This window comes from Ovis canadensis, chromosome 2, assembly GCF_042477335.2.
Source record: "Ovis canadensis isolate MfBH-ARS-UI-01 breed Bighorn chromosome 2, ARS-UI_OviCan_v2, whole genome shotgun sequence".
Classification (NCBI taxonomy): Eukaryota; Metazoa; Chordata; class Mammalia; order Artiodactyla; family Bovidae; genus Ovis; species Ovis canadensis.
The window spans coordinates 231165164-231237252 of record NC_091246.1 but is presented as its reverse complement, the minus strand read 5'-3'; the positions used below and the strand labels follow the sequence as shown (position 1 = coordinate 231237252).

Here is a 72089-nt window from a genome sequence, read left to right as displayed (position 1 = left end):
AGAGTTTCAGCTTTAGCATCAGTCCTTCCAGTGAACACCCAGGACTCAACTCCTTTAGGATGAACTGGTTGGGTCTCCTTGCAGTCCAAGGGAATCTCAAGAGTCTTCTCCAATATCACAGTTCAAAAGCATCAATTCTTCAGTGCTCAGCTTTCTTCAGAGTCCAACTCTCACATCCATACATGACTACTGGAAAGACCATAGCCTTGACTAGATGGACTTTTGTTAGCAAAGTAATGTCTCTGCTTTTCAATATGCTATCTAAGTTGGTCATAACTTTCCTTCCAAGGAGTAAGTGTCTTTTAATTTCATGGCTGCAATCACCATCTGCAGTGGTTTTGGAGCCCCAGAAAATAAAGTCTGACACAGTTTCCACTGTTTCCCCATCTATTTCCCAAGAAGTGATGGAACCAGATGCCATGATCTTCATTTTCTAAATGTTAAGCTTTAAGCCAACTTTTTCACTCTCCTCTTTCACTTTCATCAAGAGGCGTTTTAGTTCCTCTTCACTTTCTGCTGTAAGAGTGGTGTCATCTGCATCTACTACTGCAGGCAGGAATCCCTTAGAAGAAATGGAGTAGCCATCATGGTCAACAAAAGAGTCTGAAATGCAGTACTTGGATGCAATCTCAAAAACGAAAGAATGATCTCTCTTCACTTCCAAGGCAAACCATTCAATATCACAGTAATCCAAGTCTATGCCCCAACCAGTAATACTGAAGAAGCTGAAGTTGAACAGTTCTATGAAGACCTACAAGACCTTTTAGAACTAACACTCAAAAAAGATGTCCTTTTCATTATAGGGGGCGGAATGCAAAAGTAGGAAGTCAGGAAACACCTAGAGTAACAGGCAAATTTGGCCTTGGAGTATGGAATGAAGCAGGGCAAAAGCTAATAGAGTTTTGCCAAGAGAACGCACTGGTCATAGCAAACACCCTCTTCCAACAACACAAGAGAAGACTTTACACATGGACATCACCAGATGGTCAGCACCAAAACCAGATTGATTATATCCTTTGCAGCCAAAGATGGAGAAGCTCTATACAGTCAGCAAAAACAAGTCTGGGAGCTGACTGTGGCTCAGATCATGAGCTCCTTATTGCCAAATTCAGACTTAAATTGAAGAAAGTGGGGAAAATCTTTAGATCATTCAGGTATGACCTAAATCAAATCCCTAATGATTATACAGTAGAAGTGAGAAATAGATTTAAGGGACTAGATCTGATAGGCAGAGGGCCTGATGAACTATGGAGGTTCGTGACATTGTACAGGAGACAGGGATCAAGACCATCATGGAAAAGGAATGCAAAAAAGCAAAATGGCTGTCTGGAGAGGCCTTACAAATAGCTGTGGAAAGAAGAGAAGCGAAAAGCAAAGGACAAAAGGAAAGATATAAGCATCTGAATGCAGAGTTCCAAAGAATAACAAGGAGAGATAAGAAAGCCTTACTCAGCAATCAAAGCAAAGAAATAGAGGAAAACAATAGAATGGGAAAGACTAGAGATCTCTTCAAGAAAATTAGAGATACCAGGGGAACATTTCATGCATAGATGGGCTCCATTAAGGGCAGAAATGGTCTGGACCTAACACAAGCAGAAAATATTAAGAAGAGGTGGCAAGAATACACAGAAGAACTGTACAAAAAAGAGCTTCATGACCCAGATAATCACGATGGTGTGATCACTCACCTAGAGCCAGACATCCTGGAATGTGAAGTCAAGTGGGCCTTAGGAAGCATCACTATGAACAAAGCTAGTGAAGGTGATGGAATTCCAGTTGAGCTGTTTCAAATCCTGAAAGATGAAGCTGTGAAAGTGCTGCACTCAATATGCCAGCAAATTTGGAAAACTCAGCAGTGGTCACAGGACTGGAAAAGGTCAGTTTTCATTCCAATTCCAAAGAAAGGCAATGCCAAAGAATGCTCAAACTACTGCGCAATTGCACTCATCTCACATGCTAGTAAAGTAATGCTCAAAATTCTCAAGCAAGGCTTCAGCAATAATGAACCGTGAACTTCCAGATGTTCAAGCTGGTTTTAGAAAAGGCAGAGGAACCAGAGATCAAATTGCCAACATCCGCTGGATCATGCAAAAAGCAGGAGAGTTCCAGAAAAACATCTATTTCTGCTTTATTGACTATGCCAAAGCCTTTGACTGTGTGGATCACAAGAAGCTTGTGGAAAATTCTGAAAGAGATGGGAATACCAGACCACCTGACCTGCCTCTTGTGAAACCTATATGCAGATCAGGAAGCAACAGTTAGAACGGGACATGGAACAACAGACTGGTTCCAAATAGGACAAGGAGTATGTCAAGGCTGTATATTGTCACCCTGCTTATTTAACTTCTATGCAGAGTCCATCATGAGAAATGCTGGGCTGGAAGAAGCACAAGCTGGAATCAAGATTTCTGGGAGAAATATCAATAACCTCCGATATGCAGGGAATGTATAAAGCAATTCAAATAAAGACTTAACATGATGGTGGCATATATTAAGAGGTCAAGACTTAGTGGTTATGAATAGAGTTGATATTTTAAACATTCTAAATAATAGGGTATGAGTAGAGATCAATCTGAACTGCCACTACTTAGAGATGTTATACATTTAGTAACTGGATGGTGGGCAGACCCAGCAGTATTTGGAATTCAGAGGGAGGGAAAGAGCCTTTAGGAGACTTGAGGCAGTTACAGGTAACCAACTCATATAAAATTGTTTACATATTTCAATAATCTGTATGACCATACCCCTGAGTGTCAGGTTTGGTGATGATTATTCTTTCAAAAGAGTATTATTCTGTAGGCATGAATTTGCTTATCATCTTAAATAACAAAATAAAAAATACCATTATAACAATTAGAGTTAGAAGAGGTCCTGAGATGGGGCCCTCAAGATGGGATTAATGCCTTTAAAAGAAGAGGCAGAGGGAGCTCTGTGATTGCACTGTAAGGGCTCAGTGGTGGCTACATGCAAGTCAAATCAAGTCAAAATAAAAGACCCCAGAAGAAAACCTACCTTTGCTGGCAGCTAGATCTTGGATTTCTGGCCTCTAGAACTGTAAGATATAAATTTCTATAGGTTAAACCACTGAGTCTATGGCACTTTGTTATGGCAGCCAAGCTAAGTAGGCTAGCACGGTGTGTGTACATGTACTCAATTGCCAAGTCATGGCTCTTTGTGACCCCATGGACTGTAGCCCGCTAGTCTTCTCTGTCAGTGGAATTTTCCAGGCAAGAATACTGGAGTGAGTTGCCATTTCATCCTCCAGAGGATTTTTTCCAATCATTACTGAGTGCTTTTTCATTGCAATATTGCATGTTTCTAGCAGGCCCACCCCTCCTGGGGACTATCTAATTTTCCAGAAAGGAGGCTATATCTTTGTTAAACTTCTTATTTCCTATTAATTAGAAATTTTCACAGCCTTGTAAAGGTAGAAATTAGTTTGTATGAAATTTGATATCACAAATTATGTTTGGGGACCAAGCAAATAATTCCTACCCATAAAATTGATCACCCTTAAAGTTACTATTTATTGCCTAGCAGGACATTTGCCAGTTTTGAAACTATTAGCAAACTTATTTTAGAGTATCTGACTCTATTTCTCTTTTTACTTACTGGCTCACTAATTAATTAATGAGTTGAATGGAAATTTTGACATGTGTCTATTTTGTGTTTATAAGAGCAGCAGGTTTCTAACTTAATTTTTTTTTTTTTTTAAATTTTTGCCTGAGCTGGGTCTTTGTTGCTACATGGGCTTTTTCTCTAGTTGTGGTGACCAGGGGCTACTCTCTTGTTGCAGAGCACAAGCTGTAGGGCCTGTGGACTTCAGTAATTCCTGCATCCAGCCACTAGAGCACTGGCTCAGTAGTTGTAGCTCATGGGCTTGGTTGCTCTGCAGCATGTGGGATCTTCCCAGTTCAGGGATTGAATTCGTGTCTCCTGCATTGGCAGACGGATTCTTTACCACTGAGCTACCAGGGAAGCCCAGCTTTTTAAATTTTTTTGAAAAGTATATGTTAATAGGAGCTTTAATGAGTCAGTGGTTAGAGAAGTCTCTGGCTGAAATATGCTGCCTGACATTGATAAGCATTATAAGAAGGGTAACTGTATGAGTCATGATTCCTTCCTGAATGGTCTCTAACTTTCTGTTTCATAGGTTAGTGTCTTTCATGTACTTTGATAGCCATTCTAGAGATTCTCTTTTGAGTAGCTCACAAGAAAAATCTGGGTCATCAAAGCATGCTCTCTGAAAAATCATGGCATGTTTCAGCTACTTTTTGAATTTTGAAAAATAAACTTTTCACTAATGGTTGTCTTTCTTTATAGGGCAAATGAGGTGTTTTAGATTGAATATACTTAAATAGGACATTCTATTCACTGCCAATCTGCTCAAATGCTTAAAACAGTTGAAATGTCATGAGAATAATTTGTGGTTATTAAATTTTTTATTTCTCTAGTTCCACAAATTAATGGAAACAAATGTCAATCACTCTTAAGGTATCTTATTCTACCCCAGTCAAACTATGAGATGCTTGTCAGGGTAAATTGCAGAGACAAATGGTTCTTGGTGACATGGTAAATTCTGATGATTTCAGGTTTTTTCCTTCATTCTTATTTCAACAGTGAACTGAATTTATAGATTTCTCCTATGTGTTAGAAAAGAAATACATTTGTGAAGTTAAGGTAAAACAGTCAATTCCTTAATGCTGAATTTCAGATCTAGGCTATTAAAAATCTGTGGAGTTGAACTACAGGCAGAGAGTCATTTATTAGCCCTGTGTAAATAGTTCTCTTCTTTGCAGAAATCTAACTGCAATGACTTGGTGATTAACACCACCACCTTCAGAACTCAATTGTGTCTGACTCTTTGCGACCCCATGGACTGTAGCCCACCAGGCTCCTCTGCCCGTGGGATTTCCCAGGCAAGAATACTTGAGTGAGTTGCCGTTTCCTTCTCCAGGGGATCTTCCTGACCCAGGGATTGAACCTGCATCTCCTGCATTGCAGGCAGGTTCTTTACCACTGTGCCACCTGGGAAGTCTTTTGGTGATTAATAGTAAATTAAAAAATCTCCTCACATTCAGGCTATTCAGTATCATATAAACATAACTGCCCATAACCAGAGGTGTTATCAGAGTAATATTGCATTCCCATGACCTTCACCTTTATGGAGGTTTTACATTCTAGCAGAGGATATAATCATTAAACAAAAAATTAAACTGTGAGGAAGGTTATGATCTGAGAGTGCAGAGGGCTAGGAAACATGACCTATTCTCTCAGGCTCAGTGCTTCTTATGTTTTTCTATGATAATCTTTGTTCTTTGTTCTCTTTCACTCCTACCAAAACAAATAATTGCCAGTTATATAATGCTTACTACATACTTAGCACTGGGCCAGCTGGGAATTATGAAAGCCCTGATCTTCAGTGATTAATAAAAGAGAAACAAAGTCCACCAACACCCAAGGATAACTACCCCAGGAGGAATGACAAATGGGTGGCAGGCATAATGAATATGGCAGACATGTACCAACAAGGGAACAGAACTCTATCAGCTCCATGTACTACTTGCAGCTGAGAAAGGGAGGGACTACTGTGTGCTGATGTGATAAAGGGGAGATTCATGGGCAAGGTGGGACATGAAACAGGTGAAAAAAGATGGAGGGAAGGTAGTTACCAGGGCCATTTGATGGGGTGGAGGGAGATGGCATTTTCACTAACACTTTTAAAATGCCTATTATGGGCCAGGAGCTGGTCTAAATGCTTTAGAAATGCTAACTCATTTAATCGTATGAAATAAGTGCTGGTATTATCATGCTCATCTTACAGACTAGGTTAACTGGAGCACAGAGAGCTTAAGAAGACTGTTCAAGTTATGTAGCTGTAAGTGCTGAGTTAGGATTTCCAGCTGGGAATTATTAGGTTGGCCAAAAATTTTGTTCAGGTTTTCCATACCATCTTATGGAAAAAACCCAAATGAACTCATTGGCCAATCCAATACTTTAACTGATGTGCTTTTAACTACTATACCCTGCTGTCTCCCCATCATTAACCAAGACACAGTACTTGGTAAAAAAAAATATCTGAGCTTCAGGGAATCAGTTAAACTGTGGGTGTATTGAGATGATGGGACATCCAAGTGGATCTATCAGGTGCCACTTGCATGCCAGGGCATGCAAGATAGGGCTTGTTTTGAAAACAGAAACCTGGTGTAACAAATTGGAAAGTGAGTCATCTGCCAAGGGGTATAGGTGAGGCCAGGACTATTCTGCATAGACAGCAATCTTTAACTGTTCTCGGATTGAGACACTTGTTAAATTCTGCTTACTTGATAGTCCTTAAACAGAAAGGGATGTTTCCATTGTCTTTTAGTTGTTGTTCAGTCACTCAGTTCTGTCTGCTGCTGCTGCTGCTAAGTCGCTTCAGTCGCGTCCGACTGTGTGACCCCATGGACAGCAGCCCACCAGGCTCCCCCATCCCTGGGATTCTCCAGGCAAGAACACTGGAGTGGGTTGCCATTTCCTTCTCCAATGCATGAAAGTGAAAAGTGAAAATGAAGTTTCTCAGTCGTGTCCGACTAGTAGCGACCCCATGGACTGCAGCCTACCAGGCTCCTGTGTCCATGGGATTTTCCAGGCAAGAGTACTGAAGTGGAGTGCCAGTTGTGTCTAACTCTTTGCAAACCCAGGCCTGTGGCACGCCAGGCTTCCCTGTTAATCACCATCTCCTGGAGCTTGCTCAAACCCATCTCCATTGAGTGGGTGATGACATCTAACTATCTTGTCCTCTGTCTTCCCCTTCTCCTCCCGCCTTCAATCTTTCCCAGCATCAGGGACTTTTCCAATGAATTAGCTTTTCCCATCAGGTGGCCAAAGTATTGGAGGTTCAGCCTCAGCATCAGTCCTTCCAATGAATATTCTGGATTGATTTCATTTAGGATTGACTGGTTTGATCTCCTTGCAGTCCAAGGGACTCTCAAGAGTCTTCTCCAACACCACAGTTCAAAATCATCAATTCTTCAGTGTTCAATGTTCTTTATGTTCCAACTTTCACATCCCTACATGACTACGGGAAAAATCGTAGCTTTGACTTACGGACCTTTGTCGGCAAAATAATGTCTCTGCTTTTGAATACACTGTCTATGTTTGCAATTGCTTTTCTTCCCAAGGAGAAAATGTCTTTTAATTTCATGGCTGCAGTCACCATCTGCAGTGATTTTGGAGCCCAAGAAAATAAAGTCTGTCACTGCTTCTATCGTTTCCCATCTACTTGCCATGAAGTGATGGCACCAGATCCATGATCTTAGTTTTTTGAATGCTGAATTTTAAGCCAGCTTTTTCACTCTCCTTTTTCACTTTCACCAAGAGGCTCTTTAGTTCCTCTTAGCTTTCTGCCATAAGGGTGATGTCATCTGCATATCTGAGGTTATTGATATTTCTCCCAGCAATCTTGAATCCAGCTTGTGCTTCATCCAACCTGGCATTTTGTATGATATACTCTGCATATAAATTAAATAAGTAGGGTGTCAATACCCTACCTTGACAGACTCCTTTCCCAATTCGGAACCAGTCAGTTGTTCCATGTCTGGTTCTAACTGTTCCTTCTTGATTTGCATACGGATTTTTCAGGAGGCAGGTCAGGTAGTCTGGTATTCCCATCTCTTTCAGAATTTTGCACAGTTTGTTGTGATCTACACAGAGACTTTAGCATAGTCAATGAAGCAGAAATATATGTTATTCTGGTATTCTCTTACTTTTTTTTTTTTCTTCTAGGACTTCCCTTGTAGCTCAGTTGGTAAAGAATCTGCCTGCAGTACAGGAGACCTGGGTTTGATCCCTGGGTTGGGAAGATTCCCTGGAGAAGGAAATGGCAACCCATTCCAGTATCCTTGCCTGGAAAATCTCATGGACACAGGACCCTGGTGGGTTGAAGTCCATGGGGTTGCAAAGAGTCAGGCATGACTGAGTGAGTAACACTTACTTACTTACTTTTTCTATGATTCAACAGATGTTGGCAATTTGATCTCTAGTTCTTCTGCCTTTTCTAAGTCCAGCTTGAACAACTGGGAGTTCTCTGTTGATGTGTTGTTGAAGCTTCACCTGGAGAATTTTGAGCATTACTTAGCATGTGAAATGAGTGTGATTGGGCAGTAGTTTGAACATTCTTTGGCATTGCCCTTTAGGATTGGAATGAAAACTGACATTTTCCAGTCCTGTGGCCACTGCTGAGTTTTCCAAATTTGCTGGCATATTGAGTGCAGTACTTTCACAGCCTCATCTCTTAGGATCTGAAATAGTTCAGCTGGAATTCCATCACCTTCACTAACTTTGTTCCTAATGATGCTTCCTAAGGCCTACTTGACTTTACTCCAGGATATTTGACTCTAGGTGAGTGATTACACCAATGTGATTATCTGGGTCATGAAGATCTTTTTTTTGCATAGTTCTTCTGTGTATTCTTGCCACCTCTTCTTCATATCTTCTGCTTCTGTTAGGGCCACACTGTTTCTGTCTTTTAGGGTATGCACTAATAGAGACGGGAATACCAGACCACCTAACCTGCCTCTTGAGAAACCTATATGCAGGTCAGGAAGTAACACTTAGAACTGGACATGGAACAACAGACTGGTTCCAAATAAGAAAAGGAGTGTGTCAAGGCTGTATATTGTCACCCTGCTTATTTAACTTATATGCAGAGTACATCGTGAGAAATGCTGGGCTGGAAGAAACACAAGCTGGAATCAAGATTGCTGGGAGATATATCAATAACCTCAGATATGCAAATGACACCACCCTTAGGGCAGAAAGTGAAGAGGAACTAAAAAGCCTCTTGATGAAAGTGAAAGAGGAGACTAAAAATGTTGGCTTAAAGCTCAACACTCAGAAAACGAAGATCATGGCATCTGGTCCCATCACTTCATGGGAAATAGATGGGGAAACAGTGGAAACAGTATCAGACTTTATTTTTTTGGGCTCCAAAATCACTGCAGATGGTGATTGCAGCCATGAAATTAAAAGACGCTTACTCCTTGGAAGAAAAGTTATGACCAACCTAGATAGCATATTCAAAAGCAGAGACATTACTTAGCCAACTAAGGTCCATCTAGTCAAGGCTATAGTTTTTCCAGTGGTCATGGATGGATGTGAGAATTGGACTGTGAAGAAAGCTGAGCACTGAAGAATTGATGCTTTTGAAGTGTGGTGTTGGAGAAGACTCTTGAGAATCCCTTGGACTGCAAGGAGATCCAACCAGTCCATTCTGAAGGAGATCAGTCCTAGGTATTCTTTGGAAGGAATGATGCTACAGCTGAAATGCCAATACTTTGGCCACCTCATGCGAAGCATTGACTCATTGGAAAAGACTCTGATGCTGGGAGGGATTGGGGGCAGGAGGAAAAGAGGACGACCGAGGATGAGATGGCTGGATGGCATCACTGACTCGATGGACACCACTCTGAGTGAACTCTGGGAGTTGGTGATGGACAGGGAGGCCTGGCGTGCTGTGATTCATGGGGTTGCAAAGAGTTGGACATGACTGAGTGACTGAACTGAGCTGAACTAATAGAGAGATTGCAAATCAATGTGAGAGAGAATGCAGTGATATTTGCAATTGTGAAATGTAGCCACGGAGTGATATCAGTCTGCATTGTATTACTATGTCCAAAGTTAACACAACATAGTCACTATTTGGCAATTTTGGCAATTTCTTGTTTTGCGTTGAGAGCAGAACCTCAGGCTGTTGAAGGAAATGGTTTCAGAGCCTTTTTCAAAGTCACTGCAAGTGAAGTTGTTGAACTGCAGCTATCATTATTCTGATTAACAATTCAAAACCTCAATCTGAATTATTCCTGATGTTTCAATAACTTATCAACATGAACAAAACTGATGTGAAACTGTTGCAATTAGAAAATCTTACTTAAAGCTTGTAGACAAATATTGTTAATTAAGTAATATTGGCTGCTGGAGATGGAGTTTCCAGGAACCAGCAAGAAATTAGAGAAGTGGACGTCCAGCAAGAGTTGTGGAAGGGCCCTTTGTGTAATCTCATGATTTAGAATGCTTGAGGAGGTATTAGCAGGAGTCTTAGTGGGCCTAATACTGCCTTAGGGGAGTCTAGTTAATTAGTAAAATAATAAATTAAAAAAGGTTAGATTAGAATTCATTCAACTTTCAATTACTTGTTGGAAGACTTACAGAAATGGTGGTTCTGGTACAAAAATGAAGGTAGCAGAGTGTTTGCCTAGAGGGAGGAGAACTAATCCAAGAGTGGATAGGACTAGGGTCTCAGGGCATCTCAAAAGTATGGCGTCTGAAGGAATCCAAAAGATCCCTGGTTCTATTTCATACACTATTCCTCCATTTCCTCTGGGAGCCATATTATTCTCAAATCCTCAAAAATGAGGAAGAGGTTAAGGGAGATAGGAGACAACTCTGCAAAAAAGTATGTTAAAAAAAAATGTTTATCAGGTGCTAGTGAGACTGAGCTTCCCAGGTGGCACTAGTGGCAAAGAATCTGCCTGCCAATGCAAGAGACGTAAGAAACCCGAGTTTGATCCCTTGGGTCTGAAAGAGCTCCTGGAGAAGGGTACAGCAATCCATTCCAGGATTCTTGCCTGCAGAATCCCATGGACAGGGAGCCTGGCAGCCTATAGTCCATAGGGTCACAAAGACTCGGACATGACTGAAATGACTTAGCATGCACAGTGAGATTGAATCTGAAATGTCAACGCCAAATATTCAGTTTAGTTCAGTCGCTCAGTTGTGTCCGACTCTTTGCGACCCCATGAATCGCAGCACGCCAGGCCTCCCTGTCCATCACCAACTCTCAGAGTTCTCTCAGACTCATGTCCATTGAGTCTGTGATGCCATCTAGCCATCTCATCCTCGGTCATCCCCTTCTCCTCCTGCCCCCAATCCCTCCCAGCATCAGAGTCTTTTCCAATGAGTCAACTCTTCGCATGAGGTGGCCAAAGTGCTGGAGTTTCAGCTTTAGCATCATTCCTTCCAAAGAAATCCCAGGGTTGATCTCCTTCAGAATGAACTGGTTGGATCTCCTTGCAGTCCAAGGGATTCTCAAGAGTCTTCTCCAACACCACACTTCAAAAGCATCAATTCTTCAGCGCTCAGCTTTCTTCACAGTCCAACTCTCACATCCATCCATGACCACAGGAAAACCATAGCCTTGACTAGACGGACCTTAGTCGGCAAAGTAATGTCTCTGCTTTTGAATATGCTATCTAGGTTGGTCATAACTTTTCTTCCAAGGAATAAGCGTCTTTTAATTTCATGGCTGCAGTCATCATCTGCATGTGATTTTGGAGCCCAAAAAAGAAAGTCTGACACTGTTTCTACTGTTTCCCCATCTATTTCCCATAAAGAGATGGGACTAGATGCCATGATCTTCGTTTTCTGAATGTTGAGCTTTAAGTCAACTTTTTCACTCTCCTCTTTCACTTTCAGCAAGAGGCTTTTTAGCTCCTCTTCACTTTCTGCCATAAGGGTGGTGTCATCTGCATATCTGAGGTGATTGATATTTCTCCCAGCAATCTTGATTCCAGCTTGTGTTTCTTCCAGTCCAGCGTTTCTCATGATGTACTCTGCATAGAAGTTAAATAAGCAGGGCGACAATATACAGCCTTGACGTACTCCTTTTCTGATTTGGAACCAGTCCGTTGTTCCATGTCTAGTTCTAATTGTTGCTTCTTGACCTGCATACAGATTTCTCAAGAGGCAGGTTAGGTGGTCTGGTATTCCCATCTCTTTCAGAATTTTCCACAGTTTCTTGTGATCCACACAGTCAAAGGCTTTGGAATAGTCAATAAAGCAGAAATAGATGTTTTTCTGGAACTCTCTTGCTTTTTCCATGATCCAGCGGATGTTGGCAATTTGCTCTCTGGTTCCTCTGCCTTTTCTAAAATAAGCTTGAACATCAGGGAGTTCACGGTTCACATATTGCTGAAGTCTGGCTTGGAGAATTTTGAGCATTACTTTACTAGCATGTGAGATGAGTGCAATTGTGCGGTAGTTTGAGCATTCCTTGGCATTGCCTTTCTTTGGAATTGGAATGAAAACTGACCTTTACTAGTCCTGTGGCCACTGCTGAGTTTTCTAAACTTGATGGTATATTGAGTGCAGCACTTTCACAGCATCATCTTTCAGGATTTGAAACAGCTCAACTGGAATTCCACCACCTCCACTAGCTTTGTTCGTAGTGATGCTTTCTAAGGCCCACTTGACTTCACATTCCAAGATGTCTGGCTCTAGATTAGTGATCACATCATCGTGATTATCTTGGTCGTGAAGATCTTTTTTGTACAGTTCTTCTGTGTATTCTTGCCACCTCTTCTTAATATCTTCTGCTTCTGTTAGGTCCAGACCATTTCTGTCCTTTATCGAGCCCATCTTTGCATGAAATGTTCCCTTGGTATCTCTAATTTTACCGATCTCTTATTTTTTTAATTTATTATTTTATTTAGCTGGTCTTGGTTGTGGCATGCAGGATTTTTAGTTGGGCCATGTGGGTTCTAGTTCCCTGACCAGGAATCAAACCTAACTCCCCTGCATTTGGACTTTGGGTTCTTAGCCACTGGACCACCAGGGAAGTCCCTTTCTTAATTTTGAAAGAGCCCAGGATCAGTCTGGGCAGGCAGAAAAACAGATGGAGGGTAATGGGTGGCATTAGAGAGATGCACAAGGTGCTGAGAGAGCATAGCAGTGGGATGCAGCTCTCTGAGTTCCCAGAGGCTGAAGAAACTTAAGGTCACTAGTGCTGGGGGCCCACACGGGCAGAACAGATGAGCGACTCTACCAGTCAGTGTTCTGGTTTCCAGCCACACATACCAAAGCAGCAATGAACAATGGGAATTATATTTATTTTTTGCTTTAATTTTTATTTATATATTTTGGGCTGTGTTGGGTCTTCCTTGCTGTGCATGGACTTTCTTTAGTTGCAGCAAGAGGGGGGGGGGCTACTGTTCATTGTGGTGCACGGGCGTCTCATTGTGGTGGCTTCTCTCGTGGCTCACAGGCTCTCGAGCCTGGACTTAGCAGTTGTGGCACACAGGCTTAGTTGCCCTGTGGCACGTGGGATCTTTTCGGACTAGGGATTGAACCCATGTTCCCTGCATTGGCAGGTGGATTTTTAACCTCTGTACTGCCAGTGAGAAGTCCAGCAATGGGAAGTATAGAGGCAGGCTTGGCAAACTGGCAAAACCAGGGAAGTTGGGAAGATAAGATCAAGGCAGAGTCACCTCACCATACTGGTTCGTGTAGGTAGCCACCCTTGGTATCTTCCCAAATAAGACACTTGTCATGATGCCCCTGGACTCTGCTCCACATCTTTGAAAACCTCTTAACTGCTCCTGCTTCACTGAAACTCTTACCAAGATTCCAAGTGCTCACTGCTGACTGGCTTAGTCGAGTCAAATGCCCCAAACCCATATGCCATGAACCAAGTTGAAAATGACTCATCCCCTTTGTTTTACTAGTGTGACTCCTTTCCAAGCCTGCCTTCCACGTATTTGGGAATTCTATCAAATGCTAAGGATGTTTGATTCCTGGGTAGCTAGCCTTTTCACTAGCATCCTCTTTTCAGCTCAAGGCCTTGTCCTTCAGCTGTGGAGTATTAGGGCTGGCTGCATGAACAACAGGACACTTGAAAGCACCCTACTTTTGGGAGATACCTTGTTTCTCTTCTGAAAAACTTCTACTATTATCACTCTCTTCAACTATTATCTCTACTATATCTCAACTATTATCTCTATCTCTGAGTTGAGAAGAAAACATGTTCTCCAGGATACATTGTCCTATCCAGACATTTTGAACTTTTCAACTAAAATTCTAACATGAATCTCTTTGGTATTTCCCTGGCAGTCCAGTGGTTAGGACTTGGCACTTCCAGTGCAGGGGACATGTCTTCAACCACTGGTTGGGGAACTAAGATCCCATGTGCTGTGTGGCATGGTCAAAAAATAAGTGAAAAACTCTAACACAAATCACTTCAGGAGCTAATTCTACAAGGACCCACAAAGGAGCCAGACTGTCACTCCTCCTCCCTTGTGTTGCTACTTTACTGTTCAGATTCACTCTTGCCCTTCTGATAGAACCAAGGGAGTGCACATCTGTGAACCAACTGTATGAGTTTGCTGGGGGTGCTGTAACAAAGTACCACAAACTGCTTGGCAGAAACAATAGAAATTTGTCTCACAGTTATGAAGGCGAGAAGTCTAAGATCAAGGTGTCAGCAAGGTTGGTTTCCTCTGAGGCTGTGACAAAGTTTCCTCCATACCCCCCTCCTAGTTTTCTGTTAGTTTCATGGCAGTCTTTGGCATTCCTTGGTCTATGAAGGCATCACCCTTATTTCTGCTTCATGTTCACACAGCCTTCTCCCTGCACATGTCTGTCTCCAAATTCGCCCCTTTTAAAGTACAGTAGTCGTAATGGATTATGGATGGATTCTGTTCCAGTATGACCTCATCTTAACTAATTATATCCTCAGTGGCTCTTTTTTTTCCAAATAAGTTCTCATTCTAAGGTATGGGAGGTTAGGACTGCAACATATGAATTTGGGGGAGCATAACTGAACCCATAACTCCAGCCAGCTAACCTACCAGTCAGATTAATAAGCTGTTCTGTTTAGGAAAATTTAGCCAGAGTTTAGTCAAAGATGCGGTTAATGAATAAGTTTATTTTCTGGTCAGCAGAAATGGAAAGTTCTATGTTGTAAAACGCATGGCCAAATCAAAAATCCTTGAGTGAGATATAAGCAATTTATTGTACATGGGCATGCTAAATTAAAACTTGAAACAAACCAATCAACAAGTGAACAAGCCAATAGAAAGAACAAACTTAAATAGCTCTTGGGAAGGTCTGGTCTATGGTCTAAACAGAACACTTCAACTGAATCTTAGAGTATACATCTACTCCATCAGTACCTGATTTCAGTAATATCTATTGAGTGGATCCATGCTATAAAGGGAGCATATATATTTCTAATAGAATTAGAAAATTGTAATTTTAAAGCACTCCATTTTATTAATCCATCAAATACTTCTTGTGTTTACCATTTTAAAACTAAGTTGCTCTGCTGAGTTTTAAGACTTTTCATTTTCTGGCCTCACCAAGCTTATCTAAACTTATTTCATACTTTTCCAACTATTTTCTGCTCTAGTCAGATCCCTTCCTTATACCAGATACTAATCATTGTCATCCTGTCCCGTCACTTCATGGCAAATAGATGGGGAAACAATGGAAACAGTGACAGACTTTATTTTCTTGGGCTCCAAAATCACTGCAGATGGTGACTGCAGCCATGAAATTAAAAGATACTTGCTCCTTGGAAGAAAAACTATGACCAACCTAGATCGCATATTAGAAAGGAGAGACATTACTTCACTGACAAAGGTCCGTCTAGTCAAGGCTATGGTTTTTCCAGTGGTCATGTATGGATGTGAGAATTGTACTATAAAGAAAGCTGAGCACCGAAGAATTGATGCTTTTGAACTGTTGTGTTGGAGAAGACTCTTGAGAGTCTCTTAGACTGCAAGGAGATCCAACAAGTCCATCCTAAAGGAAGTCAGTCCTGAATCTTCATTGGAAGGACTGCAGATGAAGCTGACACTCCAATACTTTGGCCACCTGATGGGAGGAACTGACTCATTGGAAAAGACCCTGGTGCTGGGAAAGACTGAAAGTGGGAGGAGACGGGGACGACAGAGGCTGAGATGGTTGGATGGCATCACCGACTCAATGGACATGAGTTTGAGTAAGCTCTGGGAGTTGGTGATGGCCAGGGAGGCCTGGCGTGCTGCAGTCCATGGAGTTGCAAAGAGTCAGACACGACTGAGCAACTGAAAAACAGCAATCATTGCCTGAGTTCTTCAGCCTCTATTATTCCCCTTCTCCTGTATACAATCTTTCCATACCGTTAAGGCTTCATTCAAGTACATGTAACCTTTCTCCTTCCTGTTACATTATGGTTTATGAACTTTTCCTTTAAAATCTAAATGGCTCCAAATGTCTCAGTTGTGTTGTGAACTAAAATTTGCCATTTTGTCAATGCTTCAGTCATGACACCAGAGAAAGTTTATGTTTCTTGACTGAGGGGAGATGGCTTTATATACACCCCGTGAATCTCCCTCAATTTCAGATTAGCATTGGACACAATCAGCCATCAATGAGTCCTTAATTGGAAGTCATTTTTTAGAGTTAAAACCTTGACATTTCCTCCCAAACACCACGGTTGTGGATGCAGGACTAGAGCAACTACTGTGGTGTCTTTGAGAAAACTCTGTAGGATCAATATCTAGCAGACCGTGCACTCTGATAACAATAATGTGATAATATGAGAAATGAAAGATTTAAAAATAAATGAGCTGAGCAGTATGGCATTGAAAAAGGAGTAGAATAGAAAGGAATTTCCTTGATACAAATGAACTTATTATTCTAACATGTATACTATCATGTAAGAATTGAATCGCCAGTCTATGTCTGACGCAGGATACAGCATGCTTGGGGCTGGTGCATGGGGATGACTCGGAGAGATGTTATGGGGAGGGACGTGGGAGGGGGGTTCATGTTTGGGAACGCATGTAAGAATTAAAGATTTTAAAATTTAAAAACTAAAAACAAAACAAAACAAATAAACTTATTTACAAAACAGAAACAGACTCACAGAATTAGAGGGCAAAGTCATGGCTCCCAGGGGAAATGAAGGGGGAAGAGATAGTTAGGGTGTTTGGGATCAATGTGTACACACTCCTATATTGAAAATGGACAACCAACAAGGACCTACTGTCCAGCACAGAGAACTCTGCTCAGTGTTATGCAGCCACCTAGATGGAAGGGGAGTTTGGGGGAGAATGGATACATGTATATGTATGGCCGAGTCCCTTTACTGTCCACCTGAAACTGTCACAACATTGTTAATTGGCTATACTCAAACATAAAGTAAATATTTTTAAAAAAATGTATGTGAGACAGCAAAAGAGACACAGATATATAGAACAGTCTTTTGGACTCTGTGGGAGAGGGAGAGGGTGGGATGATTTGGGAGAATGGCATTGAAACATGTATAATATCATATAAGAAACGAATCGCCAGTGTAGTTTCAATCCAGGGTACAGGATGCTTGGGGCTGGTGCACTGGGATAACCCAGAGGGATGCTATGGGGAGGAAGGTGGGAGGGGGGTTCAGGACTGGGAACACGTGTACACCCGTGGCGGATTCTTGTTGATGTATGGCAAAACTAATACAATATTGTAAAGTAATTAGCCTCCAATTAAAATAAATAAATTTAAATTAAAAAAAATGAATGCGATTACTATGGGAAATAAAAGATGAACAGATGCTAAAAAAAGAAAGGGATTTTCTTAACTTGATTAAACTTTATGTCCCCCAAACCTGTGGCAAATAATACAGAAACTATAACGTATTACATTTAAGATCAGAAAAGACAAAGATCTTTATACCATCCCTTGTTTTCACAGTACTGAAGGTCCTGGCCCATATGAAAGTGATATAAGGTCTTAGGAAAACAAACAATAGCTATTGTTATTTGCAGACGATATACACTAATCTAAAACAGTGCAGTCACATCAGCATACAAACTCTTTGAACTAACAAAAGGATTCAGTAGGTTTAAGCATATAAAATTAAATTGCAAATAGCAGTCAATTTTTTCTATACTAGTACCAAATATAGTAAAATGAAAATTTAAATACCACTTATAACAACAACCAAACCCATAAACCATTTAGGAATTAACCTTGTGCAAAGACACAAAAATTTTGAAACTATACATTGAAAATTATATAAATAAATGAATAAACATTTATTTGGGTGTAATGATGTAAATTCTCAAAAAATTAAACTTTAAATTTAATGAATATCATTCAACTTTCTAGTTTTACATTAAAAAGAACTTGGTAAATCTCTAAAATTTATTTCAGAGAAGGAAGATCCAAGAATATCCAAGTTAACTTTTAAAATATTGAGGGTATACTAGCCTTTCCAGAAAGCAAAATGTACTACAAAACAATTACAATGAAAAAGTATGGCATATGCTCAAAAACAAATATATACACTAGTGAAATATGATGAAAAGGTGAGAAAGAGTCCCACAAATATACAGAATGTCGTATACTACAATAAATATGACACCATAAATCAATGGAGAGTTGACAGACAGATAGTTTAGCAGGTCACATTGGGAAAGGTGGCTCTTTACATGGAGAAAAATAAAACTGGATTTTTACTAATACCACAACCAAAGGTGAACCTTAAAGAGATTAAAGACCTAAACATAAATAGGAAAACTATTAACTTAAGAGTAAAAAAAAAAAAATCTTTGGGACATGGGGTAAAGGAAATCTTTTTAAATAAAACCTTGAATGAATAACTTAGGATAAAAAAAATGTTAAATTCAAGGACATCCAAATTAAGGATTTGTGTTCAGCAAAGAACACTATAGAGAAAGTTAATAGATGGCAGAATGGGATAAGATAGTTGCAGGTGTTTAACACTGACAAGGGATGAATATTTACAAGACAGCAAACACAAAAGAAAAATAGGCAAAGGATATAAATAGAAAATTTAATTGGAAGAGGAAATCCAAAAAGCCATCAAACATATGGAAGGTTGCTCAGACTCATTAGCGATCAGAAAAATGCAAATTAAAATAATGAGATAACACTTTACACATATTACTTTGGCAAAAAGTGGGAGGCTGGAAAATGCCAAAGTCTTGGCTAGGATGGGAATGTGAAGATAGAGGAGTTCTTTAGAGCCTCTGGAGAGCAATCTAGCCATTTGAAAAAAAGAACATGTTCAGATATAAGCGAATACTCATAGGGATGCCTTCGAAAACACTGTTCACAGTGATAGAGAGTTGGAAGCAAGCAGAGGCTCTATCACTGAGTCAGTGACCAGGTAAGATGTAGGCATTCATAATGTACAGATTAGATGCATGCATAGTAACTAAATCGTACAGTGATGAGTAAAAAAAGTGCAAAAAAATCAGTGTATAATACAATGTACATAAAAATACATACATATTGTACAATAAAGCCCATTTTGTAAGCCTACAAACGAGCAAGAAAGATAAGTATTAAACACATTAGTATGCTTGTCTATGGGGAGGTGACCAGAGTTAGGAATGGGAATGGAGAATGAGGATAAAGGGAATTAACCAAAAAAAACTTGCCCTCTGGGAGAAGCAAGCTACTTAATTGGGTTTGGAGAGAAGATCATTTGATGTGACGTTTTCAGGCTGTCAATTAGGAAACAACAGGCGAGGTGTTTGGATGCGTCACATCCCTGGGCTCGTCTTCCCCGAGGCTGGAAATAGAAGCCGGAGCTTGGAAGCCTTCCTCCCACAGATGGGGTCGGAGGTGCTGGCTGCTGGGCATCTAATTGACAGGCTGTGTCAGAAAGCAGAGCAGGGGCTTCCAAAGAAACACTCAGGATGTATGTTTAGCCTCTGTGACGCATCTTAAAGGGAAAGCAAGAAGGAAGGCAACACTCGTATCCTGTGATTAAGCCCTAGGAGCTGGCTATCAGCGCTGTTATTTTACAGTTACAGCTATGTCAACCATCACTCAGACTGTTTCTAAATGCCCTTGGGTGTTAACGGAGTGGATGTATTTCCAGAAACACTCTGCAATGCCCTCCGGGCTTCCTGAAAACACAGATGCCTTCTTTCAGACAAATCTTAAAAGTAAGCTCTTATTATAATCAACAATTCTCTGTTACCTATTCAAAGTTGCTGAGAGGCTAGCTTTTACATGTTCTCACCACAAAAAAGAAATGATAATTATGTGATGCGATAGAAGGTGGTTGTTCATGTTATGGTGGTAATCTTTGAGATAGAGAAATATATCAAATCAACACTTTAAACTTATACAATGTTTATCTCAATTATGTTGCAATAAGAAATAAATAATAAAACATAAACACACACAAAGTAAGTTCCTGACTACTTATGATTTTCTCCTTGGCAAAGTGGAGCCCCCATGTTCTGGCACCTCATTCATGTATAATTTTACCATCCTCATGTTGCCTGGGTGGTGAGGTAAATGGCTATGGAGGCTCACTCAGGGTGGGGCATGTTATCATAAAATGCGGATTCAACAGCCAGTTTGGGGGGCTTCCCTGGTGGTCCAGTGATTAAGACGTTGCCTTCCAATACAGGGGGTGCGAGTTTGATCCCTGGTCAGGGAGCTAAGATCCCACATGCCTTGCTGCCAAAAAGCCCAAACATAAGCAATATTGTGACAAATTCAATAAAGACTTAAAAAATGGCCACATCAAAAAAATCTTAAGAAAAAAAAAAGAAATCAGAGAGTTTGACTATACTTCTTCAAGCCAGAAATTAAGAAAATATAGTCAATACAATAGGAAATTGGGGTCCTTGTGAGTCTGTGAAAAGGGAACTATTTTGACCTGGATATCAAAGATGGCTTCCATTAGAAGATGAGTAAAGGGAAGGCTACACACTGAATGGAAGTTAACTAAGAGGGCTTAGGAGCCATGCTCCACGTTCAGGACATGGCATGTACAAAGGTCCTGGAGTGGGAGAAAGCCCTGTGTGACTGAGGGGCAGAAAAGCAAGACTAGAGTGAAAGGAGGTGGAGCTTGAGAGGTAAGGAGGGACAGGCTCAACAGCAACTGCTGAGCAGAGCTAGAAATTAGGGTGTGAATTTGAGAGCAGTGGCTAGCCATTCAAGGAGTTTCAGTAGGGGATGGTCAAGAACCCCCATCCTGCCTGCTTGGTTGGTCTCTTACACTTGACCTAGATATGAGCAGAGTCCTCCTCTGTGTGAGTGGATCCTGTTTCTCTCCTTCTAAATGCTACAGTCCCCATAAGTATTGCTGCATTCCTGATGTGGAGTACCGCTGATTTTCCCTATGCTTCACCCAGCAGATGAAACTTCCTTCGGCAGACAACTGACTGATCATGCTTGGATTTGCCCCTCCCGGCTGCCTTTCTGGTCTTCTGGTCTTCTTCTCTTAGTCCATGTGGCTGCCATTTCAGCAAACAGAGGAGCTTTCTACTGGGGTTGCTTGAGTCAAATTTGCAAAATGTTGAATGACTTGATGAAAAGTGGCTTCTCTGTCAGGAAGTACTCTCTCCTCTAAGACACTCCACCTAAAGAAAGAAAGAGGAGCACAGAGCTGGCTGTGTTTCCTATTGTTGTTGTTTAATCACTCAGTCATGTCTGACTCTTTGTGACTTTATGGACTGCAGCACAACAGGCTTCCCTATCCTTCACTATCTCCTAGAGTTTGCTCAAAGTCATGCCCATTGAGTTTGTGATGTCTTCCAACCATCACATCCTCTGTCATTCCCTTCTCTTGTCTTCTATCTTTCCCAGCACCAGGGTCTTTTCCCAGTGAATCAGCTCTTTGCATCAGGTGGCCAAATGCACAAATAACAAATCAGCATGGCTTGCACGCAATCAGATGCAAAACCTAATTTGGACCAATTAGGTGCAAGGTCAATAGCTTTGTGTGTCCAGTCGTGAAGTCGTAAGAGGAAAAGTCCCACGGTGGTCATGAGATTCATATCTCATTCCTAAGGATCTTCTGCATCTGGTCCACCTGCCATCCCAACTGGATTTCACTTTCCGTGGGTACTTCTAGATTATTTGCTTTGGTCTAAACTTAAGAGAGGGCACCCCACATGGCACTAGTGGTACAGAACCTGCCTGCCAATGCAAGAGATGTCAGGGGTTTGATCCCTGGGTTGGGAAGATCCTTTGGAGGAGGGCATGGCAACCCACTCCAGTATTCTTGCTTGGAGAATCCCATAGACAGAGTCACCTGGCAGTTACAGTCCATAGGGTCACACAGAGTTGGACACGACTGAAGCAACTTAGCATGCACAGTTTCAAACTTAGGAGAAGAGCTTCCCAGGTGGCGCTAGTAGAGGTAAAGAATTCGCCTGCCAATGCAGGAGATGCAAGAGACATGGGTTCCATCCCTGGGTCGGCAAGATCCTCTGGAGTAGGAAATGGCAAACCATTCTAGTATTCTTGCCTGGAAAATTCCATGGGCAGAGGAGCCTGGTGGGCTACAGTCCATGGGGAAACTCAGGAGACAACACATGAATGGGTGAGAGTGGGAGGCACCTGGGCAGTGGAGAAGGGCACCTTGAAGTAGCCTGGGGTGGGAAAAAGGGAGCAGTTGACAGTCCTCCCTGTGCTGCAGGAACCGTGGTGCCCCGGGAGCTGGATGTGCCACTTGGGCTGGAGGCACCTGGCAGAGCTTGGAAGCTCAGCTTCAGGCAGCCTGTTAGAGGGCTCTTCCTAGTTGAAATATCGAGAAGCTTAAACACGAGTCATGCAATGGAAGGAACATAAGACTTGGAGAGAGAAGACTAATGTTTGGATCTTCGTTCTGCCACCCTCTAGACCTCTGTGACTTTGGATAAAATGACAGAGATTTTCTCCCTCCTTATAGAATAAGAAGGGGTGGGGTGGATTCTTCTCTGCTGGAGAGCTACCTTCGCTAGACTTGTGAGAGTCTCTTTCTGCTGACCTTGTTCCCACTCAGGCTCCATCTGGAAGTCTCTAACCTCTTAGGCTCCCTCCCACCTCGAATTTGAGCTTCACTTCGTTAAAAGCTCTGGCTGGAGGTGGTAAACATTCTCATTAAAATGCAAATGAATTCTCTACACAGCTGCCCAAGTTGTTTTCCTCTGTGTTGTCATTTATTTCCTTTCTGTCCTTAGAAAGTAGGACAATAAAAAAGCCCAAGCCCTTCCACCTGGCATTCCAAGGGGATGGGGTCCTCTATCAAGACTCTAGACTTGCTCTGCCATGTCCTTCAGTGTGGGGGCGTGGTTAGGAGGCAGGCAGCTCCTCCCCTGAGCAAAAGCCTGAGCTTGGAATGTTGCTGGATATTTTTGCCATTATGTTTCTTCTCTGTAAAGTAATAAAAAAGGACACCTGTCTCACAAGATTATTATAAGAATTAAGTATTGTAAGTTATCTTAAAAATCTGTAACAGGAAACCATTTAATAAATGTTAGCTTTCATCATGACAAACCAAATTCTATTTTTTCCTGCAGACCTGTTTTCTCCCCACCCTGTATCTGGCTCATGTTAGCATGAGCTTTATTTCTTCGAGGCCCTGTTTAAATGTCATTATATTCATGACGCCTTTCTTGAATTTGGGGAGAATTAATAACTCCTACTGCTTCTTGGCCTTTTCTTTGTGACTCTCTTAAGAATGTATTTTCTTCTGTTTTTCTTTTTTTGGTCACAAGGACTTATGCACATGTCTCTGTCATCTACCTCCATAAACCCACCTCCATAAACCTCACTGCCACCTACTAGGCTCTGAGCTATGAGAGGGCAGGGAACACAGCTCATTCCGTCCTGAATAATTCAATCAGTTCACTAAACATTTGGTGAATGAGCAAAGGACTGAATGAATGCTTGAGTGGAAGCTTACTCAAATGACATTTTCTGTCTTTCTCACAGATTGGTTTAATCAGAGAGTAGGGCTTCAGGAAATTCAAGTGTCAGTGCGGTTGGTCCTCATGGTGGTGCAGTCATGGAGAGAGACAGGGCTGCCAAGGAAGATGTAGGGATCCCAAACAAATACTGTTTCCTTTTCTTTAAAAAAAAGAACCCAAAACCTTAACAACCCATGCTCTGTGGCCATGGTTTGTGTTGATGGTGACAAATAATCACAAGAGAGATGATGACAAGCACAGCGTGATGAACATCTGATTTGTCTTGCTGGGTTTTGCAACCCTGAGTAATCATGGCTCTTGCGCGAGGCAATTGCTTCTATCAGATTCACGGGGTGAAGTGGGAGTCCGAGGGAGACACATTCACCATGTAGCCTATGTAAGGTCCAATTATACAAAACCAAGTGCCAGCAATGCCTAATTAGATTTAAATGTGTTCAGCGGGGATTCCACTTATTTAAAAGACGATCACCAAATTCTTTAGCTTAAATTTGTTTTACTTACCTCATCATATTTTGGGGGTGGGATAAAATACTGAGACTATGAGGGTGAAAACTGTAATCTCAATTCTGATGGGGGGTGGAGAGTTCCTATCATGTCAGCATAATTGCCAGGTGCCAGCTCTCCCTCATGGTTTGCCCCAGGGCAGCAAACAGAAGTAGTAGAGGAGGCTTTGTGAGAATCTTTAGAGAGCTTTTCCATGTCCATGGCTTTGGAGAAGTTGTCCTCAGCGATCCCACCAATGGGATACTCAACATTTTAGTTCTCTTACTCTCTATGTCTTACTGTGTATAAGAACTGACTCACTGGAAAAGACCCTGATGCTGGCAAAGATTGAAGGCAGGAGGAGAAGGGGACGACAGAGAATGAGATGGTTGAATGGCATCACCGACTGGACATGAGTTTGAGCAAGCTCTGGGAGTTGGTAATGGACAGGGAAGCCTGGTATGCAACAGTCTATGGGGTTGCAAAGAGCTGAACATGACTGAGTGACTGAACTGAACTGAAATGACTCGCTATGTTCTTTTCATGCTTCCTTCCAGTAGTTTTTGTCAACTTCTCGGCATTCGCTTTAATCAGACCTGGCAGACTCATCCCAAGTCTCCAGAAATTCAACAAAAGGCCTCTGTCTCTAGTTTCCTGACCTTGAACTCACTGATTTCTCCAGGTTCTACTTACCATGGAAGCCCCCTCTTTCAGAGTCTGCTCCTTTAACCTCTAATTCAGAACCTTCCTCTGGTCCAGTTCCCTGGTGTCCATGGTTGATGTAGGATGATTTTTCTTGGCTCTAATTTAGCTTGAGCTCAACTGCTACCTTATATTCTTAAATACTTCCAGATTTGGGACCTGGGGTAAACAGGGCCAGACTTGGTGTTCAGTCTGACTTGGTGTTCAGAAAGTCCATCCACCCTCAACCCCTTGATTGCCTAGGAAATGGGGGCCAGGTTATCTCTTTTCTTTTTCTCCCTTAAGCAGGGGCTGGTTATTATAGAAGAAAAGAGTATTAGATCTCATAATTTGCCAGTAACTGCATTTATTACGGCTTTCCACTTAATCCTCCCAGTGTCCTTACAAGGATGGGAAACATTGAGTGGTAAAGCCAGAAATACAGCCCAGATTGTCTGACCACAGGTCATTTGTGTCTGTTCATGACACTCTCTGAACCTCACTGGCCTCATCAACAAAATTAGTTGAATCACGTAATATTGTTCATATGCAACAATTTTCATCTAAAAATGGCAATTTCGGAGAATTTGACATATAAATGGCACCCCACTCCAGTACTCTTGCCTGGAAAATCCCTTGGGCAGAGGGGCCTGGTAGGCTGCAGTCCATGGGGTCGCCGAAGGAAGAGTCGAATATGACTGAGCGACTTCACTTTCACGCATTGGAGAAGGAAATGGCAACCCACTTCAGTGTTCTTGCCTGGAAAATCCCAGGGATGGGGGAGCCTGGTGGGCTGCCGTATTATGGGATCTCAGAGAGTCAGATACGACTGAAGCGACTTAGCAGCAGCATTTCCTACGTAAAGATAGTCATTGTAAAACTTGTGGCACATAGTAAACTTAATAAGCATTAACTATTCTCATTATACCATTCCCTTCATTTTCCTATTTCATCTTTTTGTGTGTTTCCATAGTTTTCTGCTCCTTTTATTACAGTTATAGGAATATCCATAGAATTTGGCATCTAGTAGAAATTCAATTATTGAATTGGATTTGATTGACTTTGCAAAGAAAAACAAAACAAAACTTGTGCTATAGTCTAGGAATTCCAGAGTAGATGTCATTTACAACCAGTAACTACATGTTGATGTATGGTATGTACTTTTCCTTTTCTCATCTAAGAATTCCTGAAAAATGGTTATCTCAGTGTTCTCTTGTGGCTATGTGATAAAAACTATGAGATAAAACTATTGATAAAACTATGATAAAAACTATTTGGTAAAAACTATAATTACAGGGCCCAAAGAGGAGGATATTCTGATAGCAGAAGAAATCTTGGCTTCTGGCAAATCCCTTTTTTATTCTTAAAATAGACTCATTTTTTAAACTGGGTTTATTATCTTTGTATTTGGAAGACACAGGTAAATCCTGGAACATGGATGTCTTCTGAGGAAGCACAGGTATGAGGAGAGAGGCCCTGGACCCAGAGATGAGGCTCCAGGATAGCCATGCACCCCGTGATCATCTGCAGGGCACGGGGCCAGACTGCTCCCTAGACAATGGAAAAAAGCTCTGTGTAAAGACGCAGGCTGCTTGGGAGGTTGAGATGAAGCAAATGCATCTATTTCCCCAGCAGCTTGAAACCATCTTAGACAAGTTCCAAGTTTCCCTGCTCTCTGAAGTCTCCAGCCTGACTATGCAGGACTAATTGTGGTCTCTCTCCATCCACTGCTCCTTGTGTATATGTTTATCCTAGCCCATTACAATTAGCTCTGTATACAGATGTCTTCCCCAAAAGCCATTTTCCTCACTAGACTCCATGGGTGTATGGGCAACCCCTGAATTTTATTCACATTCTATCCTTTGATACCTTCTATAATCTCGGTGCAATGTCTGGCACCAGGGAAATACCTGATAAACATTTGCTAATAATAATAGTAATAGTACTATATACTATATTACTACTACTACTAAGTATCACTCTATTTATTAAATGCTACGGTTGAATGTGCAAAAAACCCTGTGGGGTGCCTAATGATTTCTACTTTATGGATGAGAAAGCAGAGTCACAAAGAAAACACCCTGATCAGACCTCCACACTGGGTCAGTGGCAGAGACAGTGTTCAAACCTGGGCAGCCTGGCGCCAGAACTTGCCCATTAACCAATTCTCCCTTCTTTTAACAGATAAGAGATCCTTGACTTTTGGCTAAGATGAAGAGTAACGAAGCATAGTTCGGAAGGAAGGAATCCACGGTTGTAGTAGACAAATGGGATTTTTATCTCCTTGCCTTTTGGTGACTGCTGTTAAAAGACCCCCAAATCCTACTTCCATTCTTAGATACTAGGGAGACAGAAGCAATTTAGAGATTTCATAGTTGAGGTCAGGAAACAAAAGCCCTTAAGGAGTCCCCTTCGCTCAGAAACCTGACTCTGGCTCAGCCAGCAAGATGGCTGGAAGCCTTCGGGATGGCAGTCATTTCCGGGGCTGCGTGTGGTGCCTGCATCCCCGGGGCCTCTGAAACGCTGCTGCTGTGCTGTCTCTAGCATCAGCCTCCTGAAGTCCGCCCATCAGGAAAAGGCACCGAAGTCACGACACTTCAGCTTTGTTCCCGAGGCTCATTAAGACAGAGCCGGGGGATGAATGGAACGAACGGCCTCGTCTTTATGAATGCTTAATGCGAAAATTGCCTCCACTGTGCCCCTTCGTGCTGGGCTGTGCGGAGATGCTGATGATTAAACCGTGAACCTGGCCTTGGGCTGAGCGGCGGCGGCGCGGGCCTGAAAAGAAATGTTCGCTTTCATTCATAGCTGCCTCTCAGCCCCAGCAAACCATGACTCACGTCTTATTCCCTATAGCCGTGTGTGTTTGGACTTCCAATTCATCCGTCTGACGCCACTCTGGAGTCGAGGCAGCCTGTGCCAGAAGCAGCCTCCCAGAAGAAACCCCACCTCCGCGGGCTGGAGAGCGGAACTGGCTTCCAGCGTTTACGCAAACACTTGCGTTTCTTCTCTTCCTTCTAATTGAGGCGAGGTTGCAAACGACTTGCCTTGCAGCAGCGTCCAGAAAATCAATTCTGATCACACTGATATAAAGGAAACGACTTTTTTTTTTTTTTTCTTGGTTACCGTTTTAAAATTCAGGTATAGTAGGCTCGGTGAATTCTCAGGGGCTGGGAGACGAATAATAATCAGGCAACCCAGCTGCAGAAAGCTTCAAACTTTCCAGGGCATTTCTGCAACTGTTATATAACTGGATTCTTGCAGCAACTGTCTGAGGCCCGCAGCCTAGGTAATAGGACCCTCACTTGACAAATGAGGAAACGGAGGCCCAGAGAGGTTGGGTGATTTGCCTGAGGTCACACAGCTAGACAGAAGCTTGGCATTCTATTTTCTGCTACCTGTAACTGCTGCTGTTGAATTTTTTCTTGGGCAAGTTTGACTGTGGAACTGAAATATTTTTTATATTAAGAACTTTTTTTCTTTTTGGTCTTTGAATATAACATTCTTGGAGATGGGAAGAGGAGGAGGAGGATGTGACTTTATAGCCAGTAGTTCTGGGCACCAAAATGAGAATTAAATCTCACTGAAGGTTATTTTTCCATGGTGGCTCAGACAGTAAAGAATCCGTCTGCAACGCAGGAGACCTGGGTTTGATCCCTGGATTGGGAAGATTCCCTGGAGGAGGGCATGGCATCCCTCTCCAGTATTATTGCCTAGAGAATCTCCATGGTCAGAGGAGCCTGGTGGGCTACAATCCATGAGGTCACAAAAAGTTAGACACGACTGAACAACTAAGCACACAGCACAAGGTTAAACAGTGTAACACAGACTTTTCCCCCAAAATTATCAATCAAAGAATTATTTCTGCTATCTCTAAGCATTATCAATACTATTATTTTCTTAGTATGTGTTTTCTATATTTAAGAAAACATAGGGATTTCCTTAAGTTCAGTGGCTAATACTCCATGCCCTCAGTGCAGGGTGCCCAGGTTCAAACCCAGATTGGGGAACTAGATCCCACATGCCCCAAATAAGAGTTCACATATATCACAGCTAAAAAAGGAAATTCACATGCTGCAATTAAAACGTTTGCATGCTGCAACTGAAGATCCCATATGCTGTAACCAAAAAAAAAAAAAAATCCTACATGCTTCAACTAAAAAAGATCCCTTACGCTACAACAAAGATCAAATAAGACCTGGCGCAGCCAAATAAATAAAATAAATATTAGAAAAGAAAAAATATAGAAAAATGTGTTCTGTAAATGCTTCTTTTGTTAAGCTTAAATATAAGGAGGTCTATATCACTGCCTCAATTTGAAAATTTTACCACCTACATAAACAGGAGGCAACCTAAACCATAATGCAATAAAAATATAAAGTTGTTAACAAATCTTGGTAGATCCTGCAACTTACAGACAGCTCTAAGCCTGAGACCAAAAAGGAAGATTTTCAAATGTTAGAAAACTGTTAAAAACACACTAGCCCCCAGCTGAAATTGTCTTCTTTATGTAACCAAGAAAATTGTGATATTGTGCAAGGAATACATTTCAGACTATGAAATTCAGTGTTACTTGATGCTATGTCTACATCTGGCATCAAATGACTTTTGATAGTGCTGCGGATATGCCTCTATACATTGGGAAACAGAGATACATCTGATTGGCTACTTGGAAAACAGGAATCCCAGGAGGCAGGACAAGGGCCTCACTGAAAATTCATCTCATCATTTTTGTCTGGGTATGACTATGACAGTAGGGTATAGACACCCAATTTGTAATGATGTCCCAAACCAGTTGATTTCAATAGTTGTATCAGTCAGGACAGCCTAGGTTATATGTGGTAACAATGAATACTGAATTACAACTGTTCTGTTCAGTTCAGTTCAGTTCAGTTCAGTTGTTCAGTCGTGTCCACCTCTCTGTGACCCCATGAATTGCAGCACACCAGGCCTCCCTGTCCATCACCAACTCCCGGAGTTCACTCAGACTCACGTCCATCGAGTCAGTGATGCAGTTCAGCCATCTCATCCTCTGTCATCCCCTTTTCCTCATGCCCCCAATCCCTCCCAGCATGAGTGTCTTTTCCAATGAGTCAACTCTTCGCATGAGGTGGCCAAAGTACTGGAGTTCCAGCTTTAGCTGAAAACTAAAATAAAATTAAAACACTCCTTCCAAAGAACACCCAGGGCTCATCTCCTTTAGAATGGACTGGTTGGATCTCCTTGCAGTCCAAGGGACTCTCAAGAGTCTTCTCCAACACCACAGTTCAAAAGCATCAATTCTTCAGCACTCAGCTTTCTTCACAGTCCAACTCTCACATCCATCCATGACCACTGGAAAAACCATAGCCTTGACTAGACGGACCTTTGTTGGCAAAGTAATGTCTCTGCTTTTGAATATGCTATCTAGGTTGGTCATAACTTTTCTTCCAAGGAGTAAGCGTCTTTTAATTTCATGGCTGCAGTCACCATCTGCAGTGATTTTGGAGCCCCCCAAAGTAAACTCAGCTACTGTTTCCCCATCTATTTCCCATGAAGTGATGGGACCAGATGCCATGATCTTTGTTTTCTGAATGTTGAGCTTTAAGCTAACTTTTTCACTCTCTTCTTTCACTTTCATCAAGAGGCTCTTTAGCTCCTCTCCACTTTCTGTCATAAGGGTGGTGTCATCTGCATCTAGGTGATGCCAATATTGCTGATCTGGACTGCACTTTGAAAATCACTGCTGTACCATGTATTTTATATCCCCCCACTTACAGTTCAAATAACCTCAGTGTCAAAATAATTAGATGTTTCAACTTGTGTGCTAATTTCTGGACAAAAATATCCAAGAGAAAAATCACCTGTGATGTGAAATACAGACACAGTGGCTGGATTCGAGGAGAACATTTTAGGTTTTCAGCTCTTATCTCATATTATGTATGCAAGTGCCCTACCTCCAGAACTGATATACTCATTTTATCAAAACAGCTCTTTAAAATCCACGAAAAGGCTAAGTGAACTGTGAAAGTCATCTGGTATGTCAGTGGGAGCCCCAGACCTGAAATGCTTAAGTGAAGTCACTTAGTCGTGTCCAACTCTTTGCTACCCAATTACTGTAGCCTACCAGGCTCCTCTGTCCATGGGATTTTCCAGGCAAGAACACTGGAGTGGGTTGCCATTTTCTTCTCCAGGAGATCTTCCCAACCCAGGGACTGAACCTAGGTCTCTCGCATTGTAGGCAGATGCTTTACCACCTGAGCCACCTGGTAAAGATGCTGAACTTTGATCTTCAAGATTCTCCTACATCGTTCTGGATTTCCTATTAAAAGGAGGCATAGGAGTATGTAGTTGGGTTGTTTCCAAACAGAAAATATCCTTATTAAAATATTTGCATGTAAATACTGAAAATGTTGATTCACAAAACAATTGTGGCAGGAAAATTTGAAAGATTAAGACATACAGTGCTGTTTTAGGCAAAGTAACTTCTAGCACATGACCTTTGTTCTCCCAAAGCCCACTGAAGGAGCAGATGCTCAAACATGTAGGTTAGATTTAAGAGAATGGTACTCTCTCTTCCTATGAGCACCAGATGGCTTCAGAATCCAAAGGCAATGGAGAAGAAAGCCTAAATTTATTTGGTTTAAGTGGTTCTCACTGAGGGTTTATGAGAAAGATCATATTTTAGTACTTAGTAAACAAATGCAAATGTAGTTTCACAGATGATTTTCATTTCACAAAGAAAAGAGGTATTGGATTCAAGGGTTAGAAAGCATCTTAAATGTTATCTAGTCCATATGAGGCCACCACTAATTGCTAAGAGGAGCAAAAATGTTACAAAGAATAAAGAGATACTACAATTATAAGTAGTTTGGTTTTCTTTATGTGAAATTTAAAACTTTAACTAAAGTACTAGGAAAATATTTTACAAAATAAGGGAAACAGTAGAAAAAAAGAAAGCGCTCTTATAATGAAAAAAAAATTTAAAGCATAATTTCCTGGCAGTGCCTGGAGCTCTAACAAATAAAGGCAGTTTGTTTGCATAAGGATACTTTGAGAGGATAAAAATGTCCAAAATGGAGTGTTTGAAGCTTTGACAGTAGGCATGAGAAAATGTTAACTCAATTCAACACAACTTATTTTTGGCCAGCCATTGTCCAAATGAATGTCATCTGAAAAACTAGGTAGTTATAGTATTAAGTAGTTACAATATTAATATTAATACAGTATGAAGTTTCCAATTTATATGTTCTCTGACAAGCTCTGCTTTTGCAAGGGAAGTAGAAAAATGTTTTACTTTTCTTTGATAGTGAGTTTTCTTTTTAAAGTCATCTTATGTCATGAAGGAACATTTATTGTTTTATTGTAATAAAATGTAATTTATTGTAGCAAAGTATAATAACAAATAAATTGTGATAAATTCCAATTGTAATAAATTGGAACTTATTGTAATACATTGTACTATAATTAGAAGAGTTTAGGTAAATTTTGGAAGCAACACATCAGGGAGGTAAAGTGTCAATAAAAAGTATAAAGAAGGAAAGCAGGAAGGAGGGAAGAGAGGAAAACAGGGGATGAATGAGTGATGAAAAGGATCCCAGGCCTTGAGGGGCTCAGGGAAGACAGTACAGACCACCTCTGTCCCCCAGCAAGTGCCGGAGGACCTCAGGTCACATATGCTGCAGACTGGTTGCTATTCAGTTGCCAAATTGTGTCTGACTCCGTGACCCAATGGATTCCATCATGCCAGGCTTCTCTGTCCCTCACCATCTTCCAGAGTTTGCCCTCTTTCATGAATCATTACCTTGTAATGGCAAAGGGGCTTGCCTAACTCACTGAAGTTATGAGCCATACCATGCAGGGCCACCCAAGACAGACAGGTCATAGTGGAGAGTTCTGACAAAAAGTGATCCCCTGGAGGAAGGAATAGCAAACTACTCCAGTGAACTTGCTGTGAGAACTCCCAGAACTGTATAAAATAAGGCTGCAGACTGGATTCTCCATGAAAATCTTGTTTTCCGAGAGAGAGGGGTGAGGGAGGAAGTTAGAGGAAAACGGGAAGAGGAAAAGAGGGGAGAGAAAGAGAAGAAAGAAGACATATTGGCCTTCTGGATCTTAATTGCTTTCATATAAATTGAAACAAAATGAGAAGTGTAATGGAGTGGAAGAGACATTTCAAATTGAAGGATTACTAAGGTAGAGAATTGCATGTACAAATGATAGGAAAATCAGAATCTGGTCTAAATGAAATATGAAATTAAATAACAAAGGACAAAATGACTACGATTTAAGAAAATCTGATCTTAAAAAGGAACGAGTCCCTTCTAATTACTTAAATTTAAGTTGTGAATGATTAGCTTGATCTTAACAGCACCACGGTGAGGATGCAAACTAATTTAGTAAAAACCATTATCATACACAGTACATAATTATTTTGAAAATGTCCAAGATATAGAGCTTTGCTTCTTGGAGGCAATGATAATTGGCAATTTAGAGCTAACAGAAAATTAAAATCTTGTGAGGAATGTTCAAAATGATCTTATCTCAAGCTTAGTGATAAAAAGATTTATAGGTTATCTTTACTATATTATACATGCTCTAAAAGATTCAACAAGAAGTTTGCTTTCTCTATGTATATTGCATTTTAACGTTTTTTTTTTCCAAATAGATTTCTATTAGAAAATATAGTTTCCTTTAGAAAAAATAACTACTGGCAAAAAATTAATGACTTTTAGAGATATATTAAGTATAACTCATTGAAAAATCCATAAAACACAGGCCACTGAATAGAATTTTCCAAATTCAGTAACTACTCTCTTATTTGGAAGACATTATAATATGCCCCCATAGTGTCAAGGAGGTGATCTAATGTTGACTCTTGTTTTCCATGTTTGCTGCCCCAAATAGGAGTCTGGGGCTGTACCACCTGAGCAGTGACTAGGAAAAACAATAAGAATAACCCCTGAGAATTTTGTCGAAGTGATTGTATTCTAGACTTGGATCTTACGTTATTAGATCCAAGCCATAGTCATTTCTGTATTCCTATCACCTAGCTAGAGTGCCCAAATCATGGTCTTGATTGTGGCTATACCTATGGAAAGAGCTAAGTTCAAATCTTACCTTTACCAATTATGAGAGAGGAAACAGGTCCAACTGAGTTATTTCTGAGCTTCAGTTTCTTCAACTGTAAAGTGGAGACAAATATAGCTACCTATTATAGTTGACAAGAGGATTAAATTAGATTCCCAAAACTCCAAGCACAGTGCCTGGAACATAATGGAACTCAGTAAATGGTAGGTGTGTATCACAGTTTTATATAGTAGAAAGGAATTCAGTTACTCACAAATGGCTCTTTGCTCTCCCAATGCTCTACCTTTAGCTGATAAAGCCAGTCCGTCCCTCTGGTTGCCTCCTGACATCTCACTTCTACTTTGAGTTTTTGAATGAGGTTTTATATGGATTTTTAATAATTAAAGACATTCTCAGCAAAGAGTTTGACTATGGGATCTTAGAAGAATGATAGCTTCTGATCCTTGCCAAAAAGTTTAGTTTCATATATATACACTAACTGATCAAGACTGACTTCCTTGAGGGTTGTTGAGACCTCTATTGAATCAAGTCAACCCTTTAAGAGTAATCTTGTGGAATTTTCTGATGCTGTGTTGATATTGGTTAGTTCAACTGGCCACACAGAAGTACTGGGAAGTAAATTAGGTGAAACTCAGAGTGGTTTATCTTTGTCAGGATTTAAGAAAATGTTATGTGTGCAAAGCTGACAAAGATATCTGCAAATGAACTTATTTTTTTGAGATGCACTTGAGAAATGAGATTTGTTAACTCAGGTCTCATCAACTTAGCACTTAAACTTAATGGTGCTAAAAACCCATTATGAGGCATAAATAGATTAGATAAATTGTCCATAGGACTCCAGTTTAAGCCTATAAGTTCCATGTCAATCCACAAATGACCAGTCATCAGGAATCAAATATCTTAACTAGGAGATCAAAGAGAGAAAATCAAGGGTTACTTTCCCCAAGATTATTTTTTTCCTAAGGTTTTAAACTGTTTCTGTTTCCTCAAGGAGTTTAAGAGTATTGTGGTGTACCTAGAATAGTTAGAAATCATTAAATAAAACTTGATAATGGAAACCTCAGCTCAGGCTTCTTTTCCCGGAACCCTTCCCATTCAAGATTTCTAGACTGAACAATGTTCCCTATTGTGTCTGCTGGCTGACATCTTTCTTAGTGCTTTCCAATTTATATCAAATAAAAATAACCTGTTGTCTCTTATCCTAGAATAAAAATAATCTGTTTGTCTCTTATCCCCATTAGACCAATACATATATTGGGTTGCCCAAAAAGCTTGGTTGTTCAGCTTGTTTCATAACATCTTATAGAAAGACCAAATGAAATTTTTGGCCAACCTAACAGATATATATGCGTATATACATGTAGATACTATTCATCTTTGTATCTAGCACTTAGTAGGCATTACAACATACTGAGTAAGTAAATCAGTGGCTAATTATTCACTTAACAGAGACAAAAGGGATCTTTTATATAGCAAGATTCTTTTGCATTGTTTATTTCAAAATATATGGTTTTTAGAAAAACAATATCTGTAATAAATGAAGTTAAAAATTTAGACATATGAATTATAAACTATATAATCAGGTTACCTGGTAAAGCACAGCAATGATTATGACTACAAGTCTGAGAGGTTGGAAGTTAAGTATTAATACTATATTATTCCTTGAATTGGTCACATTTATGGAATGTATTCAATTCACCTGATTCAACTGGAGGAAGAAAATATTTATAGTATAACTTCCTTTCAGTTACAAACAATTACAGTTGCATATGTGTAACACTTTTCTCAAACAGCAAATTTTTTTTTCTTTTTCTTATTGAAAGTATTCTCAACTTCCGAGCTTCCCTTTTTGAGATCAGATGTTGTAAAAGATGCCAACAGATTCATATAGAATTATCAACTATTAGACCCGAGTCCTTAGAAATACATACTTCAAAATTATATTGAGACCATAGACTAAAACCCTAATTCATTAGAGCCTTGAGGTCGACTCACATAAAAAAAGAGGACACTTTTTTATTCAAATAAACATGATTTTAAAAACAATGCTACTTGTGGTGATGATATGAAATACGACTTCATATTCATAACCTGTATTCTGTTCCTCTTGAAGCATACTGAGGAATGTTAATGTAATTTCTTTGTGGACACTGAAGGAAAAAAAAAAGTCCTTATCTGTAAAACTTTCTTTTAACAATGATGACAATAACAACAATAGCAACAGGAAACCCTTATCACAAGCTGTTTGGACACAGATGAGGTTATATTGCAATTAGCCACGTCTATCTGATGGATTTTTCTAAGGGAAATTGTGCAGAACATTTTATTTCGAGCCTCAAAGATTTTGTTAAAAGAAAGGGAACTGCAGTTTTTGCCACAGAAAGACAGGTGGCGTAAGCATGCAACTTTTTTTTTTTTTTTTCAAAATCTATAAAGTGATTATTTTCTCTCGGGTTCTTTGAAAAAGCTCGCCTGTGCTCCGGTTTGTGGCTGAGCGGGTGACGTCAGTGTGGCAGTGCGGAGTCAGGCGCAGCGGCTCTCTATAAGCCGAGGAGCTGTCCGGGTGCTGAAACTGTCCGAGCAGCTCAAGCCGCGGACCAGGAGGAACATGCTGTGGACTTCCTCTGCCATATAAATAAGAGGTAACACTGCTTTTCCCTTCTACTTACTGGAAAGTTCTAAATTGCGTATTCTCTCCTTAATTCCTAGCTAAGAAGAAAAGGACCATTTGGCAAGCTTATATCTATAGAATAACGGAACGGCAACCTGCTGCTCATCTGGCAACCTAAGGACACTGTATATATGTACATATATATGCATGATTGCGTGTGTGATTTACACTGCTTGCTGTCAGGTATTTATTAACCATTGTGTTATTTAGATAATCATATATAAGAACATGAAAAAGTTAAGGATATTTGTGTCAATACACATTATTAATGTAAAGTTAACCAAGCCTGACATTTGGTTTCTTTCCTTAGTTTATTGTTTCTTCCCCTAAGGACCAGATACAAGGGCAGGGATACAATTTATATACTTAATATACTTAACAGTAGGTGTCCGATGATTCAAAGGCTGTTAAACAGGTTCCGGTGATAGAAACAACCAATTTTGGAGCTAGGTTTGTTTGCTTGCTTGTTTTTTCTTTGACATTTACTTTGCAAGAGCTCAAATTTAACTAACTGTATAAAATTATTTTCTAAATTGGTATACTCTGAAAGGGTTTACATTATTGTTTACTAATTTTGGTCCTAGCAGAGTAAGACTAGAATGAGCTTCTTCGATTTTTTCAGGGGGAAATATTATCTTGGGTTTTAGGTTGGATATGACCATGGATTACAAAGAAATAACTGAAATGTATGAGGAAACATTTATAACCATATAAATTATTTATTATTATGCTTTGGTTGAAAGAGGTTGTACAACATCTTGCTAAATATTTTGAATGGGACAAGTGTTTCTTTTTCCTGTATCCTAACTAATTGAATTGCTCAAATTTGATACATCCAGTTGCATTTGTCAATGCTCTACTATAATTTCAATAGAAAAGACATTTTATCTTATGAGGTTTTTTGGTTCAAACTCTACATAGAACATCAGAACTGTTCAAACCACCTTCAATATTTAGATGAGCTGCTATCAGCTTATCTAAAAAAATCCCTTGAGTCTTAGTCAAAGGCAATAACAATGTCACCCAAACTGAATCTGAGTAAATGACCAAACGGTAGCTCTTGTTACGCCTGTGGTTTAAATAACTGCACTGAATATTCTGCCCCAACACCACAGCCAAGTTCACCTACAAAATAATGATTTTAAAGATCATCACATAACCTAGCATATAACTAGGTTAAGGATACTTCAGGGTAATGGTTTCAAAGAAAATACATACTAAGATTCTTAAAATTGCTAGTCCAAATGCCAATGTGGAAAGTTGATTTTAAAATTTAAACTAATCCTGAAATAATATAAACAAGAATGCATTATGTACTTTTATTTAAGCTAATAAGTTATATATACAATTTGCTCTAGTAAACATTGATTCATAGTAAGTATTTTAGAAGCTTCCTCTGACATGCCTTTAAATATTTTCCCTTCAGTAAATTAAGTAGCCAAATTAATGTAAATAAATGTATATTTAAATAATTAATTTAAATAATCATTTTAATAAATAAGTCTGTACTAAAGAAATTTCTGTAAGTACAACATTTTTAGATTCTAAAAACTGAAAATATTACTTAAATACCAATATGATCTAGTGAACAATGATATTTTCTACAATTGATGTCTAAGCTAACAGTAATGATATCCAATAACTTAACTTATATATTACAAAACCATAATTGAGTTAAGATATCATGAGCAAACTTGTAAAATTCCTTTACTTTATTTGTAACAAAATTGCACATATTAAAATAGATTTCAATGTTAGCAATGCTAAATGTAAAACATGTAAAAACTAATCCTCTTGCTAATTCATACAAGAGACTATAAGGCCTTGAAGAAAAAGAGTGAATGAAAAATTTTAAATGGAAGAATTCAATACACTGTATGCATTTTTCTAAACTGGGAATTACATACTGATTATTTTAAAATTTTCTAACAGAATGAGTCATTTGAGATTTCATAGGTCCACACCCAAATAGACACAGAGTCAAGCTGAATTTGAACACTTACAAGTTCGGAAATAGACTGGTTCAGAAAACTTATGTTCTCTTTGTAGCATCTGTTATTATTTACTATATCTCTTGAGGGCTGAGGAAAATATAATCATGATTGCATTTTACAAGACAGTCACAGCAAAATTATTAGAAGAAATATGGGGCACAGATGTTTTAAAACAGTTTATATTTTGGTACATTGGTACATTTACACTGAAATAAATATCATTGGATATCGCGGATTTTTTTTTTTTTTTTGCAATTCTTACTATTGTGCTTGTGTATCCTGATAGTACCATGTGTGCTATTACATCAATCAAGATGAGTGATTATAAAATACCAGACTTCTAAATTCAATATTTTGGAATTCATTGAGTAAATAAATACTGCTTTGGGGATATTAAAAAAAAAAAACAACTTTGTTAAGTTTGCCAACTAGCTTGGACTTGAGAAGACTTATATTCTGGAGGTCATTAAGGTACAGACCTTCCAAAATTAATAATATGATTTGGTATCAGACTAAAGGACAAGTTATTTCTGAAAATATATATGAATGAGACTCATCCACAAGAGAATTCAGTATGATTAACATTAACATGGAATATCACTTCATCTTATATAGTAATGTCACTTTTGTTATGTTTCTACACCAAATTAGATGGACAAGTCAGTAATTAAACCACATGGTTTTTGATAAGGATATAAGTCTGTGTGTACATGCATGTCTTAAATTGAGCCATCTAATTCTTCTGCCAGTGCTTTCAGTGTAAATGCTGTACAAATAACTAAAACTCATCTTGGAAAATCTTTATTTAACAGAAATAATGCATCCTAAAACAAAACATGTCTTATAAATTAAAAAATCATACTTGAGAAACCTCACATCAGTGTTTTTGCTATTATTTTAACCAAAAGAATGCCATATAAATTTGATGCAAAATGGGCAACAATTTTGCTAAAGATCCCTGTGGTTAGCTTGTGAAGATTGTGTATGAAACATTTATAGTTTTCAAAAAGAGTCATCCTAAATTAATGTGGAGTAATCTATGTTCTTTTTCCCCTTCAATGATTAATTACTTTTTTTGCTATAGAGTCAAATAGTTTCATTTGTGTTAACTCATGTTTTCTATGCTTTAAGGAAATCTTTCAAACATGGCAGAAGCTAAGACTCACTGGCTTGGAGCAGTCCTGTCTCTCATCCCTTTAATTTTCCTCCTCTCTGAAGCTGAAGCTGCTTCATTTCAGAGAAACCAGCTGCTTCAGAAGGAACCAGATCTCAGATTGGAAAATGTCCAAAGGTTTCCCAGTCCTGAAATGATCAGGGCTTTGGAGTACATAGAAAAGCTCCGACAACAAGCTCACAAAGAAGAAAGCAGCCCAGACTACAACCCCTACCAAGGTGTTTCTGTTCCCCTTCAGCAAAAAGAAAACGGTGACTTGCCAGAAAGTTCGAGGGATTCCCTGAGTGAAGACGAATGGATGAAGATAATAGCTGAAGCTTTGAGACAGGCTGAAAATGAGCCCCAGTCTGCCCAAAAGGAAAACAGGCCTTATACTTTGAATTCAGAGAAGAGCTTTCCAATGGACATGCCTGATGATTATGAGACTCAACAGTGGGCAGAGAGAAAGCTCAAGCATATGAGATTCCCTCCTATGTATGAAGAGAATTCCAGGGACAACCCCTTCAAACGCACAAATGAAATGGTGGAGGAGCAATACACTCCTCAAAATCTTGCTACATTGGAGTCTGTCTTCCAAGAGCTGGGGAAACTGACGGGACCAAACAACCAGAAGCATGAGAGGGCTGACGAGGAGCAAAAACTTTACACAGACGATGAAGATGATATCTACAAGGCTAATAACATTGCCTATGAAGACGTGGTTGGGGGAGAAGATTGGAACCCAGTAGAGGAAAAAATAGAGAGTCAAACTCAGGAAGAGGTAAGAGACAGCAAAGAGAATGCAGACAAAACTGAGCAAATCAATGAAGAAATGAAGCGTTCCGGGCAGCTGGGCCTCCAAGATGAAGATCTCCGGAAAGAGAGTAAAGACCAACTCTCAGATGATGTCTCCAAAGTAATTGCCTATCTGAAAAGGTTAGTGACTGCTGCAGGAAGTGGGAGGTCCCAGAATGGGCAAACTGGGGAAAGAGCAACCAGGCTCTTTGAGAAACCACTTGATCCTCAATCTATTTATCAGCTGATTGAAATCTCAAGGAATTTACAGATACCCCCTGAAGACTTGATTGACATGCTCAAAACTGGAGAGAAGCCAGTGGAACCAGAGCAGGAGCTTGAGATTCCTGTTGAACCTGAAGACATCTCAGAGGTTGACTTAGACCATCCAGATCTGTTCCAAAATAAGATGCTCTCCAAGAATGGCTACCCCAAAGCACCTGGTCATGCTGTGGCAGAGGCCCCACCAGAAGGGCTCAGTGTGGAGGACATTCTAAATCTTTTAGGGATGGAGAGTGCTGCAAATCCAAAGCCTCCGTATTTTCCCAATCAGTATAACCGAGAGAAAGTTCTGTCAAGACTGCCCTATGGTCCTGGAAGATCTAAAGCTAACCAGCTCCCCAAAGCTGTCTGGATGCCAGATGTTGAAAACAGACAGATGGCATATGAGAACCTGAATGACAAGGATCAAGAATTAGGAGAGTACTTGGCCAGGATGCTGGTTAAATACCCTGAGATCATGAATGCCAACCCAGTGAAGCGAGTTCCCAGTCAAGGCTCAACTGAAGATGATCGACAGAGTGAGAACCAAATCGAGCAGGCCCTCAAAGAGCATTTGAGTCAACACAGCTCTCAGGAGACTGACAGACTGGCCTCGGTAAGCAAAAGGCTCCCTGTAGGGACCCTAAAGAGTGATGATACTTCCAACAGACCGTACTTAGATGAAGATCTGTTAGTGAAAGTGCTGGAATACCTCAACCAAGAAAAGGCAGAAAAGGGAAGGGAGCACATTGCTAAGAGAGCAATGGAAAATATGTAAGCAGCTTTCATTGATTGCCCTATTTTCACCCCTCCCATCCCAAGCGAACCCCAATATTTCTCTTTAGTGTGCTGACTTCTCTCTTGTTAACACTGTAATACCTTTAAATGCTGTACAAGCAGATGATTCCATTTCACTGGAGTATCTGCTTCACTTACTCTGAACTGTTCTCTTGTGTATGGGTATGTGTAAATGTTATGACTTCTGAATAAAAATATTAATCATAAGCCTAATTCAAGAAAGATATCTATGATAGTGTTTAATAGTGTATCTAATAGCTGTGGCATTGTTGATGCTCACATATGATAAAGAGTGTCCTATAAGTCTCTTGAAAGTTTTTAATATTTACTGAATTATTTTGTTACTGTCTGTAGTGTTTTGTGGAGTACTGGAGCAAAAAAAAATAAAGCATTATAAATATATAGTTTTACTTATAAGGCCTTTTCTATTGTGTGTTTTATTGTTGCTTAATAAACGTTATTTCTGGACAACTGTGGGTTATTCATTCTGGAAATCCAGAGGCAATGGCTGTGGATCAAGCAGTATGGAGCTAAAGGAGAAAATTATTTCCTTCTACAATCAATCCAGGTAAGAAATAATGAATGGAAATACACGATTACATTATACATTTGTAGAATGCAATATCCTCCAGCAGCTCACTACCTAGAGCTTGCCTTTAGTTTTTTCGTGATTATGGAATAATTTCTATTTATACCTTTTACCTTTGACTTTTGTAAATAAAAACATTTAAGTTTTGAAAAAACTTAAAAAGAAGTTTAGGCACTGAAAAAGAAGAGATGGGCATAGGGCAATTGGAAACAACCAGACTCGGAAGCAATCTACCTATTTTCAGGTTACCCTGCTCCCCAGAAGACAAAACTGCTACTCTTTTGTATGGTGTGAGAGGTGTCAAAGGACCCCCAGACTGATGGTTAGATAAGTGAATGGTACAGGCACAGTGGAGAATACATCAACTGCCTTCTCTCTGTGTCTGGAGAAAATCCTGAGTGGGCGAGGCTGTACAGAATTGTTCTAATGTGCATTACTTCAGGGGTTGATGCTATCAGCATCCTGACATATCAACAGGGAATCAACAACAGCAGCAGCAAGAAAATATATAGAGCAACAGAACAACAGTGCTCATAAAAAAACAAGAAAACAAATCGTAGTTGCTATTTATTGAGTATTTATTGTGCATTGGGCACAACGCTAAACACTTTACCCCATTCAGCCTGTGCTGTGTCACTGTCAAGGGCCTCTTATCATCTCCTTTTACACCAGAAAAAGCGAAACTCAGAAAGGTTAAATAGTTGCCCCCAAATCACCCAGTGTCACGAGTTGCCAAAGCCTGTGTTCCTAACCTAACTCCACCGCACTGCCTCTCTGGGAGTGGCCTTTCAGCTGACCATTGGGGCACTGGTGGTGGGGTGGTAAGAGGCCTACGTATCTCAGTGTGGGTCGTTTCCATGAGAAGGCATCTGCGTGTATGTGTGTGTGTGTGTGAGGGAGGGAGTGCTGGTTTAGTCACTATGTCATGTCCTACTTTTCGCAACCCCATGGACTGTAGCCCGCCAGGCTCCTCTGTCCATGGGATTCTCCAGGCAAGAATACTGGAGTGGGGTGCCATTTCCTTCTCCAGGGGATCTTTCCGACCCAGTGATCAAATCCTGGTCTCTTACATTGCAGACAGATTCTTTACCGTCTGAGCTACGAGGAAGGGAGGGTGGAGAGGAAATCCTTGAATTGCCAAAACACACTAAGAGGGTCCTGCATACCTTTGGAAAAACACTGAACTTTCGTTTTCCTGTTTTATAACTTTGCCCAGACTCTTTTCTGTTCAATTATTATACACTCTCAATGAATTCTAGAATCTGTAAGTGGAAGAGAGCTTAGAGGTGAATTGTCTCTACAGTGTCTCTTTCTAATAAGTGCTTTTTATTCAAATACCTCACAGGGAAATACTATGAATTGGAGATTATGCAGAGATCCAGGATATTTGTGGGGCTTAAAGTCTAAGAGCATATTCATACACCATGCTTTGCAGATGCCCACATATGTCCTCTGCCCATTAAACATTCTCTTCAGTTTTCTGTTTCATGCAGCCAGCCACTCCTCATGTCCTAAATCAACAATCTTTCCATGGTTGCCCGGAGCAGAAACGCAACCTTGACACCTGTCTCCACCTAACAGAAACTTGCCCTCCCTGTCATGTGTGAATATTCTATGGGGAGGTTAGAAAATTAGAGCAAGTTAACTGACATTACACAGCTGATGAGGCCCTGGGCTGGGGTTACACACAGATCAGTGGGATGCTAAATCCTGCATTCACTCTGTGGGACCATGTTGCTTTTTCTCAGCCTCAGTTACGCTTGAGATTCCCTGATTCTCTAACGGTGACATTTCTGGTACCATGATTGGCAGTTGGGGAGATATTTTAATTTGGGATATATATACTCTGCGTGACTTCTCTCAGACACCAGTCAGCAAGCATCTTTGCCCTTTTGCATCACCATCTTCCCCAGCTATTGAGTCATCAGATGTATTTATTTCTGATCCAAAGATATTTTTTCATAAGTGTTTCAGTACACTGCTTACTAGCATAAGAAATTAAGCTCTAAGTATAATTCAAGGAGGTGGATGACAAACTAATTGAGATTAGGGCGACACTGCCCTTTTTCCTGCCCTGAAGCCTCTTTCAGCAGAAGTCAGGAAGTAGCTTGAGCCCTCCTCACCAGTGCCCTCTGCAGGCCACTGCTGGAAGAGCGCACTATGACTGTACCCCTTTGTAGGAGTCCATGCCTCCATCAGGAGTCAGATGGCCCAGAAATCTGTATACTTTTGTCAAGACCACCATCTACCAAGCCTTCCCTCCCCTCAACACTCAGCCTCTCGAACCTACCCATTTTGAGGACAGTTAAGACAAAGCTGCCCTGGAGGAGGGCGTGACAAACCACCTCAGTATCCTTGCATGGAGAATCCTTTGGACACAGGAGCCTGGCGGGCTACAGTTCATAGGGTCGCAAAGAGTCACATACGACTGAAGTTACTGAGCATGGATGCATACACTCAAGACAAAGCTGATGATGCCCTTCATACAAGATTTCCAAGTCACCCCTTATTTCAGTACAGTTCAGTTCAGTTCAGTCGCGCAGTCGTGTCTGACTCTTTGCGACCCCATGAATCGAAGCATGCCAGGCCTCCCTGTCCATCACCAACTCCTGGAGTTTGCCCAGTTCATGTCCATTGAGTCGAGATGCCATCCAACCACCTCATCCTCTGTCGTCCCCTTCTCCTCCCGCCTTCAGATTTCCCAGCATCAGGGTCTTTTCAAATGAGTCAGCTCTTTGCATCAGGTGGCCAAAGTATTGGAGTTTCAGCTTCAGCATCAGTCCTTCCAATGAACACCAAGGACTGATCTTCTTTAGAATGGACTGGTTGGATCTCCTTGCAGTCCAAGGGACTCTCGAGAGTCTTCTCCAACACCACAGTTCAAAAGAACCAATTCTTCTGCACTCAGCTTTCTTTATAGTCCAACCCTCACATCCATACATGACTACTGGAAACACCATAGCCTTGACTAGGTGGACCTTGTTTGACAAAGTAATGTCTCTGCTTTTTTAATATGCTGTCTAGGTTGGTCATAACTTTCCTTCCAAGGAGTAAGCATCTTTTAATTTCATGGCTGCAACTGCCATCTGCAGTGATTTTGGAGTCCCCCAAAATAAAGTCTGACACTGTTTCCACTGTTTCCCCATCTATTTCCCATGGAGTGATGGGACCGGATGCCATGATCTTAGTTTTCTGAATGTTGAGCTTTAAGCTAACCTTTTCACTCTCCTCCTTCACTTTCATCAAGAGGTTTTTTAGTTCTGCTTCACTTTCTGCCATAAGGGTGGTGTCATCTGCATATCTGAGGTTATTGATATTTCTCCCAGCAATCTTGATTCCAGCTTGTACTTCATCCAGCCCAGCATTTCTCATGATGTACTCTGCATATAAGTTAAAAAAGCAGGGTGACAATATACAGCCTTGACGTACTCCTTTTCCTATTTGGAACCAGTGTGTTGTTCCATGTCCAGTTCTAACTGTTGCTTCCTGACCTGCATACAGGTTTCTCAAGAGGCAGGTCAGGTGGTCTAGTATTCCCATGTGTTTCAGAATTTTCCACAGTTTTTTGTGATCCACACAGTCAAAGGCTTTGGCATAGTCAATAAAGCAGAAATAGATGTTTTTCTGAAACTCTCTGGCTTTTTTGATGATCCAGCGGAGGGTGCAATTTGATCTCTGGTTCCTCTGCTCTTTTTAAAACTACCTTGAACATCTGGAAGCTCATGGTTCATGTATTGCTGAAGCCTGGCTTGGAGAATTTTGAGCATTACTTTACTAGCATGTGAGATGAGTGCAATTGTGCGGTAGTTTGAGCATTCTTTGGCATTGCCTTTCTTTGGGATTGGAATGAAAACTGACCTTTTCCAGTCCTGTGGCTACTGCTGAGTTTTCCAAATTTGCTGGCATATTGAGTGCAGCACTTTCACAGCATCATCTTCCAGGATTTGAAATAGCTCAACTGGAATTCCATCACCTCCACTAGCTTTGTTCATAGTGATGCTTTCTAAGGCCCACTTGACTTCACATTCCAAGATGTCTGGCTCTAGATGAGTGATCACACTGTCGCGACTATCTTGGTCATGAAGATCTTTTTTGTACAGTTCTTCTGTGTATTCTTGCCACCTCTTCTTATTATCCTCTGCTTATGTTCGGTCCATACTATTTCTGTCTTATTTTGAGCCCATCTTTGCATGAAATTTTCCCTTGGTATCTCTAATTTTCTTGAAGAGATGTCTAGTCTTTCCCATTCTGTTGTTTTCCTCTATTTCTTTGCATTGATCACTGAGGAAGGTTTTCTTATCTCTCCTTACTATTCTTTGGAACTCTGCATTCAAATGCGTACATCTTTCTTTTTGTCCTTTGCTTTTTGCTGCTCTTCTTTTCACAGCTATTTGTAAGGCCTCCTCAGACAGCCATTTTGCTTTTTTTGCATTTCTTTTTCTTAGGGATGGTCTTGATCCCTGTCTCCTGTACAATGTCATGAACCTCCATCCATACATCATCAGGTACTCTATCAAATCTAGTCCCTTAAATCTATTTCTCACTTCCACTGTATAATCATAAGGGATCTGATTTAGGTCGTACCTGAATGGTCTAGTGGTTTTCCCCAGTTTCTTCAATTTAAGTCTGAATTTGGCAATAAGAAGTTCATGACCTGAGCCACAGTCAGCTCCTGGTCTTGTTTTTAACTGACTGTATAGAGCTTCTCCATCTTTGGCTGCACAGAATATAATCAATCTGATTTTGGTGTTGACCATCTGGTGATGTCCATGTGTAGAGTCTTCTCTTGTGTTGTTGGAAGAGAATGTTTGCTATGACTAGTGCATTATCTTGGCAAAACTCTATTAGCCTTTGCCCTGCTTCATTCTGTACTCCAAGGCCAAATTTGTCTGTAGTACCAGATGTTTCTTGACTTCCTACTTTTGCATTCCATTCCCCTGTAATGAAAAGGACATCTTTTTTTGGGTGTTAGTTCTAAAAGTTCTTGTAACTCTTCATAGAACTGTTCAACTTAAAATACCCCCTAAACTTTGGATGTCACTTCTTTGGACTCAATTCCTACTCCTTCCTATATCTTGTATCTTTTTTCATCTGTTCTTTGATACTCAGGCTGGTTGTCAACAAAATCCCCTGCATCCTCAAACTCTTTTGTAAGTGTTCTTTTTAACCTTTTCCTAAGGAATCCTGCCTCTCCTCTGAGGTTCCTGGTTCCCCTGAGACTCTCTTTCTTGCTCCTCTTTGCTGCTCACAGTTCATCTTCTCTCTTCCATAAAAGCATCCAGCTTCATGTCTCATGTCATTACTTACTCAGCCTTTACCCCTCCATGTTACAGACATCTATTGCCCCAGGTCACTTACTCACCCACTAAACACAGACCCTTATCATTGTCACTTTTTTCTCACACTGTTGCTGTGTTAATACTTGTTGATTTCAATATTCATAATGATGACCTTTCCAATATTTTTCAGGTTCCATTCTCCATCAGCTATTCACTTGCATAGTTATGCACTTGAAAATAACTGCAACCTTACTAATAGTTACAACCTTACTAATAAATGCAACCTATCCCAAATCTGAATTCCAAATATTTCACACTAGCAGTCGCCTTCTATATTCCTGCTATACTGCCTCTAGTAGTTAATTCCAATAATCCCTCATACCCACCAAAAACGGAAGCCGTGGATCCTACCATCTTTTCACTCTCTCTTATCCCCTTTACTCTTCACCACCCTTGTTGTCAAGTTTAAATTTCATGGCTCATCATTATAATCATTCCTTTGAAAACATTTTTGACCCCTCTCTATCTCTCCCTTCTTTGTAATCTCTTTTGCCAAATAAGAATTTTAGTCAAGTCCAGTTTTCCACCCACTCTTACCTTCTCTCCTACAACTGAATGTAACAGGAGAGGACACATAACCACACTCATAAATTTCACTTTAAATTCATACTCACAGACCTCAAGTGGCCCATTAATGCTGTTCTGGAATCCTAATATCCCCTGAACCATTAGATCTCTCTCTTCTTAGATGATAATATCATATTTTCTCCTCCATCTACAAATATCCAATCCTGCATTCACCAACTATCCTCTTAGGTGATGATCTTGCTTCCTGTTTTACTGAGAAAACCGAAGTCTATGAATACATAGACTTGATGTCCATGTAGATGGCTACAAACCCGCTATGTCTAAGAACACTTATCTCTACTTTTACCTGCCCTCCTGCATCCATGGTACAGTGTCTGATTTCCTGTTGTTTTGAATAACTGTTCTATTGAGATAATCATATGGTTTTTATTTTTCAATTTGTTAGTGTGGTGTATTACATTGATTGATTTGTGGATATTGAAGAATCCTTGCATCCCTAGGATAAAGCCCACTTAGTCATGATGTATGATCTTTTTATTGTGTTGTTGGATTCTGCTTGCTAGAATTTTGTTAAGGATTTTTGCATCTATGTTCATCAGTGATATTGGCCTGTAGTTTTCTTTTTTTGTGGCATCTTTGTCAGGTTTTGGTATTCGGGTGATGGTGAATGAGTTTGGAAGTTTTCCTTCCTCTGCAATTTTCTGGAAGAGTTTGATAAGATAGGTATTAGCTCTTCTCTAAATTTTTGGTAGAATTCAGCTGTGAAGCCGTCTGGTCCTGGGCTTTTGTTTGCCGGAAGATTTTTGATTATAGTTTCAATTTCTGTGCTTGTAATGGGTCTGTTAAGATTTTCTGTTTCTTCCTGGCTCAGTTTTGGAAAGTTGTACTTTTCTAAGAATTTGTCCATTTCTTCCACGTTGTCCATTTTATTAGCACATAGTTGTTGATAGTAGTCTTATGATCTTTTGTATTTTTGTGTTGTCTGTTGTGATCTCTCCATTTTCATTTCTAATTTTGTTGATTTGATTTTTCTCCCTTTGTTTCTTGATGAGTCTGGCTAATGGTTTGTCAATTTTATTTATCCTTTCAAAGAACCAGCTTTTGGCTCTGTTGATTTTTGCTATGGTCTCTTTTGTTTCTTTTGCGTTTATTTCTGCCTTGATTTTTAAGATTTCTTTCCTTCTACTAACCCTGGGGTTCTCCAATTCTTGCTTTTCTAGTTGCTTTAGGTGTAGAGTTAGATTATTTATTTGACTTTTCCTTGTTTCTTGAGGTATGCCTGTATTGCTATGAACTTTCCCCTTAGCACTGCTTTTACAGTGTCCCACAGGTTTTGGTTGTTGTATTTTCATTTTCATTCATTTCTATGCATATTTTGATTTCTTTTTTGATTTCTTCTGTGATTTGTTGGTTATTCAGCAGCATGTTGTTCAGCCTCCATATGTTGGAATTTTTAATATTTTTTCTCCTGTAATTGAGATCTCATCTTAATGCATTGTGGTCAGAAAAGATGCTTGGAATGATTTCAATTTTTTTGAATTTACCAAGGCTAGATTTATGGCCCAGGATGTGATCTATCCTAGAGAAGGTTCCATGTGCACGTGAGAAAAAGGTGAAATTCATTGTTTTGGGGTGAAATGTCCTATAGATATCAATTAGGTCTAGCTGGTCTATTGTATCATTTAAAGTTTCTGTTTTCTTGTTAATTTTCTGTTTAGTAGATCTATCCATAGGTGTGAGGGGTATTAAAGTCTCTCACTATTATTGTGTTATTGTTAATTTTGCCTTTCATACTTGTTAGCATTTGTCTTACATACTGCAGTAGTCCTATGTTGGGTTCATATATATTTATAATTGTTATATCTTCTTGAATTGATCCTTTGATCATTATGTATTGTCCTTCTTTGTCTCTTTTCACAGCCTTTGTTTTAAAGTCTATTTTATCTGATATGAATATTGCTACTCCTGCCTTCTTTTGGTCTCTATAAATTACTAGAGCTAACCATTCAATATCACGGTAATCCAAGCCTATGCCCTAACCAGTAACGCTGAAGAAGCTGAAGTTGAATGGTTCTATGAAGACCTATAAGACCTTTTAGAACTAACACCCAAAAAAGATGTCCTTTTCATTATAGGAGACTGGAATGCAAAAGTAGGAAGTCAAGAAACACCTGGTACTACAGGTAAATTTGGCCTTGGAATATGGAATGAAGCAGGGCAAAGGCTAACAGAGTTTTGCCAAGATAACGCACTGGTCATAGCAAACACTCTCTTCCAACAACACAAGAGAAGACTGTACACATGAACATCACCAGATTGTCAACACTGAAATCAGATTGATTATATTCTTTGCAGCCAAAGATGGAGAAGCTCTATACAGTCAGCAAAAACAAGACTGGGAGCCAACTGTGGCTCAGATCATGAACTCCTTATTGCCAAATTCAGGCTCAAATTGAAGAAAGTAGGGAAAACCACTAGATCATTCAGGTATGACCTAAATCAAATCCCTTATGATTATACGGTGGAAGTGAGAAATAGATTTAAGGGACTAGATATGATAGATAGAGTACCTGATGAACTATGGACAGAGGTTCATGACATTGTACAGGAGACAGGGATCAAGACCATCATGGAAAAAAAAAATGAAAAAAGCAAAATGGCTGTCTAGGGAGGCCTTACAAAAAGCTGTGAAAAGAAGAGAGGCAAAAAGCAAAGGAGAAAAGGAAAGATATAGCAATTGAATGCAGAGTTCCAAAGAATAGCAAGGAGAGATAAAAAAGCCGTTCTCAGTGATCAGTGCAAATAAATAGAGGAAACAACAGAATGGGAAAGACTGGAGATCTCTTCAAGAAAATTAGAGATACCAAGGGAACATTTCATGCAAAGATGGGCTCAAAAAAGGACAGAAATGGTATGGACTGAATAGAAACAGAATGTATTAAGAAGAGGTGGCAAGAATACACAGAAGAACTGTACACAAAAGATCTTCACAACCAAGATAGTCAAGATGGTGTGATCACTCACCTAGAGCCAGACATCTTGGAATGTGAAGTCAAGTGGGCCTTAGAAAGCATCACTACGAATAAACTAGTGGAGGTGATGGAATTCCAGTTGAGCTATTTCAAATCCTGAAAGATGATGCTGTGAAAGTGCTGCCCTCAATATGCCAGCTAATTTGGAAAACTCAGCAGTAGCCACAGGACTGGAAAAGGTCAGCTTTCATTCCAATCCCAAAGAAAGGCAATGCCAAAGAATGCTCAAACTACCGCACAATTGCACTCATCCCACATGCTGGTAAAATAATGCTCAAAATTCTCCAAGCCAGGCTTCAGCAATACGTGAACCATGAACTGCCTGATGTTCAAGCTGGTTTTAGAAAAGGCAGAGGGATCAGAGATTAAATCTCTGGCCCCAGAGACTGGTTCCAGCCAACATCCGCTGGATCATGGAAAAAGCAAGAAAGTTCCAGAAAAACATCTATTTCTGCTTTATTGACTATGCCAAAGCCTTTGACTGTGTGGATCACAAAAAACTGTGGAAAATTCTGAAAGAGATGGGAATACCAGACCACCTGACCTGCCTATTGAGAAACCTATATGCAGGTCAGGAAGTAACACTTAGAACTGGGCATGGAACAACAGACTGATTCCAAATAGGAAAATAAGTACGTCAAGGCTGTATATTGTCACTCTGCTTATTTAACTTCTATGCAGAGTACATCATGAGAAACGCTGGGCTGGAAGAAGTACAAGCTGGAATCAAGATTGCCAGGAGAAATATCAATAACCTCAGATATGCAGATGACACCATCCTTATGGCAGAAAGTGAAGAGGAACTAAAAAACCTCTTGGTAAAAGTGAAAGAAGAGAGTGAAAAAGTTGGCTTAAAGTTCAACTTTCAGGAAACTAAAATCATGGCATCTGGTCCCATATATTCATGGAAATTAGATGGGGAAACAGTAGAAACAGTGTCAGACTTTATTTTGGGGGCCCCAAATCACTGCAGATGGTGACTGCAGCCATGAAATTAAAAGACGCTTACTCCTTGGAAGGAAAGTTATGACCAACCTAGATAGCATATTCCGAAGGGGAGACATTCTTTGCCAACAAAGGTCTGTTTAGTCAAGGCTATGGTTTTTCCAGTGGTCATGTATGGATATGAATGTTGGACTGTGAAGAAAGCTGAGTGCTGAAGAATTGATGCTTTTGAACTGTAGTGTTGGAGAAGACTCTTGAGAGTGAGTCCCTTGGACTGCAAGGAGATCCAACCAGTCCATTCTAAAGGAGATCAGTCCTGGGTGTTCTTTGGAAGGAATGATGCTAAAGCTGAAACTCCAGGACTTTGGCCACCTCATGCGAAGAGTTGACTCATTGGAAAAGATTCTGATGCTGGGAGGGATTAGGGGCAGGAGGAGAAGGGGATGACAGATGATGAGATGGCTGGATGGCATCACTGACTCGATGGACATGAGTTTGAGTAAACTCTGGGAGTTGGTAATGGACAGGGAGGCCTGGCATGCTGCGATTCATGGGGTCACAAAGAGTCGGACATAACTGAGCAACTGAACTGAACTGAACTAAATCAATGCATATAGTAAAGTTGCAAGATATAAAATCAACACACAGAAATCCCTTGTATTCCTATATGCTAACAATGAGAAAACAAAAAGAGAAATTAAGGAAACAATTCCATTCCCCATTGCAACAAAAAGAATAAAATAATTAGTAATATATCTATCTAAAGAAACAAAAGATCTATATATAGAAAAATATAAGACACTGGAGAAAGAAATCAAAGAGGACACAAGTAGATGGAGACATATACTGTGTTCATGGATTAGAAGAATGAATATAGTGAATATGAGTATACTACCCAAAGCAATCCCTATTGAATAGATTCAGTGCAATCCCTATCAAGCTAGCAACAGTATTTTTCAGAGAACTAGAATAAATAATTTCACAATTTGCATGGAAATACAAAAAACCTTGAATAGCCAAAGCAATCTTGAGAAAGAAAAATGGAACTGGAGGAATCATTCTGCCTGACTTCAGGCTGTATTACAAAGCCACAGTCATCAAGACAGTATGGTACTGGCACAAAGACAGAAATATAGATCAATGGAACCAAATAGAAAGCCCAGAAATAAATCCATGCACCTATGGACACCTTATCTTTGACAAAGGAGGCAAGAATATACAATGGAGAAAAGATGATCTCTTTAACAAGTGGTGCTGGGAAAACTGGTCAACCACTTGTAAAAGAATGAAACTAGAACACTTTCTAACACCATACACAAAAATAAACTCAAAATGGATTAAAGATCTAAACATAAGACCAGAAACTATAAACCTCCTAGAGGAGAACATAGGCAAAACACTCTGTGACATAAATCACAGCAGGATCCTCTATGACCCACCACCCAGAATATTGGGAATAAAAGCAAAAATAAACAAATGGGACCTAATTAAAATTAAAAGCTTTTGCACAACAAAATAAACTATAAGCAAGGTGAAAAGACAGCCTTCAGAATGGGAGGAAATAATAGCAAACGAAGCAACTGACAAAGAATTAATCTCAAAAACATACAAGCAACACCTGCAGCTCAATTCCAGAAAAATAAAGGACCCAATCAAAAATTGGGCCAAAGAACTAAACAGACATTTCTCCAAAGAAGACATACAGTTGGCTAACAAACATATGAAAAGATTCTCAATATCACTCATTATTAGAGAAATGCAAATCAAAACCACAATGAGGTACCATAGAATGGCTACTGTCTAAAAGTCTACAAGCAATAAATGCTGGAGAGGGTGTGGAGAAAAGGGAGCCCTCTTACTGTTGGTGGGAATGCAGACTAGTAAAACCACTGTGGAGAACAGTGTGGAGATTCCTTAAAAAACTGGAAATAGAACTGCCATATGACCCAGCAATCTCACTGCTGGGCATACACACTGAGGAAACCAGAATTGAAAGAGACACGTGTACCCCAATGTTCATTGCAGCACTGTTTATAATAGCCAGGACATGGAAGCAACCTAGATGTCCATCAGCAGACTGATGGATAAGAAAGCATATACACAGTAGAATATTACTTAGCCATTAAAAATGATACATTTGAATCAGTTCTAATGAGGTGGATGAAACTGGAGCCTATTATACAGAGTGAAATGAGCCAGAAAGAAAAACACCAATACAGTATACTAACACATATATATGGAATTTAGAAAGATGGTAACAATAACTCAGTATGCGAGACAGCAAAAGAGACACAGATGTATAGAACAGGCTTTTGAACCCTGTGGGAGAGGGCGAGGGTGGGATGGTTTAGGAGAATGGCATTGAAACATGTATATTATCATATGTGAAACGAATCGCCAGTCCAGGTTCCATGCATGCCACAGGGTGCTCGGGGCTGATATACTGGGATGACCCAGAGGGATGGGATGGGGAGGGAGGTGGGGGGGGTTCAGGATGGGGAACACATGCACACCCGTGGCAGATTCATGTCAATGTATGGCAAAACCAATACAATATTGTAAAGTAAAATAAATATATAAATAAATAAAATTGGTTGCACATGTTCAAATAAATAAATATTACAATGAAGTGTCAAAAAAATGAATAACTGTTCTGTGTTCCTGTATCTTTATTAATCACTCCACTTAAGTGATCAACCCTGCCCTCCTGCTTACTCAAGAAACTTGGGTCAGTAATTCCCCCCTTTTGTGCATTGACTTTCCCCTTTCTACTGGATCATCCCTATCAGCACACAGATGGGATGCTATTTCTTCCAACTGCAAGACCTATAAAACAGGCAAACAAAACCTCTCGTGATCCCAGTTTGCCTCACATTGGCTGCCTGTATCTCTTCATCTCTTTACAAGAAACTCTTTGAGAATTGTGAGTCCTTACCCAAATTGTCCCTCACATTCTCAAACCCTTTCTAGAGATAGCTCTGGTTGAGATCATCAATGACCTCTGTATTGTCAAATCTGGTGATCAATTCTAAGTCCTTATCTTATTCGATTTAGCAATATTTGATAATGCAATCACACACACACACACACACACACACACACACACACATATATATATATATATATATATATTTACCTTTAAATACTTCCTTTGGTTTCTAGACCATCACACATACCTGTTTCTCACATGACCTCACTGGCTATTCTTTCTCAGTCTCCTTTGCTGTCTAATTGTATCTCCCTGGCTTCAGAACATTGGAAACCAGAGCTTAAGCCTCAGAACCATTCTGTTTTCTGTCTACACTCACTTCTTAGGTGATTCTTACTGAGTCTATCACCAGCTATTTGTCAACAAGTTCCAAATATGTATGTCCAGGCTAAAATATTTCCCTGAACTCAAATGATGTCTAAATAACCTCTCCTCTTGGATGTCCAACATGTGTCTCAAATGCAACATGGCCTTAGAGAAATTTCTGGTTTCCTACTTCTCAACACAATTTCAGCCTCCCTTACTTTCCCATCTTAGTTCAAAGATTTGGTTTAAAGTTTTGACCCAATCCCTAGGCCAAAACCCATGATTTTGTCCCTGATTCCTCTCTTTATCTCATAGCCCATTCATCAGCTGGCATCAAATCCTGTTGTCTCAACCTCAAAATATCTCCCCATTGCATCTTCTTACTTCTTCCACTGTTACCAACTTGCTACTCTCTTACCTAGGAACATACTTCTATTGGTTTCTCCTGTTTCCACTGTATTCTAAACACAGCAACCAATCTGACCCACTTATAATCCAGATCAGATGATCAGTTCAGTTCAGTCACTCAGTCATGTCTGACTCTTTGTGACCCCATGAACCGAAGCATGCCAGGCCTCCCTGTCCATCACCAACTCCTGGAGTTTACTCAAACTCATGTCCATTGAGTCACTGATGCCATCCAACCATCTCATCCTCTGTTGTCCCCTTCTCCTCCTGCCTTCAATCTTTCCCAGCATCAGGGTCTTTTCCAATGAGTCAGTTCACATCAGGTGGCCAAAAATTGGAGTTTCAGCTTCAGGATCAGTCTTTCCAATGAATATTCAGGACTGATTTCTTTTAGGATGGACTTGTTGGATCTCCTTGCTGTCCAAGGGACTCTCAAGAGTCTTCTCCAACACCACAGTTCAAAAGCATCACTTCTTTAGTGCTTGTGAAGTGAAGTGCAAGTCACTGAGTCATGTCCGACTCTTTATGACCCCATGGACTATACAGTCCATGAAATTCTCCAGGCCAGAATACTGGAGTGGGTAGCCTTTCCCTTCTCCAGGGAATCTTCCCAACCCAAGGATCAAACCCAGGTCTCCTGCTTTGCAGGCAGATTCTTTTACCAGCTGAGCCACAAGGGAAGCCTTTAGTGCTTAGCTTTCTTTATAGTCCAGCTCTCACATCCATACATGACTACTGGAAAAAACACAGCTTTGACTAGCCAGAACTTTGTTGGCAAGAATAGAAACTGCAGCTATTGCTATGATCTACTTGGCCTTTGTGATCTGACTCTAAACTCATTTCCTGCTGCTCTCCCCAGAACTCTGCTCCAACTGCAATGGCTTTCTCACCGTTCCTAGAAAATGCCAGGCATGCTCCCACCTCAAGACTTTTGCATTTATTGTCTCCTCCTTCAGAAGTGCTATTTTCTCAAAAATCTAAATGGTTTTCTGTCTTATTTACTTCAAGTTTTCTGTGAAATACTGACTTCTCAATGTCACTCTTTCTACAACTTCAACTCCTACCCAATTTTCCTATTTCCATTCCTTGTTTGATTTTTATTGTTACTTCTTTTAGCTACCATTCTTTTTTTTTCCTTCTTCTTCTTCTTTTTTGGCCCTGCCATGCATCATATGGGATCTTTTATCCCCAACCAGTGTTTGAACCCATGTCCCCTGCTTTGTGAACACAGTGTCTTATCCACTGGACCACCAGGGAAGTCTCTTATCTAATATTCTTAATTTGCACTTTTATTTTCTTTATTTCCTACTTCTTCACCACTACATGTAATCTTCCTGAGGGTAATTATTGTTTGTTTTATTCATTGCGGTACCTCTAGCTCCCAAGAACAGTTACTGGAATATAGAAGTACACAGAAAATAGATATTGACTAAATGAATGAATTTAGAATAAAGAAATAAGATGGGGAAAAAAAGAGAGAAAATAGGGAGAGCTGAACTTTAAATTTATACAGTGAGACAAAAAATCCTTGTTGAAAGAATAAAGAAGTAACACTTTTATTTTATCAATATTGCTTCAATAGACTCATTTGAAATTTTTACAGAATGAAATTAATGATATTTAAGGAAATAATTTTTTTGAAGAATGAAATTAATGAAATAGAAATTCCTGATTCAGACTTCAATGTATTTCTTTATCAAGTCTTTCAATTTTGCCTAAAGGAAATGTAGTAGCAGCATTGGAATTTAATTACTTCTGTAACTTAGCATTAGTAGAAAGGGGATAAGAAGGAGCTGTCTACATGTGACAAATGGACCTAGAAATTTTTTTTTCAATTGAACATATGCATTATCAGAAGGGCTTATGCTATGAATAGACAATCCTCTAAAACATCATACTTCTCAAGCATTACAAAATTTTAATTATTTTGCTACTTTTGTCAGTATAGGTGAGCATTACAGTTATTTTACTCCATAGAAGAAAAAACTTCCTGCTATTGTAAATGTGATGGAAATCGATCACATGCAGATATAAGTTCAGTTCAGTTCAGTCACTCAGTCGTGTCAGACTCTTTGCGACCCCATGAATCGCAGCATGCCAGGCCTCCCTGTCCATCACCAACTCCTGGAGTTCACTCAGACTCACGTCCATCGAGTCCGTGATGCCATCCAGCCATCTCATCCTCTGTTGTCCCCTTCTCCTCCTGCCCCTAATCCCTCCCAGCATCAGAGTCTTTTCCAATGAGTTAACTCTTCACATGAGGTGGCCAAAGGACTGGAGTTTCAGCTTTAGCATCATTCCTTCCAAAGAAATCCCAGGGCTGATCTCCTTCAGAATGGACTGGTTGGATCTCCTTGCAGTCCAAGGGACTCTCAAGAGTCTTCTCCAACACCACAGTTCAAAAGCATCATTCTTCGGTGCTCAGCTTTCTTCACAGTCCAACTCACATCCATACATGACCACTGACTAGATGGACCTTTGCTGACAAAGTAATGTCTCTGCTTTTGAATATACTATCTAGGTTGGTCATAACTTTCCTTCCAAGGAGTAAGCATCTTTTAATTTCATGGCTACAGCCACCATCTGCAGTGATTTTGGAGCCCCCCAAAATAAAGTCTGACACTGTTTCTACTGTTTCCCCATCTATTTCCCATGAAGTGATGGGACCAGATGCCATGATCTTCGTTTTCTGAATGTTGAGCTTTAAACCAACTTTTTCGTTCTCCTCTTTCACTTTCATCAAGAGGCATTTTAGTTCCTCTTCATAAGGGTGGTGTCATCTGCATATCTGAGGTTATTGGTATTTCTCCCAGCAATCTTGATTCCAGCTTGTGCTTCTTCCAGCCCAGCGTTTCTCATGATGTACTCTGTATATAAGTTAATTAAGCAGGGTGACAATATACAGTCTTGATGCACTCCTTTTCCGATTTGGAACCAGTCTGTTGTTCCATGTCCAGTTCTAACTGTTGCTTCCTGACCTGCATATAGGTTTCTCAAGAGGCAGGTTAGGTGGTCTGGTATTCCCATCTCTTGAAGAATTTTCCACAGTTTTTTGTGATTCACACAGTCAAAGGCTTTGACATAGTCAATAAAGCAGAAATAGATGTTTTTCTGGAACTCTTTTGCTTTTGCCATGATCCAGAAGATATAGGCAATTTGATCTCTGGTTCCTCTGCCTTTTCTAAAACCAGCTTGACCATCTGGAAGTTCATGGTTCACGTATTGCTGAAGCCTAGCTTGGAGAATTTTGAGCATTACTTTACTAGAGTGTGAGATGAGTGCAATTGTGTGGTAGTTTGAGCATTCTTTGGCATTGCCTTTCTTTGGGATTGGAATGAAAGCTGACCTTTTCCAGTCCTGTGGCCGTTGCTGAGTTTTCCAAATTAGCTAGCATATTGAGTGCAGCACTTTCACAGCATCATCTTTCAAGATTTGAAATAGCTCAACTGGAATTCCATCACCTCCACTAGCTTTGTTCATAGTGATGCTTTCTAAGGCCCACTTGACTTCGCATTCCAAGATGTCTGGCTCTAGGTGAGTGATCACACCATCCTGATTATCTTGGTCACGAAGATCTTTTTTGCACAGGTCTTCCATGTATTCTTGCCACCTCTTCTTAATATCTTCTGCTTCTGTTAGGTCCATACTATTTCTGTCCTTCATATATATATATATATATAAGTTATACCAACCCAAATATGTAGCCTCTACAGGTAATGACATTTATGCTGCTGCTATTCTTCCTGACAGCTGGAAGGCTAGGAAGTCCCATGGGCTTTGATCAGGGAACTTCTAAAGGGTGAAAAGAACCAGGGACTGAAAAGCCAGAAGAGCTTTTCTTGGAGAGTTTAAGCCTTTTGATTTGGAACAAAGATGACAATTTGTCTGCAAGTATTCAGACAGTGTCTACCTTCTAAAGAGTTTTTATAGCAATCATCAGCAAGTTTGTTTTTTTTTCCTCTGGAGAGTCAAAGCCACATGTGTATTTATATTTAATTTCCATATCATTTACATATGCCTACCTCCGCTCTGCTCTGTAGTCTCAGGACTTTTTCAAGTCAAAATGTATTATTGTGAGGCTTGTTATTTTATCAGACTTTTCCCCCCTTGCTGGCCTTTTATTAAATGATTATCACTGTTGTGACTTTAAATGTCACGGGGAGCAGTAGATGATGGGGTGGAAGGTCTTGGTGAAGTTGGGCTCTAAAATCTGTGCTAAGACATAGTGATATAAGAACCACACTGTCACTTCCTGTTGCTCTAGCATGTCTTTATTTCTCAATGCTTTTGGTTCTTCAGCCTGCTGGACTCTTTTAACATTTTGTTATTTTTCAGCATTTAGTGCGCATGCTGCCACCTCCATCAAGAGTGCATCAATTGCTCCATTTTCTTTGCTTTCACAGTGATTTTCTTTTACTTTTGTTGCAACATTTTTTTTTTCTTGGTTTTGCTACATAGCTATGGCTATTCATCTTGGCCTGTTTCACTTGTTAAATTATAAACTCTTTGAAGTAAGAGATTTGCTCTGAATACACTCTACATGTCTTCTATAATGCCCAACCCATGGCTCTTTCCTGTGAGCTGCTCAGTAAACATGCATTGAGTAAATGACAAGGTGTAATCAAGCATACTTCCTCTTTGCTATCTTGTGCTTTATGAAATATGTACTTTTATAACCTCATCTCAGTTTAATAAAAAAAAAAAAGTGCTTACTGTGCATCCCACATGGTCATCTCAGGGGTTCTTTAGCCTTGGTGCTTTCAGAACATCTGAAATCCCAGAATAGTACCATGGTTTATTCTTTAAAGAGTATCTAGTTTACTATTTACCTTAATTTGAGTTTGAACCCAACTGTAGCTCCCCACACTGGTATCCCTTTTTAACTGGCAATTTTCTAATCTTGAGAATCTAGAAACACTTACGAGTTTGCTGTTTTAAACAATTAAGTTTTCACATATGTATTACATGGTGCATTTGGACCACCACATAATAGCTTAGCCTTTCTCATGTTGACTGGCATATCAATTCCTGTATCATAGCTCAAAGACTTTGACTTTCAGACTTCAATTTCAGACAGTCCCTCTGACCTGATGGATTGGAACCTTTACTTGGAGAAAAGGCTTCGGAGATAATAAATGAAACAAAACAAAAACAAAACTGACTAAAATTCTAGCTTCATGATTTATTTGAGCAGGCACTTAATCTAGCTGGATCTAAGGTAGGGATTATACTTACCTTATAAGGTTATTGTGAGGATTTATCAATAATGTGGGTGAAGTGGTTTTACCATGGGGAGAACAAAGTAGTTTTGAAATATGTAAGGTAGAATTTCCCAATTAATTATCAACAACTATTATTAGCCATCTGCAATGTGTAAATCCTAGTATTAGACATTATGTAGAGAAGGATAGAAAGGATATGTATATTTCCATAGAAACAGACCATATTGTGAAAGACTTTTACTCCATTTACAAACAGGTTTATTTCTCATGCTGCTGCTATTTTGAGAAAGTGATTTGTGATGAGGCAACAAGTTCTGATTCCATCTGTCATGGGTTCCAATTTAACTGAGGCCATTTCATGGGAATTGGAATGTTCAGAAGTCTGTGGGTGGTATGAACCAACACTTCAGGTTTATTTTAAGGTTAACATTGCAAATCATACTAAAGTTACCCGATATGGGCAGGGAAAACTGACGGAATCAAGTTCTAATTTCATTTATTGTCCTTTCTTCATACTGCCCAAATCCCATTTTTTTAAAAAATGAATCTTCAATGAGATAATGAAGACTTTAATCTTGATTTCATTTGTTCTCTACATCCCACTGATGATACAATGATAAACTAACCTCTATAGACTTAACATAAATATTTAATAGCTATGGTGTGTTAAAAATATGACATAGACTTTAAAAGAAACAACAGAATTAATTTTTCTTGGTCTTCCCATTCATAAGTATTACACAGTGAACTGGCTTAATAAATAAAGCAGAACTGCCCTCGCCTTCCCCCTTAGTGATAATCCCACAATTCAGTTCATTCTGAACCAACAGGTTGCCATGGTAGCAGGAGAGTCAGGGTTAAGGCCAGTTCTGCAACGTGAAATCAGCACCGTGCAGGAAGCGTTTCAAAATTCATGAGATTGGTGGAAGCAATTTTGTGCTTTAACCTTCAGGCTTCCTGCATCTCTAGGAAAGTAAAAATAAGAAGGCTGCAGTGCCAATCTGAGCCTCTTTGGTGATTTAGCAGATACTGAACAGAGTGAGCCAGGCATGATCTGTGTCTTCTATTTATTGAGCTTAAGATTTGATCCCAATGAGGCTTATATTATTCAAAGAAAATTACATGCAAAAAAATAATGAGTAGAGTTTCTGATTTTCTGTTTTATATTTCTATTCATTTCTACTCAGAGTGAAACTAAATGTTTAATTTAAAAAATATGTATGTTTAATGTATACACTGTGGCTGTATTATAATTGGAATGGTTGGAGCACAGAATTCAGCATAATATAAAATGCTCACTTTTGAGTCTGTCCATTGTGTGAAAAATACCTTCTCAGTATATGTAAGTATATGTGATATATGATATACAAAATATGTGATAATACATGTGAATATGTATCACACACATACACATAATTTGCAATGCAGAAGACCTGGGTTTGACCCCTGGGCTGGGAATATCCCCTGGAGAAGGGAAAGGCTACCTACTCCAGTATTCTGGCCTGGAAAATTCCATGGACTGTTTAGTCCATGGGGTTGCAAAAAGTTGGGCCCTACTGAGTGACTTTCACTTCATTTCACACGTAATTTATGTGTATTAAAAAGGCATTTTTCACAGAATGAATAGACTCATTTGATAAACTTCACATATGGTAATCTTACATGTTCAGTTCAGTCGCTCAGTCATGTCCGACTCTTTGTGACCCCATGGACTGCAGCACGCCAGGCTTCCCTGTCCATTGCCAACTCCCGGAGTTTACTCAAACTCATGTCCATTGAGTTGGTGATGCCATCCAACCATCTCATCCTCTGTCATCCCCTCCTCCTCTGGCCTTCAATATTTCCCAGCATCAGGGTCTTTTCCAATGAGTCAGTTCTTCTCATCAGGTGGCCAAAGAATTGGAGTTTCAGCTTCAGGATCAGTTCTTCCAATGAGTATTCAGGACTTATTTCCTTTAGGATGGACTGGTTGGATCTCCTTGTAGTCCAAGGAACTCTCAAGAGTCTTCTCCAACACCACAGTTCAAAAGCATCAGTTCTTTGGTGCTCAACTTTCTTTACAGTCCAGTTCTCACATTCATACATGGCTACTGGAAAAACCACAGCTTTGACTAGACAGACCTTTTTAGATAAAGTAATGTCTCTGCTTTTTAACATGCTGTCTAGGTTGGTCATAGCTTTCTTCTAAGGAGCAAGTGTCCTCTAATTTCATGGCTGCAATCACCATCTGCAGTGATTTTAGAGCCCCCCAAAATAAATCTGCCACTGTTTCCACTGTTTCCCCATCTATTTGTGATGGGGAAGTGATGGGACCAGATGCCATGATCTTAGTTTTCTGAATTTTGAGCTTTAAGCCAACTTTTTCACTCTCCTGTTTCACTTTTATCAAGAGGCTCTTTAGTTTTTTTTTCCCTTTCTGCCATAAGGGCGGTGTCATCAGCCTATCTGAGGTTATTGATATTTCTCCCGGCAATCTGGATTCCAGCTTGTTCTTACATGGACACATATGCAAAGATACCAATGTATATAGTATATTGATTATACAGAATTGATTGTTTATATTACATATTAAAGTCTTAACGAGTTTAATAATTGCTAATATGACTTAATTTACGCTTCCCAATCTTTCCTAATATGGAGCTGTTATCTCCCCTTTACCCAGATAAAATCCTGAAATTTTCTGTGAATGCAGCTATGAATATAAAATTAAAGAAAAATAGGTATAAAAAGATAGATAAGCCAACAGACCAACCTGGTCTCTTAAAGCACAGTTTATTCTTACTTGTCATGAACTGGAAGCATCTTGGGACTAAGGGCACGGTAGTGCTACAGATGTTTAGTGTCTAGTCCATTCTGAAATAGCATACCTCCATGGAAATGCTCCAGTGGGAACTTCAGGAGAAGGGTGTTCCACCACAATGTTTTATACCCCAGTGACCTGGCATATCCCATTCCTTCCCTCTGGATGGTTTTCTGTCTTTTTTTTCTACCAAGATTTTATTCATTCTTTAAGATTCGACCTTGTGAAACCTTTTTAGACCTGGCTTTGTCTTACTTCCTGCTCTATACACCCTGCCTCACCATCTTCCCAGATTTAGTCTTTTCCTTCTTTGTAGGAACTCACTACTCCTTCACCAGCACCTACTGTATTCTACTGTAATTATATCTTGCACCCCACTCTAGTACTCTTGCCTGGAAAATCCCATGGCCGGAGGAGCCTGTGGGCTGCAGTCCATGGGGTCGCAAAGAGTCGGACACGACTGAGCGACTTCACTTTTGCTTTTCACTTTCATGCATTGGAGAAGGAAATGCCAACCCACTCCAGTGTTCTTGCATGGAGAATCCCAGGGACAGGGGAGCCTGGTGGGCTGCCGTCTATGGGGTTGCACACAGTTGGACACGACTGACGCGACTTAGCAGCAGCAGCAGCAGCAGCAGCAGCAGGGATGGGCATGTGATCCAAGCTGGACCAATCAAAGTTTTTCCTTAAGAATTTATATATGATGCTTTGAGAGAGAACTAATTGGGACTTTGAATATTTCATGTCTGTATTTTACCAATTACCTTGTTGGACTCCCAGGCCTGAGGCTGATGAAAAACATGGCAGACAAAGGAATGTGTCTGGGGAAATTGAAAGGAAACTTAATGGACTAGAGGCTACTGCCAGACACTGACAAAACTTGAGAGATCAGACTATGAGTTAGATCAGCCTGGAAAAACAACAGGGCAAGCAGCCTTCAGTAGAACAAGGGTCGCTCCCTCAGGGTGCTAGTAGAATTCTTTAGAAAGCAGACCTCGAGATGGAGGTAAGGGTACAAGATGTTTATTGAAGGGTGCGTGCATGCTCAGTTTCTTCAGTCATGTCCAACTTGTTGTGACCCATTGGACTGCAGCCTTCCAGGCTCCTCTGTTCAAGGAATTCTCCAGGCAACAATACTAGAGTACGTAGCCATTCCCGTCCTGATCCAGGGATCAAACCCAGGTCTCCTGTATTGGGTACTAGGTTAATTTGCTTCTCTGATAATCCCCGTGATGAGGATTCAGGAGAATGACTGGATTAGTTATGGGCAAAATAAAGATTTTTATTCTTTCTCATCATAAAGAAATAGTCATTGAATTTTGTGACCTTATTAACGTTATGTTTATTGTCAGAATCAACTGAAACTTGGATCATGTGATGAGGTCAAACTACAAGATAAATAACAGCAGAGTATTTGAGGTGAAACCAGATGGAAATCTTTACTTTCTGCTTCATCTATTCATTTTCCTTCATTCTGCTTCAATTCTTTCATTCATTTTTAAACCATTCATTATTGCTTGTTTATTAAGAGGAAAGCACTAATTGTTAGGATGCCAAATATATTAATGAATAAAAGATACAATTTTACCTTTGAGGGGCTCACGATCCAGTTAGGGCACCTTATGAAAGTGATTAGTTGAAAAAACTATAAAACAGGATTATATGTAAATTACCACAGAAAAAGAAGAATAAGACATTTCAGGGATGGTCTGTGAAACAGTTTCAAGTTTGCTTCACAAAGTGGATACAGTAACTTGATATGGACAAACAAAACAAAACACATGAGATCAATCAAACAAAATAAAAGAAAGCAGATCTAGGTTACAGGCATAGGTTATAGGTTACCCATAAAATCCTTGACATTTTATCCAACTTCTCAGGAACATTTTGGTGGCCTCTCTCATATTCAAGCATTATGACTCTCCTTTTACCCTCTTTGAGGAATCAAGATCTATATTAAAAAAAAAAAACCTGGGAATTGGGGTCTTGAAATAATAAGATGCTGTGCTAGCTCAAAGACTGGTCCTGTTTTCTGCAGGGGGAGAGTGCTGGAGGAGAGTCTGCAGGGTGGATTTGAGTTGCTGCCTGTGTACCTTACCTCTTTCCATGTCTTAGTTCCGTGCTTCTCATACTTTAATGTATACATGAATCACCTGGAGTACTTGTTAAAATATAGATACTGATTCAGAAGATCTGTGGTAGGGCTTGAGATCACAGGCTCCTCCACGAGGCTGAGGTGGCCCGTCCGAGTTCTACAGTTTTAATAGCAAACCCAGAATCATACTGACCCTTTAATTAGTCTGAGACAATGGGGACATTTCATGGCATAATCATATTTCGTATTTTCTACTCTTTCTCTTCCTGAGACCCCTTTGTAGCTTCCATTTGCACTCAATATATTCTACACAGACTTTAATCTTCTTCCCCTAAGAACAATGGTGAGGAATCAGAAGATCCAAGTCCACATCCCAATCATAATTAACTGTACGTTGGACACATTTAGGCTGCTCTAGTCTCAGTTTCCTCATTTGTAAAAACAGGCATCAGATGATTTATAGACTCATCCACTTCAACACAACTATTTATTGGTCTGTGAACACCTTGTCTATGAGGATGCTGCTGTCATTTTATATTGTTGTATCATTTCCTCTCCAGAAGGATTGCACTGGATTTACACTTATCTCTAATGGTAGAATGAGGGGTTGAAGTCCTTGATAATGGATGGCCTAATAGCAAATACATGGTGAGTGGGAGGGATGCCCTTCCTAAGCTCCCTGAACTTTCAATATAGAAGCTGTCTCTTCCAAAAGATGCAACTGATAGTTTTGGTTGGGAATAAGAAAAGAGTTCCAAATAGGAAAAGGAGTACGTCAAGGCTGTATATTGTCACCCTGCTTATTTAGCTTATATGCAGAGTACATCATGAGAAACACTGGGCTGAAGGAAGCACAAGATGGAATCAAGATTGCCAGGAGAAATATCAATAACCTCAGATATGCAGATGACACCACGCTTATGGCAGAAAGTGAAGAACTAAAGAGCTTCTTGATGAAAGTGAAACAGGAGAGTTAAAAAGTTGGCTTAAAGCTCAACATTCAGAAAACCAAGATGATGGCATCTGGTCCCATCACTTCATGGCAAGTAGATGGGGAAGCAGTGGAAACAGTGGCTGACTTTATTTTGGGGGGCTCCAAAATCACTGCAGATGGTGACTGCAGCCATGAAATTAAAAGCCACTTACTCCTTGGAAGGAAAGTTATGAGCAACCTAGACAGCATATTAAAAAGCAGAGACATTACTTTATCAACAAAGGTCTGCCTAGTCGAGGCTATGGTTTTTCCAGTAGTCATGTATGGATGCAAGAGTTGGACTATAAAGAAAACTGAGCGCCAAAGAATTGATGGTTTTGAACTGTAGTGTTGGAGAAGACTCTTGAGAGTCCCTTGGACTACAAGGAGATCCAACCAGTCCATCCTAAAGGAAATCAGTCCTCGGTGTTCATTGGAAGCACTGATGTTGAAGCTGAAACTCCAACATTTTGGCCACCTGATGCAAAGAGCTGACTCATATGAAAAGACCCTGATGCTGGGAGAGATTGAAGGCAGGAGGAGAAGGGGACGATGGCGGATGAGATGGTTGGATGGCATCACTGACTCTATGGACATGAGTTTGAGTGAACTCCAGGAGTTGATGATAGACAGGGAGGCCTGGCGTGCTGCAGTTCATGGGGTCGCAAAGAGTCAGACACGACTGACTGAGAGACTGAACTGAACCAAAGAAAAAAGGAAATGATGTTACTGCTTTTTAAAAAACTTTATTTTTTATTGGAGTATGAGTGTGTGCTGTGCTAAGTTGCTTCAATCATGTCTGACTCTTTACAACCCTGTGGACTGAAGCCCGCCAAGCTTTTCTGTCCATGGGATTCTCCAGGCAAGAATACTGCAGTGGGTTGTCATGCCCTTCTCCATGGCATCTTCCCAACCTAGGGCTTGAACCCATGTCTTTTATGTCTCCTGAATTGACAGGAAGATTCTTTACCACTAGTGCCACCTGGGAAGTCTGTATTGAGGTATCGCAGATTAACAATGTTGTGAGAGTTTCAGGTGAACAGTAAAGGGACTCAGCCATACATACACATGTATCCAGCCTTCCCCAAACTCTCCTCCTATTCAGGCTGCCACATAACATTGAGCAGAGTTCCCTGTGCTCTACTGTAGGAACTTGTGGTTTATCCATGTTAAATATGATGCTATTTTGAGGAATAGCATCAGTCAATCTACTTTCCTTAAGAGGGATAGGGAGGCTGCAGATATGAAAGTGCAAATGTCCTGAAGGCCCAAATTCATGGTTCTGGAATGACATCCTTACTCTGTGGGAATCATATCTACTGATGGTAAAAGGAGCAAACAGGTGACTCATGAAATCTTCAGTAGGTCCTTGGGCACCAGGAAGCACAGCATCTTCTGTTATAAAGTTCACAGAATTGATTAATCCAATCATACACTCTGCAGGTTAAGCATGTTCTCTGCCCCCAGTCTCTATGTCATTCTGATGAGCAACTTCCCGTCATCACCGGGGACAAATAGTTCTTCCAGCGATGAGAAAGTTGAGAAGAACACAGGGCTATCCAACCTGAAGAGACATTAAGAAGGAAATAAAGGAGGATGAAATTTTCCATGCTTTCCCCGTCTATCACCTTCACTGAGAGCTGACTGAGAGCTGCCTCAGGACAATGACTATGTCTTTTATGTGTCTTTGAACATATGAAGTCCTTATACCCTCTATATGCATTGAAATATTACCTGGAGTAGCTTGGAATTGAGGGCTTATAATCTATGAAACCAACACACTAGTATCCAAAGGAAAGGTGGTTGCAGCTGCTGGGACAGAAAGCCTAATTTGGAAGGCACAAATACTTCTCCTCCCTGTGGCTTTCGTGGTGCTTTCTGCCTAGGTCTGCTCCCTGCCACTGGAGCCTGAGTCCTTGTTCCATGCTAATGGATCAAGAACTGAGAATGGACTATGGGGTGGGAGGCAAGGGGCACACAAAATAGAAGATCTTATGTCTCACTTTACCCAGAGCAGTACAGGTTTGAGCCTGCAGTCCTGGTGACATATCTGTTTAACATTTTCTTGAATTTTTCATTTTTAATGCCGTTTTCCAATTAGAACTTACATTTAAATATTGTGGGGTGGGTTTTGTAGATCCTCCATTGTGTATGACTAACTGCTGCCACATTATATAGTTTTGAGTTCTCCATGCAGAGATCTGAGTCCTTTAATACATGGTTATATCTGAAAGATAACTGGAAGTAACTCATTTCCCAACCATTTCTAGATGCAGTGAAACAACCACTTTTCTTTCAAAGACAGGAGGCTGCTTCCTGATAAAATAAAGTACATTCAGATAAGAGATTATGGGAGGCTAACTCTGCTGGTATTGGGAGAAGAGTTTGAAGATGTTGCCTTTGCCAGCTTTGTTGCGCTATCCAGTGATGTTATGACCTTAGCTATGATCTGTGCAGTTGGCTGCCAGATTGCCATTTGTTGGGGAGTTCAGGTTTGTGGAAAAACTCCAAAAAGTCTAGGTTATGTGACCATGAAATATATGTGGGGAAGAGATACTAATCTATTCAGCCATAGAATGCTTGGAAAGTTATTAAAATGTTCTATTATGGAGATTTTATAATTAAATCTATGTTGCAAGGCAAAAACTGCATATTTCTCTGGTAATTTTAAAAATTTCTATACTAAGCCTTAAAAACAGAAATGAGTTAAAGAATGATTAAAGTGTGTGCATAGTAAAAAGTAATTGCTAAATTTCTATTTCTCAAGGAAGTTGATGATGAAACTTACAATTGGCTCAGAATGTTGCCCATGTTTGTCATTCACCCTGGGAACTCTCATAATAAAACTGACTGTAAGAGAGCCAGGAGGCATAAATCTTTTGAGGTAACATCAGCAGCTATTTTATTTCGCTTTTTGATTTTTTATTGAAATATAGTTGATTTGCAATGTTGTATTCTGATGTATAGCAAAGTGATTCAGTTATACATTTATGTATTCTTTTAAAGATTATCTTCCATTATAGGTTATTATAAGATATTGAATGTCATTTTCTGTGCTACACAGTAGGTCCTTGTTCCTTATTAATCCATATATAGTAATTGTGGTGTGCATATTTTAATCACAAACTCTTAATTTATTTCTTCCCCTCATCTCCCTTTGATAACCATAAATTTGTTTTCTGTCTGTTGAGTCTTTTTCTGTATTCTAAATAAGTTCATTTGTATCAGTTTTTTAGATTCCACTAGTAAGTGATATCATATGACATTTGTCTTTCTCTAACTTGCTTCACTGAACATGATAATCTGTAGGTCCTTCCATGGTCAACAACTATTTTAAAAATCAGTAATTAATGTTTGGAAATTGTGCCCTGAATCAATGCTTTAATATGTATAGCTGAAGAAGATTTAGTTACATACCATGATTTTCTATTTAGACCAAGTTACTGCCTTTCTAAACTAATTTAATTCATTTTAAATTCCAGGTAATAGCTGCTAATTGGCACCATCCTGAGCAGAAAGACTTTGCAAATAAAGTATTCCAGTTTAATATTAATATTATCAGGTATTTTGATAGAAAAAATTAATTTAATCCTAATATTTTTGTCATTTCTGATGCCTTTTCTCCCTCTGAGGTGATGAGTATGTAAGTCTTTAAATACACTGGCCTCACTATAGCTTAGTAAATTTCCAGGAGGGAGCAGAGTTTAACACTGTTTCCAGAGTGAGAAGGCCTAGGTTGGGAAGTGGCACAGTGTCATATGTGCCTCCTTCTCTTGGTCCAGGTAAAGCTTGAAGCCAGTCCAGATGCCAGGGGTGGAGAAAGAGGCTTCAGAGTCTGATGGAAGCGGCTACAAAGCCATACTGAGGGGGGACCCAGATGCAGAGAAGGCAGTATTTGTGGCCATTTTGTCAAACTGCCAGTCTCCTCTTGAAAGTGGTACCCACAAATCTTTTCAATTTTACGCCTGAATGTGTCTTCAGTGAATCTTCTTTCCACACCCAAGTTTGGATCATTGGTTAGGGAAGCCTCATCTGCTCTCTTGTTTATAGACTCTTTGCTCTTCTCTTTGGGTCCAGTTTTGACCATTGTCTCTAATCTGAATTTTGCCTAATCTGAATATGTCACTCCACCGCTTAAGAGTTTTTAATAGTTCCTCACAATCTATGAGACAAAGTCCAGAATTATCTCCGCAGTGTCAGGTGCTTCATGGTCTTGTACCTGCCTGTTTCCAGACTTCTCTTCTCTTGATCTCCAAAATGGATCCTTACACTACAGCTGATTTCCCTACAGACTCTCCAGATATGCCACGATTCTGTTCTTTAATTAGAGGATAATTGTTTTACAATATTGTGACGGTTTCTGCCATACAGCAATGTGAATCAGTCATACTTATATATATATTCCATCCCTCTTGAGCACCAGGCTGGGCTCCCTGTGTTATATAGCAGCTTCCCACTAGTTATCTATTTCACACATGATAGTGTATATGTCTCAATGCTACTTTCTCAGTTCATCCCACCCCCCCCTTCCCCCACAGTGTCTCCAAGTCCATTCTCTCCGTGTCTCCATTCCTTCCTTGTAAATAGGTTCATCAGTACTATTTTTCTAGATTCCATGTATATGTGTTAATATATGATATTTGTTTTTCTCTTTCTGACTTACTTTACCCTTCATGACAGACTCTAGTATCATCCATCTCACTATAACTGACTCAAATTTGTTCCTTTCTATCCCCAAGTAATATTCCATTGTATATATGTACCCCATCTCCCCATCTCCTCATTCCTCAGTTGATGGTGTACTGCGACATTACAGATACTGTACCACTGCATGGAAAAAAAATCCCTCACTACCCCTAACTCCTCAACCCCATAATTTTCCTGTTTGGCAAACACTTATCCAATGTGCTCTAGCTTATGCATCAACTCTTCCAGGATACCTTCCATATACACCCAGATTGTGAAGACCCTCTTCTATGTGTTCTCTGCTGAATAGTTCTCTGCTGAACTATTCTCTGATGGCAGTTATTATGCTGTATTACAATTAGTGATTTACTTCTCTGACTTGCCTGCTATCTTATGAGATCATGGAGGGCAGGAACTCTGTCTTGGACCTCTGATTATCTAGTTTTTAATATGGCTGTCTAGCCTGCAACTATATTTGTTGTATTTTCTTCCAAGAGAAATGAAATTAGAATAAATGTAATTACACAAAAGGTGGACAATTTAACTCTGTTTTGAAGTATACCTACTCTTTCCCTTATAATTAATTAGTACTTCTAGAAATCCATTTAAAATTATCAAACAATGTGATAATGAAATTTTTCAACAGAGGAGCTTATTGTGCTTGTAAGTAGAGCTGTAGCTCAACTATTAGTTCAAGTTTTATTCTATAGTATTTAAAATTCATATCAATTCTTTGATTTGTGCACTGAAGGTTTTCTTCCTTGAAATAAAATGTAGGTTCTCTAAAGATTTTTTTTC

At 39.9% G+C, this 72089-nt stretch overlaps 1 protein-coding gene across 2 annotated transcripts; it reads left to right on the top strand.

The window, feature by feature from the left end:
* Positions 1-36174: 36174 nt before the first annotated feature.
* On the top strand, positions 36175-41775 carry SCG2 (secretogranin II). Of its 2 annotated transcripts, none has more exons than XM_069574666.1 (2): positions 36175-36561; positions 39504-41775. In XM_069574666.1, exons 1-2 carry the CDS (start codon positions 36510-36512, stop codon positions 41357-41359), a joined length of 1908 nt encoding a protein of 635 aa, XP_069430767.1. In that variant the 5' UTR covers positions 36175-36509; the 3' UTR covers positions 41360-41775. The 2 variants fall into 2 exon arrangements, with proteins under 2 accessions (XP_069430767.1, XP_069430768.1); XM_069574667.1 differs by having other exon boundaries at positions 36267-36349.
* Positions 41776-72089: the final 30314 nt, after the last annotated feature.

Bases quoted from the DNA above. Each gene is read 5' to 3' on its own strand.
- SCG2 (XM_069574666.1), top strand. From the start codon at position 36,510: ATGTACATATATATGCATGATTGCGTGTGTGATTTACACTGCTTGCTG. The intron at 36,562-39,503 runs GTATTTATTAAC...CTATGCTTTAAG, and splicing joins TTTACACTGCTTGCTGTCAG to GAAATCTTTCAAACATGGCA.